We start from the raw sequence: 72,089 nt of genomic DNA, 5'->3' as shown, positions 1-72,089 counted from the left end.
AATCTTGGCCATCGTTGACCTATAACGACGGCCAGATTTGGACTTTTGAGGTCGTCGATGGGTAGATCTGGCCGAAAAATGTCATATCGACGCCCTACCCGTTAGATCCGACCGGTCTGCATCGTAATGCCATTTTTCTGCCAGATTCTGGGGGTGATGGTCAGAATCTGGCACTGTGGGTGGGTGGGGGTGTTTTTGTTATTTTACAAAAAATTTATGTACTGGGGTGTTTAGTTAAATTAGCAAACCTATGGTTTTTTTTATAAATTTTTAAATTTTACCTTGTAATACTCCCCTATTCAACTACTCAATATTATTCCAAAAATAATAAAACAAACGGACCTATAAATAACAATTTACCAAGTAAAATTGACCCCCTGTTATTAGTATTTGGTTAGGGTTTTACTGTTTTACTTTAACCATTAAGTGTAAAATGCATTTGTCAGATTACAAAAACACTAATGAAAAAGTGACTATAATAAGTAATAAATCGAGAAAATGACTTTATCCACTCTAAGATTCAGATCAACTATTGTCTATGTCCTGCATTTTAAAATACTCGAATTTACCTCTCTTGAATTTAATAAATGTTTATATAATCTGTTAATTGTGATGATTTTTCCATTTAAAAACTAGAATACCCCTCGTCGTGATATTATCCAAGTATTGACGGAAAAATAATATAATAGAAAAATATAAAATAAAAAAATTCTATTGTTTCTTAAATACAATTAACTCTTGTTATTTCATACACCTAAGGGGGATTTCATGATACCTAAGGGGAAATTGTATTGAATTATTAAGATTTATAAATTATTTTTATCAATTATATTCATCTAGATTAAAAAAAAGACTATCTTATATTACCTTCTTATTTGTTTCTAAATGTTTTCTAACTATTATTTAATAATCGATATTTTCATAAACATTTTATATTAGTCAAGAATATTAACAACTATATATATATAATTTTACATATAAATTATAATAATTTTATTTTTTTATTGTTACATCATTTATTTTGATTTTTCCAATATTTGAACAATTAGATTTGAAAAAAGAAAGGAAAGGCAAAACGACGCCGTATGGTCAAGTTGTGAGTTCTACAGACAAAAACACGTTCCAAAAACGATCACTCAATTCATGTGGCGGAACTCAAACTCAATTATTAACTGAAAAAAATAATTAAAACTAATTTCAAGTCCGCGTTCTTTCTCTCTTTCAATTCAACCCATCTTTTTCCCAAATCAATCAAAATCCCTAATTTTATCCCCAATTCAACACGAACTTGAGAAGATATAAAAGCTTAATTCGAATTACCTGTTTAAATTCGAGCTAAGTTTCACTTCCTTAGATCGATACTCGCTTGAATTGTAAAAATTGGAGGCGCTCAAAGCTTGCAGTTTTCAATATTCTGGGCAAAAATTTTTCTTTTTAAGTTTATTTGAAGTTTTTTTCTTGATGCTTTGTTGAAAGGAACGGCTATGGAGTACGATGCTTTCGATAGTAGTGGTGAGTTTTTTGTTTCTTATAAATTTCGGTTTTTTTATTTTATTTTTTTTTTTTTTTTGGTGATTTTCTAGATTTTGTTTTGTTGAACTGTGAATTTCTAGCTCATTAAAGTTATTAATATTTAAATTGAATGAAATAGTCAACGAAGGCGTGCGTTAATTGCTTTTGAATTGATTTCAGTTGTTTCTAGCATATGTCACGTTGAAAATTGATTTTCATACACTTCCTTATAGTTTACTGAAGATTTGATTTGAAGGGTATAGATGAATTATGAATTTATGATCTTTCTGATAGCAGTGGTGAGTTAAGCTGATTTTTTTTTTTTTTAAATAATTTTTTTTGTTTTTTTGTATTTTTTTTTGTAAATTACTAACTATGTGGTGAAATTGATGATTCTTGTACTTTATGAGGATTTTTAGGTTAAGTGGCAGTCCTAGTTTCGAACTCGAGTTTGCTAAGTAGGTTTAGGGATTTATGGGTTTAGTTAGGTTTGATTAGTGTACTTTGAAGTGAAGAAGAGTAATGAATCCAGTTCCTATTATGGACTCATAGTAGAAATTTGAAATTGCGTGAATTAGTTGTAATGTTATAAATCAAGTGTTCTCATTCGCAGTTGTGGGGAATTGCTCGGTTTATGTTGGTATTTGGTTGATTTGAAGTCACCTTTCGGGCTTCATTTTTTTATTGAAAAGTTGCTTTAAATGTTCTAATGATTGTAGCCAGTCTTTAGATTCAGGTTAAATTGTTTGATGAACTTTAGTTAACACTGTTGGTCATCTCATTTTTTGTTGGGTTTAGTCTTAAATACAACCGTTCACTGTTTCATGCTTAAATCCACAATTTGAGGCTTCAAAAATAATTTTTTTTTGTGAAGTTCTAGAAATAGTTTATAAGTCTCTTGTTTTCAATTTGTTTTATCTTTTTATGTAATTATTTGGCCCACAGTTGTGCCAGTCATCGCATGTGAGATGCGTAAGCTAGTAGTTTTGATACATTTGAGATACTGATTCCTTTTGCAATAAAAAGATTTTTCATGCAAGATTTGTATGTTCTATCCTTTGCAAGTGGCTATTTGGAATCTGGCATTTGTTATAACTTGCATTAGTTTTATTAGCTTGTTTTTTATTTCAATCTAGTCACATTGCTCTACGTATCAACTCTTCTGGATGTGCCTATGAAGGTGACTGGAGAATTTTGGTCTTTTTCATTGAAATCATTCTTTGTTTGGCAGCCACATACCAGAAACAAATCCAATAATTGCTTCTTTATGAAACAATTGCAGGAACAGATGACGACCTCCCTCCTTCACATCAAAATAGATTTCAAAGAGGGAGCCGCCCCGCTGGAAATGGAAGATCTGCAGTTGTTGGTTCTGCTATGTTACCTAGGATGCCGCAGAATGAAATGGAAACTCTGATCCACAACATTGAGCAAGAAGCATACAGTTCAGTCCTTCGGGCCTTCAAAGCTCAATCTGATGCCATCACTTGGGTATCTATTAACTTTTCTAATATATATATATATCTATTCATGCAGTTTATCTTGGTAAGTAAAATTAAGAAGGTTTGAATGTCCTTCATTTTATATTCCTTCAGGAGAAAGAAAGTTTAATTACTGAACTTAGGAAGGAGTTGAGAGTATCAGATGAGGAACACAGGGTGCTTCTATCCAGGGTTAATGCTGATGACATCATCCGGAGGATAAGGTCTGATTATATCATGACATGCTCTCTGAGCAGCTTTTGTCATATAGGTAATCAATTACTGATCAGTTCTGCCTTTTAACGGGAAGTATAAATCAATCATGCTATTAGGGAATGGAGAAAGGCAAGTGGCCTCCAGCCTGGTATGCCAAGCATCCCCCCACCTGTTCATGACCCTGCACCGAGTCCAACTGTTTCAGCATCACGCAAGAAACCAAAAACTTCTCAGTCTGTAGCTTCTTTGTCAATGGGTGCACCATCTCCTGCTTTGCATCCATCTATGCAGCCATCTTCATCTGCCAAGAGACCAGGTCCTCCAGCAGGCAAGAAACCAAAATCAGTAAGTGTTTTATAATTTAGAATATGAAAGAAAGTGAGAAATTGATGTTTCCTTTGGTTTCCATTATTACTATTCAGTTAACGGAGTACATTTTTGCTGCATCTCCATTGAAATCGATGCAGTTATCTACAGGTCTAACTGGAAGGGCCCAAGTTGGTAATCGGGGCTCTTTGGGGGCCTTTGTGGCAAATGAGCCTGCTGAACCAGCAACCTATGATCCCTTAATTGGAAGGAAAGTTTGGACAAGGTGGCCTGAAGACAACTACTTCTATGAGGCTGTTATAACTGATTACAACCCTATTGAGGTATCTATGTTATTGACTATGGTGTTTGTGTACTTAATTTTCTTCTTTTAATCTCACATTTTCCCAACATTGGTAGGGGCGGCATGCTTTGGTTTATGATATTAATACAGCAGATGAAACATGGGAATGGGTCAATCTCAAAGAGGTAAAATTGCTCTCGTTTATATATATATATATATATGTGTGTGTGTGTGTGTGTGTCATGCTCGTGAGTTGAGTAGATTTTTAGCACACTTTCTTTTTATCATCTGTTGGATGCTAATGAAACATCTGGTCTCGGGCCTGTTTATCTAATAAGTAGTTTATCTAACAAGCTTTTTCTGCCTTAGAGACAAGAGATTAGCTATTCGCATAGTTGTCTTTAATTAAATCACGAAAAAGTCGTGTATCAATTATTATAATGACATACATTATAGCAGCATGAAGAATATTGTATTTACATCTTCCTCTGATATATTATAATGATTACCATGCATTATATTCTTGGTCATGCTGAATGAAGGGAAGTGAATGTAAGATTATACAGTGTATGAATTTGTACAATTTGACATAGTTTTTTGTCCTAACCAAGTAGGCTGGCTTTTAACTAAGTATTGCAGTTTCACATCTGTTTCCCTGCTTTGGTGATAAAAAAATCTGTCTTCAAAATTTATCATCTGCTGAACTAGAAAATCCTACTTGCTATTGATCTTCTGTCTTATAATGGTAGATATCACCGGCAGATATCAGATGGAATGCTGAAGAACCTGGGATTTCTCGTAAAGGTGGCCGCCCAGGGCCAGGACGTGGGATTAAGAAATCCATGGCACGTGGTGGTGCTGTTCCTGGGGCAGGAAGAGGTAGAGGGACCATGAAGGGTCAATTAAAGAAGGATTTTCCTTTATCACAGAATGGTATCAGGAAGAAGGCTTTGGGTGACATTGAAATTCTTCACACGGATACTTTAATCAAGGAGGTAAGGAGTGGCTGGAAGATTTACTTATTTGAATTTTTGCAAATGAAGTGACTGTTTTACCTAATTGTGGTGTATTTGAACAGGTTGAGAAAGTTTTTGGTTCTAATCATCCCGATCCCTCAGAAATTGAGAAAGCAAAGAAAGTGCTAAAGGTAAGAACAAAGGCCCTCACAGCCTCACTACAGTTTAGCTGTGTTTTAATCGATTCCTGCAAGTCTGATGAATCCTTTGGAATGCAGGATCATGAACAAGCCCTAGTCAATGCAATTGCAAGGCTCGAAGATGCATCTGATGGTGAGAGTGGTAATAACTAATTACATATAACTGTGTTCTATAGTATGAGAAGTAAAAGCACTCCGTCTTCTGTTGTATCATCTCATTGTTGTAGTATTTCCAAGATTCAGATTTTGATCTGTACTATCTGTGTAAAAAAAAATTTCAGTTAATTATTAGTGTATCCTTTTCGAGTTAAGTTTACCCCTAAATGCTTCCTTCCTTATACTTTCCATTTATTTAATGGCCTTCTTTTCTGTGAATGAGAACTTGCTGCCATTTTGATCTGAGCTTATTATTTCTGTAATGGCCTTCGTTCCCTTATAGTGGATTCATTTGTTATTAATGATAAAAACAAATCCCATTTTTTTTTTTTTGTTCTTGACTTAAAAGCAGACGAGGCAGAACATCCATTCTCTCAAGGGCAATCTACAGACCAGGAACAAGGATGGCAAAAACGACTGTATAGTGAGATGGGTGGAATGGTTGAAGGCTCAGAGGCCAATAATGGAAAGAAAGGGTAGAATTTCATCGGATATGAGCGATGAGGCGATGAAATTATGATTTAGTAGACCGGTTTAGCCAGCTGGGCAGTCATCCAATAGTCGATTAATTTATCTGATGATCAAGGATGATTGTTGATTTAGTAAATTATGTAGTTAGCCAGTTGCATGTTTTCTTGTATTTACGTAATTCCTTTGTAACTGGATAACCAGCCGGCTAAATGACTTTCATGAGCTGGTGTTTGGTTAGGTTTGAGTTCATTGTAAGTTTATTCATCTGAATTCAGGTAGATGCTGTTGTAAATGTAACAATCATTTATCATACTGATTTGATTGCTCTTCTTTCTTTCTTTATTTCCGATGTTAAAAGGTTCGAGTTATTTTCAAATGATTGAAATTACTTTCATATATACATAATGATAATAGTAAGTCATTCTCTAATGAAAACTTAACATGCGAACCAAAAACTAAAGACCTGTGTCTAATCGCTAGTTTTACAAAATGCAAAAACCAAAACCACCTAGTCGCTAGTCTTTGATTCGCACATTAAAAACTTCTTAATGGTTTCTTACTTGAAAGTGCTTTTGATAGAAACATTCACTAATGCATCCTAAAACCAATATAACTGGGATTGAGTGCCTAATATTTCATGGTGAAGAAGATGCATTCCAACCATTTAATTTCCTGCAAATCAAACAAATTGTGAAAAATCAGCATATACATAGAATGGACATAAGTTTATATATATGGAAAAGCGATTTGAGGAAAACCAATTCTGCACAAGCACTTCTCCAAGAAGTGGCGGATAGTAGTACTACAATGATGCAATGAATTCAAGGATAAGAGTCACCATCTTGGCATCATATTCAGGGCCTTCCATCTGGAAGTGGCTTACTCCTTCAATTAGATGAGTTTCTACTCGCCCCTCAGCAGAACTCAGCTTGTTCTTCAGCTGCTTTACACTGGTAAACCCGTCCTGAGTTCCCATAACAAAGAGCTTCGGCTTTGGGGTTTCAAGGATGTTTTTATGGTGTCGGCTGAATAGGATCGAAGCTAGCATACCAAAAGGGTACCCCAAACTTACATAGCCCACAACTTGCGGAATCTCCTGAACTGCAGAGCCTGCAATCGGTGCACCTGAGAACAGATGATAAGGAAACAAGATTAGATACTACAACATCGAATATGATTTCACCTTCCAAGGACATTGCGAAACTCGATGAATCTATGAATTTACAAAAGCGGTACACAACCAAATCCCATCTATCATTGTAATGCAAGTAATGCAACACTATTATCATATTAATTGCAAGAGTTAATCAAACACAGCCGAGAAGATATTGTATTAGAAAAAAGATTAACACAAGTCCCCAAGTAATAGGAGACATGATTCACAAACAGTAAAAAATGCATCAAAGAAAAAAAATTGGCGAGATGCTTAACTGATTTCATCACCAAATAATTAATATCAAGATGTCAAGATCTCGCTTCTCACTGTCATAATGAAACTGACACCAAAGAAAATTTTGAAAATTAATACTTCACTTGTAATTAAAGCAGCAAAGTATGGAGAGGGACTGAATTTTTAACGTGAATGGAGAGTAATGTTATCCATTGAGATCAACTTCTAATTATGAATACTCTAGTGTCGAGAACTAAGAAAAGAGTAAGATCATGCCCATATCGAAAATGTGTGTTCCCAAGTTATAAATCCAATTTCACCACTTAAAAACCATAACAGGATACTGTCTCTATGCAATTATCACCAACAAAGATCGTTGAGATTTACGTGCAAAACAACCTACTAATTATCGTATAATGACCTAAACTTCTAAATTCGACTTCTCCCAATTCGAGCATGCTCCTGTCAGCAATTCTAGAATTTATCTAATCAAACAAGTTATTGCAAGAAACTCTTGAAGAGCACTGCCAATTTACAAAAGCATCGGTGCAAGAAAACTGAGCAAAGAACAATTTGCAACAACAAGAAAATACTAAATACAACAAGAAGTAGAAGATTCAAAACCCCAATTCAAATCAAACTTCAAAAGTTAACAAACTGAAACCATAAACTCTACCAACTAAATCTAATCAAAACTTCTCTGAAACCAAAAGCATGATAACATATTTTCCCGTATCTGCCAAAATTTTATTTTCTGTTTAATTTTATAATATTCAAATTCCAATCCAAATCAAAACTTCAGAAGTAAAACCGAGCAAACTTTTCACACAACTTGGATCTACAAACTTTATCCACTAAATCTAATCAAAATTACACCACCTCCCCATATGTATACTACGTTTCCTTCTTTATTTTGCAATTTTTTATCTTTACCTAGCATTATCCACTAGATCTAACAATTCATCCATCAGAATATATCCTTAACGCACCAAAACAAGAATCAAACATGATCCACCAAGCCACAACAAAAACTAAAAAACGAAAACAAGCTACAAAATCATACCTGCAGAAGAACCCACTAACAAGATCCTATCAGTAGAGAGATTCTCACAGACCCATTTGCAGACAGCAACCACATCCTTAACTTCAGCAAAGCCAGTGAGAGAAGCTCTTCCAGTGGACTTCCCCACACCTCTCATGTCAAAAGTCACAGCCCTATAACCCTTACCAGCCAGCCCTGAAGCTATGCCTTTCAGGAGGCCTTGGCAGCCGCCCAAGACTGAGTAAGGGTGGACCAAAACAATCACCAAGTTGTCATCTTTTGAGTCCTTTTCATCGCTGGGTTTGAACACTCTTGCGTGGAGCTTCACCCCATCAGAAGTTTCAACTGTACAGGACTCAAGTTTGAAGTTGGACATGAGGGAGAAGGATCAAAATGGGAACTTGATGAAAGAGAGTGTTTTGAGGAAGTAGAAGTGATGAAGACAAGGGTCATCAATTGAAAGTTCAGTAGTTTTTGTTGGGTGGATGACATGAGAGAGTTAAAAGAGAGAATTTTTAAGCTAAATAATCCTCTCTGAAGTTTCCAAAATGACCAAAATCTCCCCAATATTAAATTTGGGGTGGTAAAATAAATTATTGGAGCATAATTATATAAATATCTATTAACTCATAATACTAATTCTGTGAACTCTAATATTTTATTAACAGTTCACTAAAGATAGGAAAATATTTATTATTTTTTAATTTTCATGAGGATTTTTATTATCACATCCAACCTCGGGAGTTGAGGTATTTCTATACTGGTCAAAATAGTTTTTTTAATGTTTTAAATTTTTTTTTTTTTTTATGTTTAGTTGTATTTCAAAAGTACTTATATAATTATAAAAAAAAAAAAACTATTTTATGGCTTTTGGGAGAAGCTCAAAATTTGAGTTTTTCCTATAAGCTTTTTTTTAGGCTTTTCTGATGTCAAATATGTCCTTACATTATTTTTATAATTTCACCGTATACCCTTCCTTTGAAATAAAGCCCTCTTCTTTATTTTTTATTTTTCAATCCATAGCTACCATCTCAACAAAAATCCTCGCCACTCTCTTACATGATCAAAATTCAACGAATCAATTTCATAGACATATAAAGTATTACCAATATTTTTAATAATATTTCTAGTTTTAGTTTTTGTTATGTAAGTTCCAAACATTATTAATTTTGAACTATTTATTATTTAAATTACAATTAGAATTATTATTATTATTATTTCATGTTGTATATATATTATTAAAATAAAATAACATTTTGTTAGGATATGATATAAATTAAAAAAAATTAAATGTATCATATATTTTTATGGTAATTTATTATGAAATAAGTACTTTTATAATAATACAACTAACTGGAAAAAGTTTTTATAATTAACAACTAACAATTTATTAGTAAAAGCTTGAATCCGTTTAGTTCATTATTTTGATATTTTTTATAATAGTATTTCAAAAAAAGTAAAGTTGAGTTGAATTGGATTATTTTTACGAGAAAATTAATTATTAATATTTTGAATTGAATAAAATATTATTGAATTTCGAAAATATTAAAATAAATGAAATTTTGGGTTTTTAGGATAGGAACTCTATTTTAAACCACAAACTCTTTTCGAAGAAGCCCCGAATAGTTCATAGGGTAAAAGTAAAATAACCTTTTTTACTGTTTAAAACTGGAAACTGACAGTTTCATCCTTAGGACAATAAGATTTGGGTTTGCTTTGAGTCTAGTAAAAATTTCAGTAACATTTTAATCCCTGATAATAAGACAAAATTACCCTTAGAATTGGCCAAAAGAACTTATTTAAAATATTAAGCATTTTGGAAGTTTTTTTAAATTGTTTTGTAATATTTCAAAAGTGCTCAATTTTTTTACATAAACTCTTTTTTAGCTTATTTAAAGTATTGAAATTTCAAAACTATCTTTATTTTATTATATGTTTAACTTGATTTATTCTTGTATATTAAAGCTTAACACTAGAAAGTTGTTTTACATTTTCCTAACCAAACAATCAACAACTTTTTCTATAAAAAGTATATTTCCAAAAGCTTTATTTTATTAAGCTTTATTTTTTTTATAAGCTTTACTCAAATAAGTTGTACCAAACAGATTTTAAAATGTTTCCAAAGAAGTTCTATTGGATCCAAGTGTTACTTACGCCAAACCTCAAGGACAAAATATTTATTAAAAAATATTTAATTTAATAAATAAACAAAGAAAATCAAATAAAATTGATCAAGTAACAATTCACACAATCTTGATGGATTGGTTGAGCTTATCTAAGTCAATAACTTGAAGCATTAATTTTGGATATCGACAAGTACGTACGGCCAAGATTAGAGAATTAAAAAGCAGTATATTAAATGGACTTAATTACATCATCACCCCCCGACTTTCAGTTAATGAAGTGTTCCCCTCCAATTTTGAGAAACTACCACTGATATTCCAATATAAACCATTCTTACTACTGTAATTTTAATTTCCAAAATATTAAGATATTGTTTAAATGACAGATTTAGCCATTAAATCAAATGACTTANTATTTATTAAAAAATATTTAATTTAATAAATAAACAAAGAAAATCAAATAAAATTGATCAAGTAACAATTCACACAATCTTGATGGATTGGTTGAGCTTATCTAAGTCAATAACTTGAAGCATTAATTTTGGATATCGACAAGTACGTACGGCCAAGATTAGAGAATTAAAAAGCAGTATATTAAATGGACTTAATTACATCATCACCCCCCGACTTTCAGTTAATGAAGTGTTCCCCTCCAATTTTGAGAAACTACCACTGATATTCCAATATAAACCATTCTTACTACTGTAATTTTAATTTCCAAAATATTAAGATATTGTTTAAATGACAGATTTAGCCATTAAATCAAATGACTTATCCTAATTTTCCTTATGAAAAATAACAAAGACAAAAATAGTCGGAATATGCTAGACTATCAAATCTAGTACCATATAACATAATCCAACATGCTTTAATTAAACTATTAAACTATATTGCTGAATACTAGACTATCGAGTTTTGTATAATCTACCATAGTCTAGTGTTATATATTAGCAACATATTATTTATTTTTTCATTAAGGGTTTAATTGGTAAGTCACTAGATTTTACAGCTATATTTATCCTTCAAATAAAACTTACACGTTTTGTAAAATTGTGGTTATTATACTTATATTTGTTCAAACCCCAATTTTCATATGTTTGGCCAAAACTTTTAGCCGTGACTAAAAATGTCAAAGGTTAATCCAAAATATTCTTTCTACCCTTTAAACTATTACATTTAAGTGATAGAAACACAATTCCAGGGTGATATTAGTTTGTATGAGAAAATTTGTATAAAAAGTTTGTAAGTATAATCTTACTCATCAATGTTCTAACTATGAAGCCCGTGTATATATATATAACCCTTTAATGGTAGGGATATTACTCACCATATTTTAAATTAAAATCACTTGTTTTAGGTGTGACATTTTGTATTAATGGGTTCCACTTTCCAGTCGTGTTAATTAAAGTATTTATATAAAGATAAAGAAGTATTTATCAATAGTTGTTATATCAAAAACTAAACATACTTTTAAATAGAATTCATACATTTGAAGAGAAAATAATTTATGGTAACGATCGACAATTGTTCTAATGTTATGTTAATGAACGTGATTATATAAAGGGAAGGAAATTTTAATCGATAACTATAATTACATCTATCCAATCATATCATGGGAAATACTATGTTGACAAACGAATCTCACAAACTCGACATAACGTTGAATTAATATTACCACATCAACTCACGCCTTTGACGAGATGTGAACGACCGTTTCTTAGGGCCGTTCATCATAGAATGAACGACCATTTAATGAGGAAGAAATGAATGTTCTATAGGAAGAATTGTCATTCCTCCAGGTGGAATGGCTATTCCTTAGAGATGGAATGGCAGTTCCTTGGAGATGGAATAGTCATTCCTCGTTCCTCATCCAAGGAACGGTTGTTCCATCGTCATTCATCATCCAAAGAACGATCATTCCATCCAAGGAATAACCGTTCGATCCAAGGAATGGTCGTTCCTCATTCAAGGATCGACCATTCCTCCATTCATAAAGGAATGATTGTTCGAAATCATTTTGCCACAGTTTTGTTGAGAATTACCAACTCAGCTATCATGATGAGATTTGTAAGAGAAAGTTTGTGATATATATTTGTCAATTGTCACCTATCTTTATTATATATAATTCTATATATAGACGTCTATCCAATCATATCTTGTAATATATATATATATATACACGTGGTACTTTACTGTTTATATGTGGTTCAATAAAATCTTGTTATATATATATTTTTCTTATCTATTTTTTTCATCTAACCAGCACCTAATTGATTGATTTTACATAAATACATAAAATTTGATTGGACTCTTAAGTTCGTCCAACCGAATACTTTAAACTTCTTTTTGTTTTTGTTTTTTTTTTTTCGTTTTCTTATCTAAAGATAATTGAAATTTGGAGTTGCCTTGCTACAAACAAGATTAGGTTAACAATTTCGCAGCTATACATGAGCAAGGCAAGTGATGTCATTAAAATAAAATGGTCACATTTGTAATATTCAAATAGAATTTATATTTAACGTTACAAATTTGATATATTATAACATTCGATGAAATTATCAAATTATAAAAATCTCAACAATTATTTTTCAATTACTATATGCACATTGTCACAAATCTAGAAATTATTATTTAAATATTATAAAATATTGACTGGTTGTTGTTATTGAATATAAACAAATTTGGTTTTATTTTATTTTTATAAAATATTGTCCATGTTTTAGGATAAAATATTTGTATAAACAAATAAAATAAAGTAAAAAACTTTGGTCTTTTTGTTTATTTTAATTAACAAAATATTTCGAAAAGAATTTAGAAGAAAAAAAGAGAAGCTAAATTCAAAAGACCTATAATTCATTTCTAACTCTACATGTATACATGCAATGGCTACTACCACAAAACATTCTACAAAGTCCACAACACAAATTTCTTTCTCATGCATTCTCCCTATTCCAATCCTTTTTTCCCCCCAAGTAAAACACTAAACTGAAAAGAAAAAAAAGCTAAATCCCCAAAAAGAGAGAAAAAAAAATCCCAATAATTTACATTGTACAACAATCACCTTCACCTCCTTGTTCTTTTCCTAGACCTACTACTTCCACCTCCCACCCCAACCTCACTCTCACCATTGTCTCTCCCTCTCTTTCCCGTCCTCTCCGGTGGGCTCACTGTTACCGATTTTTTTGGCGGACTTGCCGCCGATCTCTTCGGTGGCCGGCCAACTCCTCTCTTCATTCTTCTACTCTCTTCCCTCACCCCTCTTCCCCTTGAACTCCTTGTCACCCTCTCTTTTCCTGCATTTCTCTTCTTCCCCTTCCTCTTGTTCGCGTCCTCCTCTATTCTACTATCTTTGCTCTCATTCTCCGAATCATCTTCCTCTTTGTCGTCGTCATCATCATCATTGTCGTTTTCCGTCACTTCACTCGGCGAATTTTGCTTCATTCTTTTCAAGAAACTGGCTGCCCCTTGCTTCTTTCTCACGGCAATTTCTTTCTTGTCCATCTTAACCTCTAAAGCATCATGAGAACTAAGCTCATTACCACCATATTGATGTTTAACCTCTCCTCTCTTGTTGCTGTTTCTTAAATTCCTCCGCCCCGAAACCGATCTTTCACTACTCCTTTTCTTCTTTGTACCACCCTTCTCCTCAATATCAACAAAAGAACCATTGATCTTCTTCTCATTGACCTTCGGTTTTTCCTCGATTTCTCTTTCTTTCTTTTCACCTTTTCTACCAGCAGCATTCTCCAAAGCTCCTTTCGCAGAGTTTCGCTTACCACACATGACCATGGTGGAAGCTCTGCTGGGTTTTGAAAGTGAAACAAGTAGTTCTTTTTGTGGTTTTTGTTGTTGTTGTTGTCGTTCAGGCTCAGGTTTAACAGCAGGAGTTTGAGGTTTCCGGAGCTTGGCAGTCATTTCTTTGGCAACAAGAGCCCGGAGTTCTAGTGCAGCAGCATATTCTTGGGAGCTTTTTCTGAAGAAAATTATGAAATTGTTGAATAAGATTAAGACATCTCTGAAGAATCTCTGAATACAGTCAGAGTAAAGCCCTCTATCAAGCCTGGATTGAATTGTTTGAAGATCTATGTGTTGCCTTATCAACTTTTTGTACCTTTCAGATTCCTGCAAAATAATATTATACATAGAATCTTAGCCAAATTCAACAGCTGATAATTACATGAACAAGTATGAATTTTGCAATTAATAATTAATATAAACAATAATAATAATAAGGTCTTGACGAAATTCTCTGAGGACACGTGGATCTACATTCTATCGTGATCTAATTTACATTCTAATATTAAATTCCAATAATTTGATTTTTATATGAGATTGTGATCAATTATTAATAAAAATTAGCAACATGATTATATGTCCTAAGAGTTTTAAAACTCAATTGATCCTATATAAAGAAAGAATTCTAAAGGAAAAAGAATTAAATTCTGCCCGACATGTTAGAAGGCTAATTTTGTAATTTACCGATGCTGAGTAGGTAGCCATCAGATCGTAGCTTCTTGGACTATGAGGTAAATTAGACTTCAGAGCGAAAGAGAACTAAATTCTACGTGAGGGTAACTTGGTAGTTTACTAATGTTGAGAGTACTGGGTCAAGATGTAAAACCATCTTGAGAGGGAATAAAAACCTTACCCCCCTGTAATGTTACCGGAGGATTGGTAGCCCCTTAGATCAAAGCTTTTTGGACCAATCCCAGAAAACTGGGAAAAGATGGTCCAACCTGAGGTGGGATCGGGTGCGAGTGGATATTCCATGTGAAGTATAAACCCAATCAGCTGATCAAAGGCCTCGAATCCCCGTAAGTTGGGGGTTGATACCCTAGTGTTGGAGGACGTAAATAAAATAATTAGAAAAGCACAAGCAGAACAGTGAATTAATTATGGAACGGAATGTCCCACGGGAGCAAGAAAGAAGGAAAAGGTCGTGACACAGAAGAGCTATTCAACGGGAATCAGTTTTTCAGTCAGTAAGTAATGATACATCATACATATAACGCTTCTTCTCTCTGTTTGTTACAGTCAATAGTTACAGTTCCAGAGAGAATGAACCGAAAGGGGTAACAACAATTTCATGTTTTTTAACCCTTCATTTACACGTAAGCACACATGTCATCTCGTCAACAGCACACAATTGCTGTACCACCTGNCTTAGATCAAAGCTTTTTGGACCAATCCCAGAAAACTGGGAAAAGATGGTCCAACCTGAGGTGGGATCGGGTGCGAGTGGATATTCCATGTGAAGTATAAACCCAATCAGCTGATCAAAGGCCTGGAATCCCCGTAAGTTGGGGTTGATACCCCAGTGTTGTATTTGACAAGAGAAGAGGACGTAAATAAAATAATTAGAAAAGCACAAGCAGAACAGTGAATTAATTATGGAACGGAATGTCCCACGGGAGCAAGAAAGAAGGAAAAGGTCGTGACACAGAAGAGCTATTCAACGGGAATCAGTTTTTCAGTCAGTAAGTAATGATACATCATACATATAACGCTTCTTCTCTCTGTTTGTTACAGTCAATAGTTACAGTTCCAGAGAGAATGAACCGAAAGGGGTAACAACAATTTCATGTTTTTTAACCCTTCATTTACACGTAAGCACACATGTCATCTCGTCAACAGCACACAATTGCTGTACCACCTGCTTACGGACCCCACTTTAAGCCCCTAATAACCGTTATAAAAATACTCCGATTAATTTAAAACACCGTGTTTCGCTATTCCCAAAAATCAATTATAGTCTATTCAATTTAAAATATTTGAACTTTCTTAACCTCTAAATTTATTAATTTAATTAAACATTCTTAACCATAAAAGTTATAAATTAACAAAAACATCTATATTCACCTCTATAATTTAAACAGCTGATGACCAACTGTCGACATTTAATAGATAAATAAGAGTGTCTTTATTTTTTTAAACTTCTATTATAAAAAATGTTTAACTAAATTAACAAATATAAAAAATTAAAAAATAATCCAACAAAACACGTTTTTAAATTTAAAGTTTATTCTCCTAATAATAATTCAACTCAACTTTTTAAAAATACTATTCAAAATAACAAAACAAACACAAATTTCTTTTTATTAACAAGGTTGCATTAAATAACACAAATCCCTTCAAATTTTCTGAAATTATAAAAATATTTCTGTTAAAATAAACGGAAAAAGGGAAAATTCAATATATATAAGTCAATCCATACCCGTACAACTTTAAATGACTCACAAGATGTACACCAGGAAGAAAAATGGAAATTATTTAAAAAAACTCTCTGAAGAATAGTTTTAACCACCAAATTTAAAGTATATATCTCGAATACTCAATTTATCTGTTGGTTTACGATTTTTCACCAACGATAAAAGATAATAAAATATTTGATTAAATTCACGCACAATAAATACTATAAGATTTTGTATTTTAACATTTGAAAACGCTTATAAATGAAAATCTGAATTTTTTTCAGAAAATGCCGACGAGAATTTCTTTTTGAATTAAATTTTTCACTAGTCAAAAACAATATTAAATGTTGACTAACTCTTAAATAAATGAATAAAGTGGAAAAAATGAGCAAAATTTAAATTAAACAATTTAAACTAATAGATTACAAATTCACCCATTTATTAGGTTTGACTTTTGATTTTTAACCATTAAATCAACATAAAAGAATTAGATAACATCATGAATGTACGAAATCGTGATACGTAGAATACACGACCCAAGACTTTTTTTCAGCCATTGGATTCTCGTAACTGCAAGGTCAATCTAACAGTTGGTACTCACCAAACCCAACTATACAAACAAATAACACGACGTCGTCCCCTTCCAACCAGGTCCAAATCCGAAACAACGTGGGCTTTTACCAAGTTAAAGCTAAAGATAATTCTACCACTCAAAATCAGTTCTAAATATAGCAAAGACCAGGCGGCCAAAAGGACCAAAATATAAATATTACACCAAAGACACGTAGATAAGGCACAAACTTTTTTGGCTTGGAAAGTTACACATGCAAAATCACTTTCTTTTCTTATTTTCATTATTTTATATTATTTTATTCTATATTGTATGTTCCAGCGCGATATCAGCCAAGATTGGAGTAGGTGAAAATTTCATGCTAAATTTTTTTAAAGTAAGATTTTTAGAGTAAGAGATATTCTATATCACATAATCTTTTTAAAGGGTATTTTTTTTTTTTTTTACACAAAATTTCAATCATTGATCGAGATTTAATCTCATTTATACCACTGAATCTTAACCATTTAAAGCTAATTAATCTTATTTCTTTAATTTATTAAAAAAAAAAAAAACCCAAAAGTTATCACTTTAACCGTACTCCTAAGCCAACGTTTTCCAAAAGCCCGGTAATTTGAGACCCACTTCCATATGTGAAAATGCATCCCGACCGTCGATTTTCTAAACCCGACCCTCACATGCATTAACACGATAACTTTTTTATGCAATTGCGATGTAATGTAACATTTTTTTTAAGGACTAAAATACCCAAGAAACCTTTTCTCTTGACAAAAAAGTCGCCCCAATGATGTAAAATGCAAGGCTGTGATTAGTCGAGCTCGGGTCAAGCGTGTTCGTGTCAGAGCTTAGGTTTTTAGTTTTTACTAATTAATTTTCCTTTTTTTTTTTTTAAATAAGACAGGATTTAATTTTAATTTTTTTAAATAAAGAATATTCGAATTGGAATGTACCTGGCTTCGAAGCCGCCGCTCAAAGTGTGAGCCGAGCCGGTGCGACCGTATGATCTCAAGAAACCTAACTAACGGCTCCGATTTCACGGCCAACACCTTTTTCGTGGCGGGAGAAACCTCCTCAACATCGGGCTCCTCGCCACTGCTACTACGACGCCGTTTTTTGTTGTTTGACAAACTAGCCGAGCTCTGTACATCGCTGCTCTGCTTCGATGCCACCCCAACTTCTTTTCCCTCCCTCTTTGAATCGTCCCACAACTCGTTCGACTCACTGAGTCCACTCGTTTTATTATTCTTGTTAATAGTTTCCATTTTCTCCTCCGACACCGTTTTGTCATTATCCACGTCATCATCTTCTTCGTCGTCCTCCTTGACATTTCCGTTTAATTTACCGTTTGAAGACCAATCTCGATCCCGGTCTGGTCCACTTCCGGTTCGAACCGGATCCGGATCGGTTTCCCCATCCGGTTCATGTTTTACTTTCGGTTCTTTCTTCTTCTCGCCTTCCGCGACGTCGTTTTTAAGTCGTTTCCTGCTCCTCGTTTCCTCTGCTTTTTGAGTCGTGGAATTGGATTCGTTGAACGATCGGTTCTCACGCTCGTCCGATTCGTCGCCGTCCGCGGAGGAGAATTTACCGGCGATGATATGCGGCGAGGCCTTCCTCTCTCTCTCCAGATCTGCTTCCTCCGCCTTCATGCTCTTCTCTCTCTCCTCCTCCAATCTCTTCACCTTCAATTCCAAAGACCTGCAAAAACCGAATAAAAAAAAACGACACGTCGTTCCATAGATCTCAATGAAAACTGAAAATCTCTCACTCTCAGATCTAAGAAAAATGAATTACACGATCGAAACGTCGCGTCGTTGAACCTCGTCGCGCAGCTCCTGAACACGAATCTGTCTGAGCTGGTCAACAAGCGGAACCAAACTAGTCGACTCGGCGTCGTTTGAAGCCATGAACCGTCGTTTAAGATCACGAAACTTGTCCTTACAGCTCTCTGGAGTGAGAGACGCCAGGCTCGAACTTCGGTTGGCTACTTCCATGGCTATGGAGTCCCAACTCTTGGTCCCGTGACGGTTCACGGCGCACGCTAACAATAACTCCTCCAACGGCCCCCACCGCTGGTGTTCTTGTTGCTGCTGCGACGACGACGTCGTTTCTTGTTCTCTAGCCATGAAACGAAAGTAATACCACTACAACTACCGCCACGTCGACGACGCTGCTCATCTCATGTCATGGCGTGGTTTCAAACCTTCATCATCATAATAATCGAAAACGATTTCTTCTTCGTCATCATTTAGATTATCGTTTTAGGGTTTTGGCCTTGCCGTTTTGAATGGGTTTTTTTGTTTTGTTGTTTTTTTTGTATTTTATTTTTTTCCTTATATTCCGTTCGTTGTTGATTATATGTTTTATGTTTTGCTTTTGTTTTTGTTTTTTTAAATAAAAATGAGATTTGGAGATTAATGTTTATATTTATAGAGAGGGAGTGTGTTGTGTTGTGTATTTGTGCCTCTGTTTTCGATTTTCCTTTCTCTTGGCGGTTCGGGTCTGGTCTGTTTTTCATTTCGTACCAGGGATTATTGGGTCTCAGATTACTATAATGCCCTTATGAGAATTCACTTATGATCTTTAAAGGAAACCATAGAGGGGCAAAATAGTAAAATTTCATTTGTTTCAATAAATTATTTTTTCGAAATCCGTTTATTTATTTAAAAACTTTGACTTACAGTACCATCTAATATAAATGTTAAAAGAAATTTCAAAATTGGATCAAATTATTCTTAATGATAAAACGGTAAAATCATATCAATTATATTGCAAATCATATAAATACAATAAATAAATGTATTAAAATTTTGCTTCTAACGAATACATTATAATAGAGTTTAAAAATAAAAAAATATTATTTTTATTTTAGCCCATATATCTTTAAGTATAATCAAATATATCAAAATAATGAAATGAGCCTTTGTAAGATATGTTATGTGTTAAAAGTATTTGAACATGAGACTTTTTTTTATGAACTTTTAATACAATATTGTTTTATACAATTTTCAATTAATAAATTGTCTACTTTAAAGTTGTAAAATATATAAAATTTTCCTTTTAAAAAAAAAATTATTCATTTAAAATCATTTTTGTTCATAAATGAAAAAATAAAATATTTTCACCTAGCAATAATATTGGAAGTTATTTTACGATCACAGCTCTAAGATAACACATGTCACCGCCTAGTACACCATGGTTGGAGTTTTATTGGGACCCATTTTAATTGGATTATTTTAAAATATGATCAAAGGGTCCTGAGCGGTTGCGATGTTGCCACGTCAAATCCAAGGGTTATTCGTTGTAATATTGAAGTGGTCACAGTCTCACAGACCTCTGAGATTGAATGTTGACCGTCAATTCGTGGGACCCTTTTTATCTCGATTGTTTAACCGGCGTGGCTCTTATATTTGGATGAAAATAATGTTATGTTTTAATATATTCATTGTATGATTTAATTAAAAAACTAGAATCAACATTTTTTTTTTCTTTTCTTTTGAGGGAAGAATCAAACAGTTTATTTTTTTGTTGATTATATTATATGATTAAATGGTTAATCCAAATTTGAAAGCCAAGTAAACAAAAAAAGAAAGATGAGGTGGTGTTACGATGTTACCATTTCAACCTAAAAAGCAAATCAGTGAAAGCTACAAAAGGAAAAAAAAGTGATATTGTGTTGTATTTAAAATTCAACTTAACACGGGCCGCAAGAAAATTTATAAAAAAATAAGTTTCGGAAAATTAAATTATAATAGCTTTTAAAATAGCTTTGAATTGATATGAAATTTAGTTAAAAGATATTTGTTTAATTGTCGTAGTAAGTCAATAATCCTATTGATTCGATATTTTAACAATTGCATGGATATTGAATTAATTTGCCTTTTCAAGAAATGTTTACATGTGTCTAATCCGGTTTCAAATTAAAGATTCATATGATTAGGTATCTTTAAATCTTAATTAATGATGTATTGAGTCAGATAAATTATGTAAATCCTAATACACGTGGCTCTGCTGTGTTACAATCAACGTGAGAAACGTTACTTAACTGATCCTTGTAATGTTATATACAGTAATAAGGTTATGACTTGACTATCGGTTATGACTGTCAATTTATTATTTTAAGATCGAGATACTTTCCTGATTTAATCTTTTACCTATATATTTGTCGTAATTATATTGATACTAATGCTCTTAAGAAACAATTAATGCTTTGGATCCATTATCCATATCATCTTGCATAATCACACAGTTATGAAGCTAAAATTCTTTTCTTATGATTGATAGATAATAATAATTAAAAAAAATCAATTTTTGTGAATAAAAATTGACAGTACTAAATATCCGAAAAACTTTGATAAATTCATGAGAAATATAAGTTTAGTAAAATTAAATTATAATATATTTTGAAACAGCTTTCGGATACAATTATTAAAGCAAGTGCAAAATCAAATAAAAAAGTTAACCTAAAACAAAAATTTAAATATATATTAAACACGTTTTTAAATGTTAAAAATTTTAATTGTATTTTTATACATTATTTGAAAAGAACAAATCAGAAAAAACAAAAACTACCTATAGATAACCAAGTGGTTTGATAAAGACTCTTAGACGTATTATTCAAGAGGTATTGAGTTCGAATCTCTCATCGGTTACTAATTAAGGTAGCTACCGGAGTTCTTACTGGGTCGATAGTTCCCAGATCCCGAAAGATTAATTGAGGTATGTGTAAGTTGGTCCGGATACCCCCAATCATAAAAAAAAAACCACACACTCAAAGGTAACTTTGTTGTGTTATCTAGTACTTGAAAAAGGAAATGGATGGTAATATTATTTGTTCACAATTATCATTCAATGGATATGAAAAATAGTTAAAGATATTTGTTTAATTGTTATCGTAAGTCGATAATGTTATTGAGTCAATACTTCGACAATTGCATGTATATTGAATTAATTTGCCTTTTCAAGAAATGTTCACATGTGTCTAACCCAGTTTCAAATTAAAGTTTCATAACTTCGTATACTTATGTATCTTTAAATCTCAGTTAATGATGTATTGAGTCAAATAAATGATGTAAGTCCTACACGTGGCTCCGTTGCGTGGCAATCGACGTGAGAGACATTACTTAGTTGATCCTTATAAATATTATACAATAATAAAGTTGTGTCTTATGATTGTTAATTTATTAGTTTAAGATCGAGATACTTTCCTAATTTAANAAATATAATCAAATATATCAAAATAATGAAATGAGCCTTTGTAAGATATGTTATGTGTTAAAAGTATTTGAACGAGATACTTTTTTTTATGAACTTTTAATAAAATATTGTTTTATACAATTTTCAATTAATAAATTGTCTACTTTAAAGTTGTAAAATATATAAAATTTTCCTTTTAAAAAAAATTATTCATTTAAAATCATTTTTGTTCATAAATGAAAAAATAAAATATTTTCACCTAGCAATAATATTGGAAGTTATTTTACGATCACAGCTCTAAGATAACACATGTCACCGCCTAGTACACCATAGTTGGAGTTTTATTGGGACCCATTTTAATTGGATTATTTTAAACTATGATCAAAGGGTCCTGAGCGGCTGCGATGTTGCCACGTCAAATCCAAGGGTTATTCGTTGTAATATTGAAGTGGTCACAGTCTCACAGACCTCTAAGATTGAATGTTGACCGTCAATTCGTGGGACCCTTTTTATCTCGATTGGTTAACCGGTGTGGTTCTTATATTTGGATGAAAAAAATGTTATGTTTTAATATATTCATTGTATGATTTAATTAAAAAACTAGAATCAACATTTTTTTTTTCTTTTCTTTTGAGGGAAGAATCAAACAGTTTAATTTTTTATTGATTATATTATATGATTAAATGGTTAATCCAAATTTCAAAGCCAAGTAAACAAAAAAAGAAAAGATGAGGTGGTGTTATGATGTTGCCATTTCAACCTAAAAAGCAAATTAGCGAAAGCTACAAAAGGAAAAAAAAGTGATATTGTGTTGTATTTAAAATTCAACTTAACACGAGCCATAAGAAAATTTATAAAAAAATAAGTTTCGGAAAATTAAATTATAATATCTTTTCAAATAGCTTTCAATTGATATGAAATTTAGTTAAAAGATATTTGTTTAATTGTCATAGTAAGTCGATAATCTTACTGATTCGATATTTTGCATGAATATTGAATTAATTTGCCTTTTCAAGATATGTTTACATGTGTCTAATCCGGTTTCAAATTAAAGATTCGTATGATTATGTATCTTTAAATCTTAATTAATGATGTAAATCCTAGTACACGTGTCGTTGTGTTACAATCAACGTGAGAGACGTTATTTAACTAATCCTTGTAATGTTATATAGGATAATAAGATTGTAACTTAGACTATCAGTTATGATTGTTAATTTATTATTTTAAGATCGAGATCCTTTCTTGATTTAAGCTTTTACCTATATATTTGTCGTAATTGTATTGATACTAATGTTCTTAAGAAACAATTAATGCTTTGGATCCCTTATCCATATCATCTTGTATATCACACAGTTATGAAGCTAAAATTCCTTTCTTATGATTGATAGATAATAACAATTAAAAAAAAAAACTATTTTTGTGAATAAAAATTGACAGTATTAAATATCCGAAAAACTTTGATAAATTCATAAAAAATATAAGTTTAGTAAAATTTAATTATAATATATTTTGAAACAGCTTTCGGATACAATCATTAAAGCAAGTGCAAAATCAAATAAAAAAGTTTACCTAAAACAAAAATTTTAATATATATTAAACACGTTTTTAAATGTTAAAAATTTTAATTGTATTTTTATACATTATTTGAAAAGAACAAATCAGAAAAAACAAAAACTCCCTTTAAGTGACCGAGTGGTTTGATAAAGATTCTTAGACGTATTATTCAAGAGGTATTGAGTTCGAATCCCTCATCGGTTACTAATAAAGGTAGCTACCGGAGTTCTTACTAAGTCGATAGTTCCCAGGTCTCGAGAGATTAGTTGAAGTATGTGTAAGCTGGTTCAGATACCCCCAATCATTTAAAATAAAAAAAAAAAAAACACACACACACATACACACTCAAAGGTAACTTTGTTGTGCTATCTAGTAATCGAAAAAGGAAATGGATGGTAATATTATTTGTTCACAATTATCGTTCAATGGATATGAAAAATAGTTAAAGATATTTGTTTAATTGTTATCGATAATATTATTGAGTCAATACTTTGACAATTGCATGGATATTGAATTAATTTGCCTTTTCAAGAAATGTTCACATGTGTCTAACCCGGTTTCAAATTAAAGGTTTGTAACTTCATATACTTATGTATCTTTAAATATCAGTTAATGATGTATTGAGTCAAATAAATGATGTAAGTCCCACACGTGGCTCCGTTGTGTGGCAATCGACGTGAGAGACGTTATTTAGTTTATCCTTATAAATATTATACAACAATAAAGTTATGTCTTAACGATCAGTTATGATCGTTAATTTATTAGTTTAAGATCGAGATACTTTCCTAATTTAATCTTTTACCTATATATTTGTTGTACTTATATTGGTACTAGTATTCTTAAGAATCAATTAATGCTTTGGATCCATTATCCATATAATCTTGCATCACATAGATATGAAACTAAAATTCCTTTTCTTGTGATTAATAATAATAATAACAATAAATCAATCTATTTTTGTGAGTAAAAATAAAAAGTACTAAATATCCGAAAAACTTTGATAAATTCATGAAAAATATAAGTTTAGTCAAATTAAATTATAATATATTTTGAAACAGCTTTCGGATACAATTATTAAAGCAAGTGCAAAATCAAATCAAATAGTTTTAACCTAAAATAAAAATTTTAATATATATTAAACACGTTTTTAAATGTTAAAAAATTCAATTGTGTTTTGTTTTGTATACATTATTTGAAAAAAACAAACCAAACAAACACTGCCTCTGGGTGGCTAATGATTCGATAAAGACTCTTTAATGTATTACTTAAAATGTTTTGAGTTTCAGTTCTTCATCGGTTGTTAATAAGGGAAGCCACTAGAGCTCTTACTCGACTGATAGTTTAAGGGTTCCAATGGATTAGTTGAGGTGTGTGTAAGCTGGTCCGAACACTCATAATCATAAAATAATAAAAAAGCGCACACACACACATAGGTGATTTTTTTGTGTTATCTAGTAATTGAAAAAGGAAACGGTAGGTAATATTATTTGTTTACAATTATCGTTAAATGGATATGAAAAATAGTTAAAGATATTTGTTTAATTTTTATCATAAGTTGATAATGTTATTGATTCAATACTATAACAATTGCATGGATATTGAATTAATTTGCCTTTTCAATGTCTAACTTGGTTTCAAATTAAAGGTTTATATAATTATGTATCTTTAAATCTCAATTAATGATGTATTGAGTAAGATAAATAATATAAGTCTCACACGGGGCTCCGTTGTGTGACAATCAAAGTGAGAGACGTTACTTAGCTGATCCATGTAAATGTTATACAGTAATAAGATTATGTCTTGTTAATTTATTATTTTAAGATCGAGATACTTTCCTGACTTAAGCTTTTACCTATATATTTGTCATACTTATATTAGTACTAATATTCTTAAGAAATAATTAATGCTTTAGATCCATTATCCATATCATCTTGCATAAGCACAAAGTTATGAAACTAAAATTCCTTTCTTATGATTGATAGTTAATTAAAAAAAAATTAAAATGAATCTATTTTGGCGAATAAAAATAGAAAGTACTAAATATCGGAAAAACTATGATAAGTTCATGAAAAATATATGACCAAATTAGTAATATACAAGTATGGTATGGGATAAAATCATATCATTGTATTAACAATGATATCAACACTAATAATCATTACACTTTTTATGATAATGACAAAAAAGGAGTCAATAATATTACTAAACTCCTAACTTTACCTACCCTTTGATAACCGTTAAATAATGACAACCAATGAATTATATCAGCTTTTCTCTCATTGACCATTTCGGGTTAAGAAGAAGTGAAATTACCCTTTTCTCTATAAAAATAAGAACGCGGTGCGTTATGTGGTATGAAACAGGAAAGAAGGGATTTTATAATTGAGGTTTTAAATAAGATAATATTCTGATACGATAACTCGTAATTGGTTTTCAATAAATTTTTTCGCTTGATTGATTATAAGTTAACTAATTATAAATTGTCATATCGAGATTATGAAAGAAAGTTTACAAAATTTGGTTATGAACCAATATTTATTGTTTCATTTTTCATATTACAACAGTAATAAGAATGAGAGGTGATAAACTTTTTATCATCGTGACGAGGAGCTATTTTTTCAATATTGTTACTACCCTTTCAATAATAACCGTATAGTTTTCGGAAGAAACAAACAGTAGTAATCGATGGGCTGGAGCCGGAAACATTTTCGAGCCAGTAACGTTAGCTGTTAAGAAGAAACTGGTAACTTTGCCAGCCCGATAACTTACCATTCCCACTCGGTTTGGTCCATTGATCCATTCCCACACAAATATCCAAACCAAAGCCCAATCTTAAGCCCATCCGAAAAAATCCAATCATGTAAATTCACTGCGCGGGAACATCAACCTCCAAATTTTTAACCAAAAACAAAAAATAAAAGAACCCTAACATATGAAACAGTGAACTTAAAAGAGTCAATAACAATATTATCCCTTAGGTATAATTAAATAACAAGAATTACTTTCAGATTATAGAAATAACAAAAATCTTCCTACCATTAATATTTGGACGTTAAAATAAACGGTATAAGGGCAATCAGGTAAATATATGTTAAATCATTCACTTATAATATCTAACAGTAAATTAGCGACTCATTAACGATACGTGTTTTTTGTTATTACTGAAACCTCAAGAAACTATTTGTCATTTTATGAAAACTCAGGGGGGTCGAAAGGATAAGTTAAAACTTTAAAAGCACAAGATTTTCCCTCAAATTTGAAGCTTCTTAAATCTCACTCTCTCTCTCTCTCTCAAAATTTGAATTCTAAAACTCACGTTTTCTCTCTCAAATTTCTCAACAATTTTCTTTTCATTCTTGATTTTCTTGGAGAAATTCGAAGTCGAAGCCATGAGAAGAGCAGCGAAGCGAGAGACGGGGAACAGTAGCCGTAGTAGTAGAGAGCGAGTTAGCGACAAGACGGAGCAACTCAGGTCCGTGAAGCGCGAGAAAGTGAGTCATATCCGAGTCGACTTGGGCGCCGGTGATGAATCGACTCCGTCGAGTCAACAAGATACGGTCCAGCGTAGGGTTCTCCGGTCGAAGTACCTTGCTGTAATGAACAAGATCAACGGTAGCATTTTGCGTTTTAAAATTTAAATTATTTTCTTAAATTTATCTTCAACGATTTTTTGTTTTGTTTTGTTATTTTTTATGTTATTATAATGACTTTTTTTCCTTTTCAGATCAACGGGATGATTTGTCGAAAATAGATTCTCTGAAGTTCAATACAATCTTTAACGAGGTTGAGAATTTGCATCAATTAGGTAATTGATTATTTACATGTGAAGATGTTTAATTTGCAAGAAATTTAAATCTAGGAAAATTAAAAGAAAATTTGAAAAATTTAAATTTTGTTTCTGCTTTGGGGTTGTATGTTAATATTTTTATTATTTTGATATAAAAAAGAAAATTATGTAGTTAGTAATAAAGTGTTTCATATCATTGAAATCCATTGATTTTATTAGTAGAGGGAATTGCCTTAGCATTTCTCTTGGAATTTATTGTTTCTCTCTCTTTTGTATTTATCGTTTTGAAGAAAAAATACATATTTTGAATGTAATATAATGTTACTAAGTAATGTTACAAGTTATGAAATAGGATGGGTTATTGAAATCCATTATTTTTAATAGTAGAGGGGTTTGCCTTAGCCTTTCTCTTTGAGTACATTTTTTTTAGAAAATTTTTAAATTGGGACTTTTCGTGTAATGCCCAAATGGGTTTGCAGTGCAGAAGCCAAGGGAACAGGTAGCAGATGCAGAAGCACTGTTGGATATTGCTAACGCATTGGTGAATTCTGTTCAGTCACAATCCAATGAGGGAGTTACACCAACGGATTTTGTCAGTTGTTTGATCTCTGAATTTGGGCAACCCAATGGGGGGAGAGTAGCCTCCCAAGAGAATGCCCAGATATCAATCAATTGGAAAGATATTGGCCTTGCTATCTCACCGTTTTTATCAATATGCCATGGTTGTTGCACCATGTGAGTTTTATCTTAATCTTTATTGATACGATAATAATGTGTTTTGGGGTCTCACTAGCATTCCCATCCGTAAGGTTTCTCAAATTGGAGTTTTGTAAAGTAAAATGTGATATCTTTCACAATGAATACTAGATTAGTAACCAAATATATAATTCATTACTGTAAACTACAACTAATATACCTGTGTTTTTGTTTTCTTCTAATCTTTTTCTCTTTGATGTATGTTAACATGTTGGGTTTTGCTTTACTTTGTGTTATTTGGTGAAGGGTTGGGCCTATGAATACTGAGGTGAAACAAAGGAAGGTTGCTGTTCGCAGAAAGCGTGAAAAGCCTACTCAAACTGCAAGACCTGAGGAGGTGAAATTGCCTCTTATTTTTTATTCCCCTTTTTGGTGCTCATTTATGGAATATTGTTATTGTGATGAGCTGGGGTATGCTCTGGCCATGAAGAGTTCTTTCATCAATGAGATTGATGCTGGTGATGTGGATATCAAGTGTAATTTGATAGGTGGCATAACAGTGTTATTTTTTCGGGAATTTGTGAGGCAGAAGAGTTGGAGAGGGGGATTTATCCTGCTTTAGTAATGTATAGTGGCATAAGTTGAATTTTCCTTTTTCAAACCTGCATGATCTGATTGTATTATTTTTTAAACAATATATCAGACAGAAAACATAAAATGGTCATGAAGTTCAGATGACTTAGTAGAGGTTACCATCTTCTTTGGGAGAGGTTTTAGCTATATTTTTTATGTATATGATTGCATACATGTATCACTGCTTGAGTGCAGTTGTCTGAAAAATACTTGCATGGGGTTTATGCTCAATTTCCTCTTTTCTCTGTTCTCAATTTTGCATTCAGTTTTATGTGTAATTTGCCAACTTGAATGGATTATGAGTTACTCTAATGTAGAATTGGACATTGAATCCTTGAAGTTATTCTCTGTTATGCTTTCACAACTGTAGCAATTTTCATAATTTATGGTTTCTGTACAACAGGTTGATAACAGTGAGGCAGATAAGAAAACAGATACAGATAAAAATATGTCAACAATGTTTGACATCTTAAGAAGGAAGAAACGTGTTAGACTTGAAAGTTTGATTCTCAATAGAATGTCATTTGCTCAGACTGTTGAGAATATGTTTGCCCTATCATTCTTAGTTAAAGATGGTCGCATTGAAATAGCTGTTGATGAAAATGGCTCTCATTTAGTTGGTAAGCTATATACAGCAATCAGTTCAAAATTTTAGTATTTTAATATTTATACCATCTGTGCTTGGGAAATTATTTTTTTTATTTTTTTTTCAGCACCTAGGAATGCTCCTGGTGCCGATGCTGTTTCGTCTGGCAACGTCACATATCAGCATTTCGTCTTCAGATTTGATTATAAGGATTGGAAGGTATGTTATAGGAACCTGTTCTGATGAGTGATAATGCTGTATTAGGTGTTTCTATTATTGATCTCAGTTCTGAAACATAAGTTGTTTGGCCTCTTAATATGGAATCAATGAAGGTATAATCGGTCATGTGACCTATGATTTGGTGGTTTGAAGCATCTTCCAATTTAAGTATAGGTTTATGTAAGATGAATATTAAAAATTATTCATCAATAACTTTGGCAGAATTCTTAAAGAAGGTGAAATTTATGGTTAATGGAGATATGCTATAACTTTTCTTCGTAGCATATGCATCATTATTATATAAAATGTTTAAGTTCATTTTTCTTCGGTTTCTCATGTTAACTACTTGTTTCCCCTTAATCCAAACTTCATAATACTTGTTAAACAGTTAATGATGGATGCGGTGCCTGCCGGTCAGGAGCTGATGCCACATAGGGAAAAGTCAAACTCTTTTGGTGTTTCTCAGGCAGAACCAGCAGCATTCAACTCTCAAGCAGCAGCATTACGCACAACTCCAATCAAGAAATTATGCAGGAACCGTGGCCTGGTAATACGAGAGGAATCAGTTGTTGAAGATTCGCCTGAAGTTGATGATGCTCCTGCTGGTGGAAGAGCCACCAGAATGCTCAGATGTAAGCGTAAACTCATCTGAAGAAGAGGCTTTGTTTGACAACTTGCCATGAACTGGTAGCTGCATATTTTTGTAGAGTTTTGTCATGTACATATGGGCAGGTAAATCCAAAACCGATAATCTTATTTTGTAGATTATTTAACTGCTGATTCTGTGCCATAACGTTTTAAATTATAAGATACCATCTTGAAGAATGCCTTTTTGTGTAAATAGTATGGCACAACTAATTTTGTTCACCAACTAGGGTTAAATTTCAAGTGATTGAAATTTGTTACATTTTTGTATAAAGATTGGTTTTGTTTTGTGTCAAAATTTTGTATTCTCAAAACAATTAGCAATTTCCTTGTGCACGATCTCAGATTATTGTGCTTTCAAGCTTGTTTGAAATGAAGTCATAAAAATTCACCTTCTGAGCATATCATATTATCATTAGGGTGTGCTTTTATTGATTCAATAATGTTTTTTATTAAATGAAGTTGATAAACATTAATCTTTTGTGGACATCGAATTATAGATAGAATTGATTTTTATTGATATCATAATATCAATGGGGTGTGATGTTATTGATTTGATAACATTTCATAAGACGAAAATTTATCTTTTGTGGACTTTGAGTTATAGATAGAATTTACTGTTATTGATTTGATAACTTTATTGGATTGAATATTCAAGTCACGCGATTGTGTTTGTGTTTTGTTTAAATGGTAACATGGAGCGTTTTATTGAATGTGTTGGCAAGTGATTCTTTTGTCCCTTAAATTTTGATTATTGTGCCAATTGAATTGATTCTGTTTGGAGATAATGAAGAATTATTGACATTAGTTGCCCTTAAAAAAGGAATCGATCTCATCTAATAGATACCAGATTTCTTGTATTATACTTGCCCTTTATTATAGTTGACTTTAGAATATATAAAATGCCTCAATATTCAAATTCATAAGAAAATCATCTATTTTTAGATATTGTTAAAAATTAATCAAGTCAAATAGGAACGTATATATCCTTTCTGTCGATACCGTTATAAACTTATAACTATGTTAACTCCTATAGTTGAAATGACTACTTTACCCCATAAAACAATTTCTATTAAACTTGGGGAACAACCGAACAAGACCATTGGCTTTTTTTAATTTGAACTGCCTTTAGAAATAATAATATTATTTTATATTATTAAATATAGAAGAGTAATACTATATTAATAACTTTTTTTCATGAATTTTTTTTTTACAATCTTGATGTAATAGTTTGTGATTAATCAATTTTCAATTAATTAATAGGATTCATGTGAGATCTATTGTAAAATGATTAATTGTGAATTATTGTATCAGAGTGAGAGAAAGTTTATGAGAAAAGTTTGTCGGTGGTGTAGTATTATTTAATATAAAATATTAATTATAACAGTAAATTACTTGCTGAACAGATATTGGTCAATGTAAATTAAAAAGATAGTTTTTATAAAGGAAACTTTTGTGTGTTTAGTCTTTTTGTGAGTAGTTAGGTTTTGGAAATCTCATCAACTCAATATTTAAATTTATTAACTAATTTTATCAATTCAATATTCAAATATATCAATAAATTTTATCAATTCAATCTTTAAAAAAATATTAATTTTTTGATATTATTTACAAATTTTGGATGTTTGATTGAATTTATATGAATAGTGAAAATGTCATTTTTGTACAAATTTAAACAGAATATTTTAATAGTTTGTAGGGTGACATTTCTTAAATTAACGAGTGTTTACTAGAACAAGGTTAAAGTTAAACACATCAAGGTTAAAATCATAATTCTACAATTACAAAAAATCAAACAAAAAAAAAAACACCTTTCTATAAATTTATGAAATTTAAGAGAATTGATTAAAATTCATTGTTTGCATAAATCTTAAACCCTTTCTATAAATTTATGAAATTTAAGGAGATGATTAAAATTCATTGTTTGCATAAATCTAAATTTAGAAAAGCACAGGATAAAACTGATAAAACTGTGTACAATAAAATAAAATATATTTGATAAATTTATCAACTTTTAACCTACAATAATCATATTTTACAACTTTTTTCACCGACTTTTTTTCATAGTTTTCAACATGATAGTTGTCATATTAGTTTGTAATGGACAGACTCATTTTATAATGAGCTTCTACATCGAAAATTGTAAAATTAAGATTGTAAACCTAATATTATTCCTTAACATTTTGTGAAGAAAACAATATTAATAAATTTGTGAAAGAAAGCTCTTGTGACCATTTTAATTTTCAAGCTATCTAGGGTTTAAATTCTTTTTTTATAATCCAAAAATCCCTGACCTTATGTTATGAGACCTCAATTCAAAATTGGAACCCGCCAAATTTTATATAATATTTGAGAAACAGAAACATGACCTTTACCGATACAGACTCATGAAGGGACTTACAGCCCAAATCATGTGAGAGCATTTCCTTCGTTGGGTTTATCGTACAATATCTTAATTGGAGCTCTACTTTTGAAACATAATTAGACCCTTTAACTTACATGTTCTAGTTGGCATGGCACTAACATTAAACACATTATTAAAAGTTGTTAATTTGACAACAATCTCATCAACAAGCTCATAAAATATTACAACCCCTAAAGCAAAACACTAAAAAAAACTAACTCGAAATCCCGCCGCAATCTAGCCCACCCTAGGGAAGAGAAAATAGTTTGCCATTGTAACACTAGTGCTTGCTTTTTGGAATGTTAAGGTCCTTAAATATTGGACTGTCAACTCCCACTCCCATCGCGTTAAGACCGTTGTCGACGTATAGACAGCACCAGTGATTGCAGATGCCAAAGGATGCTAAGAAGGCGGCTGTGTTCCACCTCATCTGTTTTCATTGGTTTGTTAAACTCAGTAATCTTGTTCGACAAATAGCACAAGCAGAAAATGAATTAAGATAGATAAGTTCCAGCAGATACCTGCTGATAGTTCTTTCTGCAGTGGTGCATTCTCAAATGAATTTCAATCATTGTGTCGATGAATCCATTGCTTTTGCTGCACGACTTCCTAGCGGACCTGCAGGACAAAATAATATGTTGCATGTTCTCAAAAAAGAAGTCTAAACGAATGGTGTTGCAAAGATACCAGCAGATATGGCATTGACCCTGATTGTGTGTTTCTTCCTGCTTCAAAAGCAAGCACCTGAATGATCAAGTAAAGGACGAAAATGAATCGACTTTATCCCGAATTAAGGAGCATATTAGAATAATGTGAACCATAGTAGAGAAGAAATAAGAACTCACTCTGTGTCACTCTCTAGTGCAGCTTTAGCAGAACTCATGCCACCACCGTATCTGTTTTGAAATAGTTTCAAAAAATGTGTCAAATGAAAAGTAGTGAAACTCCACATTCATCGATAATCGAATGATTGATGCACATCAAACTACCCTGGAATGATCCTCTCGGAAGCAATGTATGTAAGAGAAATTGATGAACCACCTATATCATTAAAAATGAATTTAGATTCTAGAAATGCTTGTTGTATTTATCATGTATTGAGTATGTGGAGAGAAAAAACAGGCAGATTATGAGTCAAGAAGCATGCCTGGATTCATTATTGGACAAAATGCTTGAGTAAGGAAACAAAGAGTAACTTGAAGCTGATACAGCTGCAAGATATCCCTTCCTCGACGTCTCCAGCAGAGGTTTACTCACCTGGTAAGAGACATTTATTGTCAAAATACAAAAATAATAGTTTATAGAGATTCCTTATACAGAAACTTAGTACCTCTGGTCCATTGGCAAGTGAATGCACAAGGATGTCAATGCTGCCAAAATCCTGTTTCACGGATTCAGAACTTCCTGCAACACATTCAAAACACCAAACATTAAAAAATCATGCGAGTGACAGTAGCAATATAATGATGGTAGAAGAAAAAGCGTGTATTTTAAAATTTGAGCGTTAAATAGTGATGACTTATAGGAAACAAAATAAAGCAAAATGCTGATCATACGTTAGATGTGAAACTAAATTACATATCAAATTCTCTTCAGTCAGAAAATGTCAATGACTTATTCAATAACAATGGCAACATTACAAAATTCTCAACGACAAATGATAAGAAAGAAAAAATATGGTTTATATACCTTAACAGTCCACTTAGAGACGCTGCATAACGTATTTGCTTTCACTCACACAAAATGACAGGATAAGAAATGTTTATCGTAAATTCTTCACGTATTTTACAGTAACTGCACACATCCTTACATCTTCAGGCACATCCTCAGGGCTGTCATAGACTGCATCTAGGGGATATACTTTGGTGATTTCCATCAAAGAACCATCTGGCAACCTGAAACATAAAAATTCTTTCAGCCGAGCCATTCATCAAATTGACCCATTATAATGTCACATAAACCAAGATTAATAACTTACACACGTGATCCTCAAACTTTCCACGTCGCAGACTGGTTTCAAAAATGTTCAAAGCCTAAACAAGAAATGTAAGTAAATGAACATCCTTACCGAGCTTGAAAACATCAGATTATTTGAAAATGAGAGAAAATAGAATGAAGGTTTAGTGTCTTACAGGCACCCATGTCCCCACGAAATTTCCGCACCACAGCAGCAAGAGATTTTGCTATCCCAACCGTATCCATTGTCATCAGCTACACCAGCAATAATGCCTTCTTACCTGAAGACACCAGTACCAGAGTTATTGGGAGGTTTAACTTTTAATGATCGATAGAACATCAGTGTTAAAGTGGATAAACAATGACTATTCAACTTTAACATGATAACGGTTGACTGTTTGAAGAGATTCGTTACAACATTGATATTTAATACCTCCATCTAAAGACATCAGCTACCCACAACAAGAGCAACTTATGATTCTTTCACTAGTTTATAACTATATAGATCCATTGATTGCGTTCGGGATGAAGCAGGTTTAAGCACAGAATTAGCATAAGGATATCATGTTAATGGTTCCTCTTCACACTTTTGAAAATCATATAGCATGCAGGTTTACTTAAAGAGAATTCTGGGACAAACACACAATAATGTCCTTGCAACAACTTAAAAAGTAGCAAAATCATTCTAAATACAAAACATTACAACTTCCGATAAATAAATAATAAAGAAATTTAAATTTTGTCCGAGCGATGAAAAATTCGAGGAAGATGAATAAGACAAACCTCTCAAGTCAATTGGCAACCCAGATACAGGCTTGCTATCACTAGATTCAGCTGCTGCTTTTGTAACAACCTTGTCAGTTTTACCGAATGACATAAAACTCCGGTGGAGAGGTTGCACAGATATTGACAAGCACTTGCAGTTGGCCCATGAGGCTTCAGAATTTCCAGCAACAAAGGCAACACCTGCCTTGACAGCTCTGTGAGAAGTTGAAACACACGGCCTCACCGCCGCCATCTGAAGGCTGGAAGCTGCTGTTGCTGCCATTTTCAACGAACCAACTCTCGCAGAGGAAAATAAATACCTGCAAAATAAACGAGGTTTTGAACCATAAAACTATCACCAAAAGAAAAAAGAAAAAAAGAAAAGCGTACTATATCAGAATACAGCATAACGATTGAAACTTTCAAGTCATAGACTGTTTGTCATCAAGATTTCAAGTATAAATCAACCATTTGTCTTTGGCAACACGCCTTAATTTCTACAAATGACCTAATTATACTAACTTCCACATCTAAATTGCCTACGACATTACCCTTCAATTGTAATTTAAGCAAAAACAACACATCACACAACACTCAGAGATTCAAATTTCCATAATTTCCCTCCATTTCTCTCCATAAACCACAGAATCCCACTTAAAAGCTTAAAGCACACCACATTAGCCAAAATACCAACAAATGAGTCACTCAATGTTCCTGCATTACAAAATAAACAACAAAAATCTTTGAAAAATTTCATTCAGCTCCCATGGATTTCATAAAATAACATAAATATGAAAACTACCCACTAAAGTTCCAACCTTTCACTACCAAAAAGATCAAACTAAAACCTTAAATCTAATACCTCCCCCCCCACCCACCAAAAAAAAAAAAAAAAAAAAAAGAAAACCATTTCAAGAAGTCCATAGTCGAAAACAGACCCACCTCCCCATTTTTATAAATCTTTAAAAAAAAAAAAAAAAAAAAAAACCCACTCAAGAGAAAAAATATTTCAAATTTAACAAGTGTAGAAGTTTAAAGAGACCAATTTAGAAAGAAAGATTACCTTTGAAAGAGAGAGAGCGCCAATGTGAATGAAAGAAGAAGCAAAAGGAAGACTTTGAAGGCAGGAAAACAAGAAGGTTACGAAGGTTTCAAGAGAAGAAGTGAGAAAGAGTTCGATGAGATCGAGGATTGATTTTGATTGTCTCTGCAAGTGAGTAAAGTTGGAGTTATGGAGGCTTTGAAAGTGTCGAGATTTTGAAGGGGGTTAGTGTTCTTTTTCTTTAGTGGAAAGTTTTAGAGGGATGATAAAAAAGTGGGCTTTTTGTTTTGTCAGAAATAGGTCGAGAGTTTTTTATTGGGCTTTTTTAGGTTAAAGAGATTCCAAAATCTTTTTTTTTTTTTTAAACTCTATTTAATTTTTTTTTTTTTTTTACTCCATTTATCTTTTATAATCCAAAAATCTTGAAAATTTACTTCACAACCCAAATTCAAAACCAGAGTTTCCGTAAACAATAACTGAATTTGGTTATGTAAAGTACCCATGAGAGAATTTGAACCCTAAACACTTTTCCGTGCTTAAAACGAACTCGACTTATGTTACTTTTATATATATATATATATATATGAAATTATTATAATATACTCTATAGCACTTTATTTAAGTTTGATTATGAATTTTATAATATATATTATAACTAATGTAACATTGAAATTCTTAATACTCGTGCTTCCTTTTTGTTTGTGTACTTAATTACTACTATTAGGGGTGTTAAAAAAATACAAATATCGAACCGAACCAAAAAATTGGTTAACCGAAAAAACGGTTCGATTACGGTTCGAAAAATTCAAAAAACTGAATTTTCGGTTCGGGAAAAAATAAAAAGCAGTTAACCGAAATCGGTTTTACAAATATATATATTAAATAAAAAATAATAATATAATATATTATATATTAAATAATAATAATATTTTTAATGTATTGTTAGTAGTGGTCAATGGATATGTATGAATGTTTAATTTTTATATGGATATGTATTATTTATATTTACAATTTAATTTAAGAAAAAATAAAAAAATAAGTTTTATAAAAGAAAGAGAAAATCGGTTTAAAGCGGTTAACCGAAAAACTGGTTTTTCCTTCAAACCGATTCAGTTTCGGTTTAAGAATTTTTTCGAACCGAAAAACTGGTTCGGTTCAAAAAAGCAGTTAACTAGTTTGGTTAACGGCTTTTGAACACCCCTAACTATTATAACTCATAATTTTGATGTATTTAAAGAGAACATACATATATAGCGAAATATTCTCTTTGTTTCAGATTTATAATTGTTTTAAGGTTATTATTTTTTTCTAAAATAAAAGATGTTAGACCAAAAAGTTACTTAACCCCTTCTCCTTTTTTGAAAACGACAATCCAAAATTAGATAAAAGAGTTAGTACATTTTCACACTTTTAGATAGCGAGAAAACCAAAAATTTCCCACCTGCGCTTTCAGAAGAAGAAGTCAAGATGAAATAGGAGAGAGAAAATTACTTTATTAAAAATTGTGTATAAGCTTAAAATAATTATTATTGTGAATCAGGGAGGGTATTATTATACAATAAAATCTTTTATAGTAATAATAATAATAATGAGTTTAATTAATTTTATTACTATAAAAATATTACAGTTTAATAGATGTATGATAACAAATTTTTTTTTATAATTCATGATTTAGTAGTACAGTATTATAATTTCAATTGATGTTTTAATAGTATTAGGATTTCAATTGATGTTTTAATACTATTAAAATTTCAATTCAGTGTTTTAATTGCCTATTTTTGAAACAAATAGAAGATCGTGTTTTGAAACCAACAAAAATAAGTGTCCTTGATGGAATTGTAAATGTAGTTACTGCATGCTTAAATTGATGTGAAGCTACAAACTATTGCCAATTGTTTAAATCATTACAAAATTATGCAACAAATTGATGTGAAATCATATATTATTGTCAATTGTTTTAATCATTATAAAATTATGCAGCAAATTGATGTGAAGCCATATACTGTTACCAATTGTTTTAATTATTATCAAATTAGGATCTCCGATGTCGATGAATTATAAGTTACAAATGAAATGGATGAGGAGAATCAAAGAGTCATTGTAGAATTTAGTGATATAACTTCATTACACTAATCGAATGGATATTAATGTCTTTCTCAATCATCCAAATAAGCAATAAGTAATGCATGTTTTAACTAAAGAAGAAATCATTACTACAATTAGACAAGAAGATAAAAGAAATAATTATGAGAATGATAGTACGGAAATACAAAAAGTTTTTATGCTAAGAAGCTTTAAATGTACTTGAGAAACTAGAAATATTTGGCTTCAATAAAAAGATGTTCATGCTAACGAGTAGTCTACCTGCAAGTTAAAAGATGCAGTAAGCCAGTAACAACTTTAAAATATAAATCATTATCTCAAACAACTTTAGATAAATATTTTATTTAATCTTAACCTTTAATGTAAGATAGTATATATATATATATTTTTTTACAATATACAGATAATTATTACTATGTGGAGGTAAATTTTCTTAAGACGGGAATTATAAAAATTATAACTTATTATAATATAGAGTTTATTTTTATTTATAATTATCATAAATTGAGAATTGAATTTTTTATAATTATGTGGAGTTTATTCCTATATAGAATATCACTATAGAGAGGTTTTATTGTATCAGTATGCAAATTATGTCTTATGCTTATTTCACCGACTCACCCTGAACACTTTTACAAGGAAATTGTACTGAACGATACTTTATTCATTTTCCAAATATTTAAGTTTAGTAGTGCAAAATATTTAAACAATAAAGTAATTGAAATAATTTATATAATGTTTATATAATTGAATAATTTGTTTATATTTTAGTCAAACATTAATAAAATAGTTTTAGTCCCTGATATCATTTTTTTTTTCTTAAAAAATCCAATAAAATTGAGCAATTTTGGATTCAATTATAAAATTCAGTTCTTTTAATTTTTTTTTTTTTTTTCAAATTCATTAAAAGTAGGAGAATTAAATAAATCGAAGCCCATGTCATAAATAATATTGGGCTAGAAGCTTATTGGGCTTCAAGCCCATGAAATATAATCACCGCAGACTCATTGGACGGGGTCATATTCTTCATGGGCTGAAAGTGCCAAATGGGCCTACATCTGATAAATTTTTTCAACCCTGCCTCTTATCTCAGTAACCCTATGTGTAATTAAATTGATAATAATTCTGTATTTAAATACAAAAAAATAAAAAGATTAAAGTCACACTTATAATCAACTTATGTGAATTATTTATGTGTCAATATGATGTTTCTTTTATGACTTTAGAAATCGTCTGATCTTGTTTTGTTAATTCGAATTTAAAGCTGAAAACTTTATCGAACTCTACAATCTTTGAGAAACGAGAAACAATGACCTTTGATTATATAGATGACCATGAAAGGACATCCCTAACTACTCGATAAAGCTCATCTCGCTGTAAATCTTGTTACAATAAGAAACTATCTTAGAGGGATGGAAGTCGATCAGCTTTACAAAATTGAGCTATTGAATGCATGGAGTTCATCTGGATGTATCCTAGAGGGGCAGAAGTTGATTTTTAATACATTGCATACATCTAGATATATAGAATTTGGTTATTAAATCCTAGAAATCTTCTCATTGTAGATCAGGATACTTTTCTTGAGGGGCAGAAATTGATCTGTAGGACAGAACATCTTTGTAAGTTCTTTCATTCATCAATACCTAAAATTCTGACAAAATGCCACCATTAATGGTTCAAAGAACACTATCTGCAAATAAAAAAAATAAAAATAAAATCAAACATTGATTGAATGACAAAGTGGGCCTCTCAATTCTAATTTAAAAAAAAAGAAAAAAAGAAAAGAGGAAGAGCCCCACAAAATTATAATTATTAGAATTTATAAAGTTATAACTATTTCAGTATTTCTTAGTCTTCCTTCAAGACTTTTGAGGGGTACCATGAAGAATTAAATGTAAAATTTCATTTGATTGATTTGAAAGATTGTGATCTGATGTCTCTTGTCATTTCTGGAAAATTTTTGAAAATTTTCTAACCCACTGAAAGGAAAAAGAAAGAAAAAATCATATTTTCTAATTTGAACAGTAAAAATCATGATACATTTTTTATTTGTAGTGGGAGAGACTGTTATTGATTGGTCTAATCAATAATTCTGATATTAAAATTATGTATATTTTGCATCGTATAAAAATATACTTTGTTACTTTTATATTTTTCTTCTTTAAATTAGGTATGTTTCCTTTTTAGTTCATGAATGGCCCACTATTCATATTGGCATATTCTTTGATTAATTAGTCGTCAACCCATGTCCATACCCCTTGTGCTTTGGCTTTTAGAAAATCTAGAATAAGACTCCCGTCCCTTTCAAAACTATTCCCCCTTTTTATTATTATAATTAATTAATTATATATTATAATATCCATGAGTTGACCTAGTTTTATCTTCCAAAAATCCATAAATATTCCACATTTTTATTAAAAATATATATGATGTATAAGTTTATCAATTGATGGATGCTACTTGTTTGCAAATTCAACCATCAAAGATCTAATTAAGATAGATTTAATGAACTCCTTGTTTTTTTTTTTTTTTTTTTTTTTGTTTTTTGTGTAAATTTCAATTCAATGTAAATAAATTTGTCAACCTCTCAAGATTGTAGAAGAAATTTTTAAAAATAAAATCCGGCTCATATTAGGGTTTTGATTCATATTTATAAGTTAAAATTTTATTAAATTCATTTAATTCCAGTAAATTATTAAGATTGTACAAGAAATTTTGATTAAATAAAGTCAAGACTCTTATTCGAGTTTGAAGGGATTCAACTTATACTTATAATTAGTTTTGAGTAATCCAATGACAAGACTTTCACTATAGAAAAAGCAAGCTAATTAATTCATAAACCAAACTTTAATTTTAGTGGTAAAATTAAGTTGATAAGAACAAGAGACTAAAAGACATTGAATGAGAAAGTGCAAAATAAAGTGGGAGACAAAATAAAGGAGTGAGTGCAAAATAATTTTACTGTGAACAAATTAATAAGAATTTTCTGAGTGGGAGACAACTAATATCAATGTTGATAAGAACAATTGAAAATTTCATCAACACCTTATTTATATTCCTTTTAATTTAATTTCTGTATTAAGTCATATGTAAGGACCTATCCTTGTCACCTTTCTTTTAATTTATATTTGACTTAGAAAATTTGAAATTAGCTTCTTCTTATTCTGTTTTAGTTTCACAGCCTTTGAATGACTCTTAATTTTATTCTTTATTATAATTATAGATCAACTCTAGTTTAAGTTGCAAATAACCCCATATGGATTATCCTCAAATTAAGTAATTTTTTATTTATTATTTAAACATTATGTTGAATTAATATGTATATATATTCTTTTAAAATATTATTACGTAATAGAAATTGTAAAGTGGCTATGATTATGTATTTACATATTCTCACTCTAAAAAGATATGACTATGATATCATTAAAGATTATTGAATTGATATTAAGTGGCGGTAACTATTTTTCATGATGTTATGTATACATCACATCTTTAAAGATTTAGTATTTTTTGGAGTTTATGACTGGAAGTTCTGAAATGCATCTATCCTTGGAGTACGTTTCGTTCTACAGTAGTCCTCAGAGTGTTATTGACAAGTGCTACCGTTTGGTTAAATAGTTGTGGTTCTGAGACAATACAGTGCTACCAAAAAAAGAGTTGCTGATTGATTTTTTTTGTTCAATTGAGGAGGTTTTGTTTAAGGGTATGAGAAAGAGTGTAATAGAGAAGTGGACAAGTGTATAGGTTTTGTTATAACGCACATGTATATAAAAATAAAATAAAATCAACGAAACTAGGTAAATAAAAAATTAGCTAAGATTAATTAATCATCTAAAAAAAAAAAAAAACTGATTAATCATCTCCTAATCTGTACACCAAAAAGCCTAAATCCTTTGCTCTGATGAACATCCGAATTTAAAACTTTCTTCTTCTTCTTCTTCTTCTCAATATTATTATTTTGCTCCAATTGCAGTTGAGTTTCAATCCCTATTTCAGTGTGTTGTATCACATCAAGTAAAAAGAAATTTTGCCCTTCTTCTTTCCCACTATTATTTGTGCACTTACAAAGATAAAAAGTAATTATATCTTTTTCCTTCAATTCCTTCTGAAATAGTTGCCTGCATGAGAATTGTTCATCTCCATGCACCATTATTTGGTTGAGACTTGCAGTTCCACCACCACTGTAATTTTGATGTTCTCTTTGAGATTGAATTCGGAGAAAAGAGGCGGATTCCGGATGGTATGTTCCATCTCTAATCATGTTTAAAATTGCTTCTACTGTGAACTGGTTTTGGAAATTCGGTTCCTGGTTGTTGCTGTCTGTCAATGGGAAATTTCGATGTGAATCGTTACCGCGAATCTTTATTGCTGCGCTGTCATATGCCATAGCTGCCTCTTTCTCTGATTTGAATGTGCCTAGCCAGATTATTTGGTGGTTAGCATAAATTTGTGCTCCCCAATGTCCATTTTGTTGTGGCATTACTCCTTTAAATTTCGCTGCCGACACTCATTTTGTTATTATTATTATTATTCCTGTTGTGATACTGATGGTGATGGTGATGGTGGTGATCGTGCTTCATGCGCTTGCAAGGAGGCAAAGTTGTACAAGAACTGTTGTTCGAATATGAAGTTTCACCATTCTTGTATATTTTCGCGTTTGAAACCATGCTCGATGCATCTTCTTCCATCGAAATATTAAAATTTATGTACGAATATCGGTTTGATAAGATGATTAAAGAAGTGATGATAGAGATTATAAGTTGAAGGGAAGCGAAGGAGAAGATGATTTTATATAAAGAAAGAGATTGAAAGAATTATAAAACTTGTGGAAATCTGGTAATTAGAAGATAATAATCTGTTGCATGAAAATGGTAATGTGCTTTTACTTGGAAGGTGGAGAGTTCAAAAGAATAAACAAAATTAGGTTAATGTGATAAAAACGGACAGCAAAAATTAAAGCAAAATTACTATCCAAAAATCCTTTCATTCAGTAAATAAGAGAAAAGGTTAAAACAATTTTATTGTATCATAAACTGAAAGCTAAATGCTCTTTAAAATAGTTAAAAATATTCTCATATATTTTACAGTTAAGTGAATAAAATTCTTTTATTTATTTTCTTCTTTAAATTAGGTATGTTTGTTTTTAGCTTATGAAGTTTCAAAATAAAATCTGACTTATGTTCAAAACTTCATTTAATTCGAAAAAAATTAGTCCAATTAATCTAATTACAAGACTTACTCTGCTAAGCAAGCTAATAAATTAATGAACCAAACTTTAATTTTAGTGATAAAACGTAAAATCAAGTTGATAAGAACAAGAGACTAAAAGAAACTTTAATTTACAGTTAACAAATTAATTTTAATTGTGGGAGATAACTTATATCAATATATTGATAAGAACAATTGAAAATTTCAATCAAAACTATTGAGAGAATACCCTTTTTACCAACACGAGATTCAAAACTCAATTGGAATGATGAAATTACCGTGGTTCAAGTGTTGAAAAACCCTAGGTTCATGTTGAGTTCCACTCTAAGCTCTTACTACACTGTTAAATGAAAGAATACAAACACACAAGATTTACAAACTCGCTTACTCATTAATTAGAGAATATTAGAGAAAACCATGAAAATGTAACCCCAAGAGCACTTGACACGGTTTACAATGATTTCCCTCACACGTACGCTCTCTCTAAACCTAAACTTCTTAATATTCTTCACCACCGTTCATTTTGTTTATCCCTTGATTGACATACCTTTATATACGTTTGTGGAAATAAATTCTTAATCACATCCAAACTCCGTTTAAAATTATATTNTTTTTTTTTTTTGTTAAGTAGTATCATTGGAAGAGAGAAATAATATACAAAAAGGCCATAAAAAACCGGTCATCCTACCTCGGGACAAGTCTTGGGTTAGGAACAAAAACACAAGCCTAAAAGATTGAAAAACTAATATTCTCTTGTTTGTCTATTCGAAGCATGCAGAGGATAAGAGAAGAGAGGAGAGGACCAAGCAAATGAACATAAAGACAAAGATATCATACCACATGACATGCCTTGGGATAGGATCCAAAAAATAAATACTTAAATACAACTATACACAACGTCATTCCTACCTCAAGACAGAAAGGTTGTTTCTTATTCTAGTAAGAAATGAAAGACAGTTGTAACATTGATAAAATGTAACACTTGTTGTTCAATTTATGAATAAATTAAAATATAACTTCAAAATGATTAAAAATATAATACAAATTTAATTTAATTACATTGATCAAACTAATTAACAGTGCTAGGTGTAATCAACAAGTACAACTAAGATCAGTAGTAACTAGTTATACTAGAATCTTAACCCTATTTGGCTTAGTTAATTAGCCAACATATACAACAATTCCAAATAATTCTTCCTTAATAACAAAATTATAATTAATCAAACCTCTAATTAACAATCTCTCCCAAACTTTCCAAACTTGGACCTTCTTTACGCAGCCATGCATGCATGGTTGTATTGATCAAGCCCAAAAATAATTATTCGACAAAGACTAATTAAATCAACAATTAGCTAAGATTAATTAATTAATCATCTCCTAATCTGTACACCAAAAAGCCTAAACCCTTTGCTCTCATGAAGATCCAAATTTGAAGCTTTATTATTCTTCTTCTCATGGTCATAATCTCTCAATTCTGACTCTGAATTATAGCTGAAACTATTATTTTTCCTAATATTATTATTATTTAGCTCCAATTGCAGCTGAGTTTCAAGCCCTAATTCAGTGTGTTGTATCACATCAACTAAAAAGAAATTTTGTCCCTCTTTTCCTCCATTACTATTTGTGCACTCACAATTATAAAATGTAATTATATCTTTTTCCTTCAATTTTTTCTCCTTCACAAATCTATTCCACCCTCTTGTAAATACATAACTCTGGCTGCTTCTCCAAAAACAATACCTGAATTTCCATGGCCTCATGTGCTTATCAAAAAACCCTAATTCTAAGTCATTAACTCCTCCATTGAGGGCATTATTTTCTTCTGCATTTTCACATATATATGGGAAATATTTTACTGCATATTTCTTTGGAATTACAAGTCTATTTAGCTTACCAACATCACTTGGAGTCAATTCCTTCTGAAATAATTGCCTGCATGAGAATTGTTCATCTCCATGCACTAATATTTGGTTGAGACTTGCAGTTCCACCATCAATGTAATTTTGATCTTCTCTTTGGGATTGAATTCGGACAAAATCGGCGAATTTCGGTTGGTATGTTCCATCTCTAATCATGTTTAAAATTGCCTCTTTGGTGAATTGGTTTTGGAAATTCGGTTCTTGGTTGTTGTTGTCTGTCCATGGGAAATTTCGTTGGGAATCGTCGCCGCGAATCTTCAGTGCGGCACTGTCATATGCCATTGCTGCTTCTTTCTCAGATTTGAATGTGCCTAGCCAGATTCTTTGGTGGTTGGCATAAATTTGGGCTCCCCAATGCCCATTCTGTTGTGGCACAACTCCTTTAAACTTCACCGACGACACATTATTATTATTGTTATTGTTGCTGTTGCTATTATTATTATTCCTGTTGTGATATTGTTGATGTTGACGCTGATGATGGTGGTGGTGGTCGTCGTGTTTCATGCGCTTGCAAGAAGGAAAAACTGTATACGAACTGTTGTTTGAATCCGAAGTGTCGCCATTCACGTACATTTTAGCATTCGAAACCATGCTTGATGCATCTTCTTCCATAAAAAATAAAGTACTAAAATTTATGTAATAGAGGATTCAATATTGGTTTGGTTAATAGTTAAAGATGTGATGATGATTATGATGAGTTGAACTGAAGCAAAAGAGAAGATGATTTTATATGAAGAGAAAGAGATTGAAAGTTAATTATAAAATTTTTGGAAATCTGGTATCAGAATATAATATTCTGTTGAAAATGGCAATGTGTTTCTATTTGGAAGGTGGAGAGTTTAAAAGAATCAACAAAATTAGGTTAATGTAATAAAATTGACAGCAACAATTGAAACAAAAATGCTTTCATTATTCCGCACTATGAAACTGTGGAAATTCTCAATTCCCAATTTCCAAAACTGGAACCGAACCCTAATGGCCCATTTTTGGTTCTGGGTAGAACGTTACCTATCCACCCCTATTTTGTAGCAGAGATCCGTAATGTTTGAAGGTTTCAGAAAGAGAGTACGTGTTTTGGTTTAAGGGGAGATATAAGTAGTAAAGTTGTGTTGTTTATACATGAGTATGTTTATTTTTGTATTGTGATATTGTTTTTAAAGGACTAAAGTGTCACATTTTTAAAATTTACAACTACCAGTTAATGCTGCGTTTAGGAGCAACGGCTAAGTTTAAAAAGTCGCCTGTTATGTTTATATAGTTGTTAATGAAAGTCAACTTCTTCTTCTTCGACTATTTTCTTGGTTTCTTGATTTTCTTCAATTCTAAACTCTTTCACAATGAAATAAATATATCTTGTTTAATGCAATGGTTGATAATAATTGTTGGGAAGGGTGATGGAGTTTCATGATGATGTTTTAGTCATTTAATGTATATAATGAAATCAATTAGTGATAACCTTCCATCCTGCAGGGCAAGTAGAACATGATTGTTATATGCAAAACCCTTTAAATCTTGATTTGCACGTTGTTCTTAGATGATATTTAGATATTTGTTTGATATGTATGTGAAGAACCTTCTCAACCCTAACAATGGTACCAAAAGTTGAAAATATGCACAACAAATGGGGATGGAAATTATTCAGATGATGATGTTGGTTAGGTTTGGGAAGGAATTTGTGCCTCTTCTCTCTTTTGTATAGAGCTTGCATGCTCTTTTCTTTTTTAGCGATGCCTATCTTTTTGTCTTGTTGTCGAAAAAGACAGACACTGGGCGGAGGCATTGTTTTAAAAATCGGACCATTCGTTGACCCGGTCAAGGGGTCGGTTCGTGGGTTGACCGGTATATAACATCCCATCTTTAAACAATTCCTAATTGTTATAGTTTGAAACCAGCAAATACATCCCTAAAATTTACCTATAAACCCCTGTGAGTTTAAATAAAGTAATACACCCTCAAGTTTATTATTAATTATTTTTTTTTTTTCCTTCCCCATCACTTCCATCTTGCACTTTCTTTTCTCTCTCCCCACAGGCCATCACTCTCCATCATTTTTCTTCTTTTTCCTTTTTTCTCTCTCCTCTCCCCATCACTCCCCGTCACTTTCTCTCATCTACTGTAATTTTTCTTCACTTTCTTCTTCTTCTCTTCTTCTCTTCATCTCCTTTTTTTTCTTCTAATCTTCTTCCTTACTCTTTCTCGTGTCTCCTCTTCTCTTTCTTCTTCCTTCCCCTCCCCTTACTTCTTCTTCTTTACAATTGAAGATGAAAATGGAAGATAATGAAACGGTGCTGAAATTAGTTTAGGAATATGATTTATTTTGAATTAGACGAATTGTTTTAAGCCCCGGGCTAGTCAGATTGACGGTTTTGCACTGTCCGTCGGTCCATTACTAGTCCAAAACGGGTTTATGCCATTCCCGATTTTATGTAACCTGGACCGAAGTAAAGAAGGCTCCCAGGTTTTAAACAGAGGGAGGAGGTAATGATATGTACAATTTAGATTTTAACACACCCTAACATATTAATAGACAAAAATATTAATGTCAATTAGTTTTATTTTGGCCTACCCTAACAGAATTTAAGTATTGACAACACTCAAAATGGTGCCGTTTTGCCACTATTGTTAGCTTGCCAAAGTGCTATCGTTTTTCCTCTATTCAACACCAAAGGTTGTCGTTTCTACTCTACTATTCTTCCTTCTTCTCAAATGTATAAAAACGCAATTACTGTATTAGTTTGTTAATGAAAATAAAAGCAAAATTGAATTTGTCTTTTTCTTAATTTTCTCTGAAAATCTTTATTTTTCTTTCAAAGTCTTACATGGTATCAGAGCCAAAGACTAGCGTCAATGGCGAATCTTCATCCTCAAATACCTCTAACAATAATTTGAACAAGGAATGCAAAGACCTCTGTTACCTACTCTTCAGCCTTTCCATCCAGTCTTCAAATTCTTACTCCCAAGCTCACTTGAGATATTTACGTGATATCGCTTTTGAGTAACAAATTCTTTCTGCAGTAGGAGCACATGAGCTTGATGGTCAATTAACACGTTGTATCTCCTATCCAGAACTTTTAATTTCATCAGAACCTAAAATTTTAGTTGAGAAAATGTAGTTAGACCACATCTGAACCAAATTGAATGAACTTGGCACTACAAAACGTATTAATCTAGCTTATCTAGCTTGGAACATACTGATTAATTCTTGTTACATGTTTTTCGCATCTATTTCTGAATGCATGTTCAATTTAGTACCAAATGTCAACTTCTACTGATATTTGGTTTGTACTTGAAACAATTCCAAGTGACTCAAAGCTGAGCTCTACACTAAAAGTTTACTACAAAATACTCATAAAGAAAATTTTTCTATCAGTGATTTTTTAAGAAGATGAAAGTTATGTGAAAGCTTAAACTCTAGTGGTCAAAATGTACTACATGAAGATTTGCTTTAGCACATCCTTGATGGATTAGGATCGAAATTCCATGTTGCTGTTGTGAATTTAACATCTAGAGTAGAATCTAAATTTGATTATGTCACAATACAAAGGTGCAATATCTACTGCAAAATATGAAATGCAATTGAGAAGTTCAATTCTATTGATTTCTCAACAGTTCAGTCCATCTCATGCAATAAGTAACTCTAACACTCACCAATTGGAACATGTGGATCAAATGTTTGTTCTCACACTGTTAATGCTCCTCGGCTATATACTTGCATCAGCTGTAAATCCTATGACACCTCTCAGTTCATCAGAGCTATATCCACCCTATCCACCTCCTGCTCCTTGTCCACTCTAGCTAATTTTGTTGTCTCAGCTAGTCAACTTCTCATGTTGGACAAGGTGAACCACTTTAATAACTACAGAACACTAGGATTCAATAACTATAGCATAGGTCATGGAAAGGCAATGCTAAGGGGGAACTATCTATCAAGTATGTGGGAAAATAGGGCACACAATAGTTCAATGTTATCACCAATATATTCCACTTATAATGGAGTCTCCATAGCTTGGACCTTCTGGTAGTGCTGTTTTCAACACTGGGCAGTCAAGTTATTTTCCTGAAAAACAACTCCTCTGGACATGGGAGAATTTTGACTCTACTTATCCTAGTACTCAAGATGCAAAATTTGTCTTCCAGCCACTTCTATCCTGGCAGTTAGTCAGTCTCAACCTGGCCTTACACTAGTGAATTCCTCAAACGATTCACTTCTTCACAAGATTTTCCTAGAGAACAACAGCTTGCCTCTCCAGCCTCCAACAATGATAATTCAACCTTCAAGGTTCCTAGTTAACAACCTGCTTCATTTAGTTAGACCTATTTTGTTGCACCTTACTTGCCAAATAATGTCCCTTCAACTGCCAATTATGTTAAACCGCAAGATCTAGCTTGGTATAGGACTTTGGTGCCACTGACCATGTCACTTCGGATGTGAATCACATGCACAATAGCAGACTTATGAAAGGGCCGACCCAGCCCTTTGAGGGTAGGCCCGGGCTGCCCTTAACTTTAAAAAAAAATGTGTAAAGTTTTTTAAGTTTTTTTAAATGTTAGAAAAGTAAAGTTAAAAATATAAAAGTGAGGCTTTGTCTTTTTGCGTTTTCCACTTTTACTTCCCCAATTCCCAACTTCTCTTTTACTGTAATTGTAAAACTCTACAGACTACATGTGACGTGGTTCAACCTGCAAAGAAATTAAAAAAATCTCCCTCTCACTCACGTCCTGAAGGTTAGTTCACTGTTTTAATTTTAAATAGATGGATATTATGTAAGATTGTGTTTAAAATTTTGGGTGCTTTAAGCTTTAAATGTTGGAGAAAGGTCCACCCTTGTCGGCCACTGATTGTGGCTGCCTGGATTTTTGAAGTCATGTAGAAATTGGTTGTGAATATAGTTTTTTTCTGTTTTCGGAAACTTCACTTTTTTATAATAAATATTTGTCTCCTGACTTTACTAATTTACTTACCCTTGGTTTGACAATGCGGCAAGGATGCTTGGTTGGTTTTTAACCATTGTTTCAGTCTTTGCTTAAGAGAATGATGGGGCTACAGCCTACTGTGTGCAATATTTGGATTTTTGAAGTCTTTAGTAAAATTAGTTGCATATAGTTGGATTGGTTATTGAAAAATCTGCTTGTTGCATAATTAAGAATTGTACCCTTTCCCTTTTTGGAGATGCTTGGTCAATTTATAAACATTTGTTTGATTCATTGCTTAAGATAAGATAGCGAAGGGACTATTATTGTTGAAAAAGTAAGATTGACTGGTTGGCTAGAAATATGGGAGAACAGGAAGCAATATTTGGAATTTCAAGTGTCACGAAAATTACAGAAATTTGTGAAAACTTTGCTGGCGTAATTAAATATTAGTCTCCTGATTTTTAAAAGACACACTAACACATATCCTTTTGATTATGAATTTATTTACCCTTGGCTTGCTTTTGTGCCGAGATACTTGGCTGGTTTCTTGTCTTTGTGAAGACATGATTTACCCTTTGGTTTGTAACAATCTATAAAACGAATGGCCCCATCTCTCATTGGATGCAATAAAATTTAAATGTATCATATATGGTGTGTTAAATTAAAATATGTCTTCTGTATCGTGTATCATGTATTTAAATGTATCTAGTTTGTTCATGTATCTTATTCAAGAGAAAGTTAACTAAGTTGCAAAATTATTAGTCTTTTTTTTTTTTTTTTTTTTTTTTTTTTTTTTTTTTATGGGAATCTCTTTGACTCTTATTTTTGGGATCCCATTTTGGTACTAACTCATTATATGTTTATCGGATTTGGAATCCAAGCATTACAATAGAATTATGATATCGAATTATTTCAAGAGACTGAAGAAAAGTCCAACAAAAAATGTTAATTTAGACTCTACTGATATTGAGGTTAATCAAACCCCATTAGAAAGAAGCCTCACAACAGCGACAACAGCACCAAGTAAAAGAAGCTCAACCTTTAATCGGGGTGTTCAATTTAGATGAGCTTGAAACTGACTCAGGATTGAGGTACCAATTAACAGCTTTGTTGTACTGACAAACAAAAGAGGAAGTTTCGAAGAGCATACTTGTTGAAAGGTTGCCAACCTAAAGATCATAACTTTCTTTCACTCTTTTTGGAGATAAAAGCGTAGGTTTACATCAGAGTGGTACAAAGAAGGTTCATGTTGGATGGAATATAGTGTGGCAAAGATGCATTTCTGTTTGAATTGTTATCTTTTCAACTCAATATGGTGACCAAGCAAGTGGTGAGTTTTTGTGAATAAGGGTATAATAATTGAAAAGATAAAGCAAATGTGAAAAAAAATGTTGGTGATCATTCAGTACTCATAACCAATGTCATGCCAAGTGTGTTGGTTTGATGAACCAAAGGCAACACATCGATGTAAATCTTGTTTGCGTGTGCAAAAGGGAAAATTGGACTATCGCATTCCGCTTGAATGCATCAATTGATTGCATTAGATCCTTTACATCAAGGATTAGCATTTCGTGGTCATGACGGTCGGTTGAATCTGAAAATCGGTAACTTTTGGAACTATTGAAGTTTCTATCCATCACAATGATGACATAAAGAAATTTATGCTGGGAAATGCCCCAAAAAACCATCAAATGACGGCCCCCAAAATTCAGGGGCACTAACTATTGTTTGTGCTCATTTGACGACTAGAAAATTATTGCAGAAATTGTGAGAGATAAACACCGTTTTCTTACTAGTTGATAAATTCGTGATGTGGCAGTGAAAGAACAAATGACTATTGTTTTTCGCTATGTGGACAAAATAGGTTGTGTTATTGAACGTTTATTAGGATTGTGCATGTTAAGAATACTTCTGCAAAGTCTTTGAAAATTGCAATAGATGCCTTTTTTGTAAGTATGGATTGAGTTTGACAAGTTTATGGGGCAAGGTTACGATGGAGCAAGCAATATGAGGGGTCAGTTCAATTTTTGAAGACTTGATATTGAAGAAAATAAATCTGCTTTCTACATTCATGTTCTCTCATCAACTCCAATTGGCGCTAGTCAAAGTTGTAAGTAAACATTCGCATTGGGTGAATTTTTTCAAACTCTTTCTATGTTATCAAACACTGTAGCGCATCTTGCAAGCGAGAGATCTTCTAACTGATACAGTATGAATAGTGATATTTTGATTTCTAATAGTGATATTCTGACGGGACGCGGTTTGAATCAGAATGCACTATTAAATGACCAGGAGATACAAGTGGGGTTCACACATAGGGACAATTCATAGTGTCAAACTTATTTTCTTTGTTGTTGATGTGCTCAGAGTGACTGAGATTGAAGGAGATGATTGGTAAAACAAAAGTCAAGCAAGGAGTTATTACGAATCATGGAGAATTTTGAATTCGTTTTTTTTGTTATTCTTGATGAAGAAAGTATTAGAATCACTATGAACTGTCACAAGCATTACAAGAAAGATCAAGATCTTCTTAATGCCATTAGTTTGTACAAATTTCGAACATCGATTACATAAATTGAGAATGAAGACACTTGCTTCGACATATTGTTGAAAGAGCTTTTGATCTGTGTAAAGATAATGACATACCAATCCCGGAGAACATGGAGATATTTTGGGAGGACAAAAGAGAGATTGCGCCAATTACGAATAACATCATTTTGGTGGAATTGATGTACAAATTTTTAGATAACATTCAAGAAGAACTCAATAATCGTTTGATGAAGTAAATATGCTGCTTCAGTGTATGGCATCTCTTGATCCAAGTAACTCTTTGCTGCATTTAACAAAGACAAATTACTTGAGTTTGCAAAGTTTCTACCTGTCGATTTTTCCTCAGCATGATATTGGTGGCTCGATATCAACTTGAACATTATTATGAGGATGTTAGCACCACGCCAATTTCACTCATGTTGATGGGATTGCCGATCTTGCAAAAAAAATGGTTGATTTTAAGAAGGATGTTGCTTACGACAAAGTTTTTTTTGCTTTATTAAATTAGCACTGGTTTTGCCTGTGGCTACTGTAACTATTGAAAGGGTGTTCTCTGCAATGAATCTTGTTAAGAATACTTTGCGTAATCGAATGGGAGATGAGTATGAACAATTGCTTAGTAGTTACATTGAAAAGGAAGTTTTTGCTACAATTCAAATGAAGATATCATTGAACATTTTCAGAACATAATGAAGCGGAAAATCATGTTAACATTGAAGATCTTTAGGTATCCTATTCTAACTTGCTTTCTTTTTAAATAATCAATATTCAATTATTTAGATCTTTAAGTATACCATTCTACTTGATTTTTGGGTCAATACGCAGAATGTGTTGATCTTTAATCTAGATGGTTTGAGTTAGAAGTTAACATCTGGATCTAGATTTGAAGTGATTGTAATTTATCTCTTTGTAAACCTTTGTGTATTTTACTTTTGTTAAATTGTGATTGAGCTCTAAATTTGTGTAGAATATTTTTGGTGGATTTGTGGTTGTTGTAACTCTTTTGATTATATTGGATTTAGTGGATCGTTATTCCCGTGTTTTTTTTATCTTTTCACATTGAAGAGGTTTTTCCACGTAAAAATTTCTGTGTTTCCTTGTGAATGGGATGTTATTTTCTTATGTTTTCACTAGTTGATTGGCAAACAATGGTAGAGTGATGGGGCCCCCCCAGGCAAAATCCTGGTCCCCAATGCTTATGAAGGAGCTGAGCAACTACAAGTGGAATGGTGAGTACTTAACATTTCACAATAGATTTACCTCTTTACCTAGTTTTTACCGTCCAAGTCTTTTATCTTACAAATGTATTGTGTGTTCCAATATAACCAAAAACCTATTTAGCTTTCAAAGTTTACCAAAGAAAATAATGTTGGTAGAATTCACTCTAACTATTGTATTGTTAAGGACAAGGTTACCAGCACAGTCCTTTTGCAAGAGAGCTTAAGGTAGGACTATATTAACTGAATCTTGCTTTTAACAGCCTACCATTTTCTATACTCAATCTATCATAATTGAAGTTCAATCTTTTGTGTCTTCTTTACATTTCAAAAAAATCAAGAATTGTTCTGAATCCTCTATGTGTAACCAGTTCTCATTAGCCACTACTAAAATAACTCCAGCATCTTGAGCATTTTAATTATGATTAAATACATCTATGACAAATTGTAATAACCTGAGCATTTGAACATTTCAACTCTGATTATAGTTCATCTTGCATACTGAATATTCAATTCCAATTGTAATACATCTTTGCTAAAGTGTAATATTTTTCTACTATAATAAATTCTGCTTCAATAAAAATTCTATATACGCACTCTTCTGTATGGATAATTCTGCTAATTAATCTTGTCGTGTGATCATAATGCACCTTCCACTTCTTTTACACATTCTGCTACAACTACATCAGCTAGTCTTTTGCTTCAAACTTGCATCTGCATCTGCAGCAACCATTTCTTCTGCTTAAGCCTGTATCTACACCTGCATCAATGTCTGATTTAAAACTACATATGCAGCAACCATTTCTTCTCTTTAAAGCCTACATCTGCCTACATCTAACCTGCATTGTGTCTGATTTAAATCCATCTCATGCATATGCACTTGTTGTCAACATTCAAGCCTCACAAACATGTTGACATAAATTTAATCTGATAAAGGTTAGGTCATCCCCTTTCTGAAGTTTTTCAATAAAATTATTAGTCAGCTTACAATGACCCTTTAACAAAAGTAAAATTTCATCATTTTTATCCTTTGTGATGACTATCAATTAGGCAAATTACACAAAAATAATTTTCCATCCTCTCTTCTAGAGCTGTTGAACCTTTAGCTCTAATCCATAGTGACCTTTGGGACCGGCCCCAATGATTTCTTTTGATGGATATAGGCATTACATTGAATTTGTAGACAATTTTAGTCGGTTTCATGGCTTTTTCCTTTAAGGACAAAGGCTGAAACTCAGTCTGCCTTCATCAAATTTCTCATTTGGTGAAAGGTAGTTCGGTTACAAGCTTAAATGCTGGCATCAGACAAGGTGGTAAGTATAAGGGTCTTATTCTTTATCTTGAACAAATGGATCACGTTTAGACATTCATGTGGCACATGTTCCACAACAATATGGGAGAAGTGAGTGCAAACATAGCATGTTGTTGAGACAGGTTTAACACTTCTTGCTCATGCATCCATGCCATTACATTTTGGTGTGTGTCCCTTAAGACTACAATTTTCTTGATCAACAAAATGCCTTCCTCTGTTTTGCACTCTATGTCTTTATCAAGCCTGTTTCACTTATTACCTTTGTATTCCTCTCTAAAGGTGTTTTGCTATGCATGCTTTCCATATTAGGGATTTTAATCAACATAAGTTCAGTTTTTATACATCCAAGTGTGTCTTCATTGTTATAGTCTTGTGCACAAAGGTTTTAAATGTATAAGCTCCACTGAAATTACCATTACCCCTAATGTTAAATTTTGAAGAAGATTTCCATTTGTTGAAATAAATAGGTCTATTCGCATGTTCCAACATCAGTTCCTTTTATTCATGTCATTCTATCTCAACCTACAAGTGATATAGTTCTTGCAGAAGTTGTCCCTTCAGAACACTGTCCTCCACTACGTTCTTCTTCACTAGTCAGCAATGAACTTCACTTCCCCCTCTCTAAATTTTTTTTTGCTCCTGCTACTATCCTGTTGTTTCAGGTTCTCTTTCAGACCAACCTAACATTACCTTTCCTGCCCCTTTCCACTCTAACTACAACTACAACTCACTGTTTTCCTGTAGAGAATTTCAATTCTTTCTCCTATTCCACCATCAGAACCTTCCTTTAACTTTTCTTCTCCTTACATCCTCTGTCATGAATTTCATTTCTTCACAAATTCCATCATCACCTTTACTAGTCACAGTTCTAAACCCTTCTTGTTCTCTTTTAGTTGACTTAGATCTCTCAAAGTTCTCTGCTATGTCCACTAATTTACCATCTATTACAACACACCCTATGCTCACTCAGCCAAGGCAGCAAGTCACTTGAAAACTGCTCTTATTACTTCTGTCTCAACAGAAATTCTTTTATGAGCCTTCTATGTCAAAGAGCTTTGGCTAATCTAGCTTGGCATGATGCAAGCAAAGTGAATTGATGCACTGTCCAACAACAATCTGGACTTTAGTACCTAAAAAGTTCAGATATGAATTTTTGTAGCAATAAATGGGTTTAGAGTCAAATATCATGTTGATGCTCTTTGCAAAAATATAAGTCAAGATTGGTTCCCAAAGGGTTTCAACAAACCCCTAGTTTGGATTTCTTTGAGACTTCAACCCTATTATTAACCCTTCACCATCAGAATTGTCCTTTCTCTTGCAGTCACTTTAATTGGGACATCCAGCAAGTGAATGTCAATAATGCTTTCCTTAAGGAACTTTGATGAAATATTCTTCATGAGCAACCAGAGGGGTTTGATGTTCCACAGTTTCCATCTCTATATCCAGTTGAATAAGGCCCTTTATGGTCTTAAACAAGCCCCGGGGCATGGTTTGACAAGCTAAAGTAGGCACTGCTACTAAAGGGTTTCAACTTTATTTTTGACTCAGTCTCTTTATTCTCAAAGAAACAACTCAGTTACCTATGTCTCATTATGTAGACGACATACTCATTACTGGCTCAAGCAATCCTTTTTTTCAACTGGTTCAGGACTTGAATGATCATTTTTTCTCTAAGCTCTTGGCTCCATTAAGTACTTTCTCGGCTTAAGCTACAGAGACTCACAAGCATTCATCTTTGACAAACTAAATATGTGGTTGATTTGCTCTCAAAAACCAGATGCTTGAGGCACATGCTTGTCCAACTCCTATGGTAGTTGTCACAAACCTTTTTCAACTGACACCCTTTGTTTGAAGATCCCACTCTTTAGGAGACCACCGTGGGAGCCTTGCAGTACCTTACATTAATAGACCACACAGCTTGTGTCAATAACTGGTCAATTTCTTCAAGCACCAAGGAGCTTCAATGGCAAGCTTCAAGCGGGTACTCAGATTTATTAAAGTACTCAGTATCATGTTTGCATTTAAACCAACAACCTCTCTCAGCATAGAGTGCTATGCTGACGCTGATTGGGAATCAGCTTGGATGATCGCATGTCCACAAGTGGCTACTGCATTTATCTTGGTTCAAATCTCATCCAATGAGTTCACGCAAGCAGAAAGTTGTATACTTAGCTCCTGAAGCTGAATATAAGCCTTAGCTCACACAGCCACAGAAATTCTGGCTTCAAAGTGTCTTCTTTGAATTGGATTTAGCATGGTAAGTGTTCAGTAATATGGTCGATAATGTTAGTGCAGGGCTCTGCAACCAATCCTATCTTTCACTTAAGAACTAAACATATCAAAATTGACGCACATACTTAAGCCTAGGTTTTGACAAAGCAGATTGTTGTTCAATATTCCCTTCAAAACTACGAATTGCAGATGTTCTAACTAAGGCTTGCCTGCTACTGTTTCATGAACTAAAGGTAAGCTAACTGTGGTTCTAGTTGATGCATATAAAGAGGCTTTCTGTCTTGCTCATCTACTTACTCGTGATAATGGTAAAGTCCTTCCAGTATTGCAAAATCAATGCTCTGATAAAGATTTAGAGTAATTCGAATTGCCTGAACACTTTGTCATCTATTAAGAGTTTACTGTTTTGTTTGCCTTTGATTAATTGCTTGATCTTGATATTAATATTGCTGCATAAATTGCATACATGTTGAGCACATGGTTCTGAGATCGGTGCATTACGCTACTAGTAATGCTGACTGTTTGTGTTGCTTAAGCTGCCTCTACATCCTGCATTTTTTTAATATTAAATTTCTTGGTGGTTGGAGATGTTACCACTGAGATTATATTGTTCATTAAGGAGAATAAAGTCAGTCACTCGTTTTTTGGCAAAGCGTCCAACTCAAGGGGAAAGTATTAAGGTGTAACTAAAAAGTAGAAGTCAACTCCAACTCAAGGGGAAGTATTGTGGGTTTGGAGACTGTCCTCAAGCAGACGAAATCCAGAATAGAGAGCAAGGAAAGGAATCATCCAAGAAGTCAATAGAAATGAATAGAACGAATAAAGAACTAAATGCGTCCGCCACAACAATACAATTATGTACACTAATAAAAATAAGTTAAGACACAACACCAAAATTGCTGTCGATTTTACAGTAAAACTTTTAGCAACAATAACCAAGGGACGTGTCTTTTCTCCTCTAACAAACAGCAATAAGTTCTATGAACCCTAAAGCAAAAATCTATACATCAAGATGTAAGAAAAAACATAATACTATGATAAGATTGAGTTATGAAATAAAGAAGAGACAAAGAGAAAATCGAATTTGTCTTCAGGTCTACTTAATTATTCCGCTGAAATTCCGCTTTCTTCTTCTTTTCAAAGTTACATTATAAGGAAATCCTATCCACCTTGAGAAATAGACACATAAAATAATTTAATGGTCGTAAATTTATACCTTGCTCCTTAGGTATTGGAGCCACTAATGTATTTTGATATATTTTATTAATAATATCTTTCCTTTCGTTGACGAAATATCTTTTACCCGAGATTTCCCAAAAAAAAAAAAAAAAAAACAAAAAAACATGTTTGTCATGAAGTGAATTTACATGATGAACGAATACTAATAAGTCGGTACTTATAACAATAGATCTTATAATTAAACACAGAAAGGTATAATATTATTTATATAGTTTTTTATTTTATCTTCCAAATAACGATAAATATTCCATAATTTAATTAGGAAAAAGTATGATGTATAAGTCCTAAATTTACTACTTCAAACATTTTGATGGATGCTACTTTTTTTGCAATTTCAACCCTTAAAGATCTAGTTAAGATAGATTCAATGAACTATTACTTAAAAAAAAAAAAAAAAAATTCAATTTAATGTCAATAATTTTGTCAATCTACATAATTAAATTTGCACTTGAATCTCTTGAGATTGTATAAGAAATCTTTAAATAAAATCTAACTCTTCAGGGTTTAGAGGGATTTGATACATAGTTAGAAGTTCAAAATTTCATTAAATTGATTTAAAGTCACCAAATAAGTAAAAATATATATTATATTTCTTCTATTTTATGAAAAAAAAAATATATCATAGAAATATTATTGTGAGTGGCTACTGATCAATAACTTTTTACTCGAACCTCTTGAGAATGTGTTACAGTTAGTGAACTCTAGTTAATGTTAGGATACCCATTTTTAAAGTGTAGCGGAAGTTTTACCGAGTTAATTAATGATTATCAAGTTTAAACATAAATTAACAACCATAAGCTGTTAACGTAAAGCATACCAACATATACATGATTCGGTTAAAACCACTTTTAGCTTACATCCATGGGACCTTGTCCAGATCAAAGCAAATCTACTAAACAACAAACGTTAAAAAGATATAGTTCAAAGTTTGATTTTAGCAACAGCAAAGAGAACCCCCTGTTCTAGTTACACTAAACATCACCCTCTGAATCTCTATTGTCTTGTCGCTTCTAGGATCTCTTCACACGGGGAACACACCCAAAAAATGCTTGAGCTCTACCCAAGCTTCACACGCCGAAGCCATGCTCTAGCATCAATAATGGAACCAAGTTCCAATCGCCATTCAACAAGAATAAAAGATGATAAGTGTTTGGCACAAAAACATAGTGTGAATCTGTAAGGAAAAATACTCTCTAAAAAATTTAGAGCACAAGCAAATATAATATCAAAGTTTAGCTTTACAAATAAGCAACAATGAAGATGATATAGACAAATTTCATGCTCAACAAATTATGTCAGTTCAGCAAACAAGGGCTAACATATGTTAGTAAAAAAATGGAAAAGATTGCATCTATCTTTTGGGACCACAACCAAAATGGGAAAAAGGTGATTTCCCTGGACCACAAGAAAATATTGGGATACATGTAGGTTGTCCTCATGACAACACAACAAATGGACAAAAAATATTTCAACTGATAAAGATAAAAACGTAACTTGTGCAAAGTGAGTCAAACATGCGATATTAGCACAGAAAGAAAGTGTGCGCACGCACGAAGTAAAATGCAAAATAAAATGTAATATGCATATGTTTGACTTCAGTGTGCACACACAAAATAGCTGTGTACACAGACAATATAAGTTTGACAAAAATATTCAACATAATGTATTAGGGTTACAACGGATTTGACTCGTATTTATAAGTTCAAAAACTCCATTAAATCCATTTATTTCCAATAAATTAGTAAATTTATATTATAGGCTTTGCATTCTATAAAAAAAGCTATAATAATAATATTTTTGCATGTCGGTACTGTTGTGAACGCTTGCATTTAAGCATGCATTGATGGTGGCTATAATCCTACGACCAAGGCATCATTTGCAGATGGTTGAAATGAAAAAGTTGATGCAACTTTACCTAATCATTAATAGTTTGGTAATAGAAAAGATTAGAGGACACTAGTGATGTAACAAGGGTTGTAACAAATTTTGTTTGTTGTAAATTTTGTGGTGTTGTGAGTTGAGTTGTTGGTGTTGCAAGCTGTTGAGGGATCAGGTTGTAGTTGTTTGTAGTAGGGGTGAGCGGGTCCGACTACTCGCTATTTTTTGAGGAAACCGAAATTAGAATTAGAACCAACCGGTTCCTAATATTTGGAATCGAAACTGAAACCGAAACAGGAATCAACTGGTTCTGGTTTCTAGAAACTTGGAACCGAGACCTGAGACATAGGTTTTGATTTTGGGTACCCGAAAAAATTAGTAATCCTCCTGCTATTTTAAAAAATGACAAATATACCTGTAAAAATTACAAATACACCCCGCCTGCTTACAAATTTAATAAAGAGTATTAATGACTCTCAGATTTTATAAAACCCTAAATAATTTTTTTCTCCTTATGCCGTCACAATTTTTTTTCTCTTTCCTTTGTTCCCATCTTTCATCTTCTTCTCTTTTCCTCCTTTTCCTTTCTTATCTGGTTTATTCTCTTTCTCTCTTCTCTTCTCACTTTCTTCTCCATCTCCTCCAATTGCGCCTGGACAGTAGTTGAATCTTGCCACCATTGTCCAGATCTGATGTTTGGCCACCACTTTGATGCTTCAATTTTTTTAATTTCTTTAGTTTATTATTAATTTTCTTAAGAAATTGGATTATGTGAATTTGGAGATTGAAGGATTGTGATTAATAATTTTTTAAGAAATAGGTTCTAGTTCCGATTCCTGATTCCAGCACTATTGAAACTGAAAATTCTCAATTCCAAATTTCCAAAACTGGAACCGAACCCTAATGGGCCCAGTTTTGGTTCTGGGTAGAACCGTTACCTATGCTCACCCCTAGTTTGTAGCAGAAGATCCGTAATGATTGAAGGTTTTCAGAGAAGAGAGTACTGTTTTGGTTTAAGGGGAGATATTAAGTAGTAAAGTTGTGTTGTTTATAACATTGAGTATGTTTATTTTTGTATTGTGATATTGTTTTTAGAAGGACTAAAGTGTCACATTTTTAAAATTTACAACTAACAGTTAAATGCTGCGTTTAGGATCAATGGCTAAGTTTAAAAAGTCGCCTGTATTGTTTATATAGTTAGTTAATGAAAGTCAACTTCTTCTTCTTCGACTATTTTCTTGGTTTCTTGATTTTCTTCAATTCTAAACTCTTTCACAATGAAATGAAATATATCTTGTTTAAATGCAATGGTTGATAATTAAGTTGGGAAGGTGTGATGAGTTTCAATTGATGATGGTGAATTTTAGTCATTTAATGTATATAATGAAATCAATTAGGTGATGAACCTTCCATCCTAGCAGGGCAAGTAGAACATGATTGTTATATGCAAAACCCTTTAAATCTTGATTTGCACGTTGTTCTTAAGATGATAGTTAGATATTTGTTTGATATGTATGTGAAAGAACCTTCTCAAACCCTAACAATGGTACCAAAAGTTGAAAATATGCACAACAAGAATTGGATGGAAATATGTATATTCATGATGATGATGTTGGTTAGGTTTGGGAAGGAATTGTTGTGCCTCTTCTCTCTTTTGTATAGAGCTTGCATGCTCCTTTTCTTTTTTAGCGATGCCTATCTTTTTGTCTTGTTTGTCGAAAAAGACAGACACATGGGCGGAGGCATTGTTTTAAAAATCGGACCATTCGTTGACCCGGTCAAGGGGTCGGTTCGTGGGTTGACCGGTATATAACAGTCCCATCTTTAAACAATTCCATTAATTGTTATAAGTTTGAAACCAGCAAATACATCCCTAAAATTTACCTATAAACCCCTGTGAGTTTAAAATAAAGTAAATACACCCTCAAGTTTTATTATTAATTATTTTTTCTCTCTCCCCATCACTTCCATCTTGCACTTTTCTTTCTCTCTCCCCATCAGGCCATCACTCTCCATCAATTTCTTTCTTTTTCCTTTTTTCTCTCTCTCTCTCCCCATCACTCCCCGTCACTTTCTTCTTCATCTACTGTAATTTTTCTTCACTTTCTTCTTCCTTCTCTTTCTCTTCATCTCCTCTTTTTTTTCTTCTAATCTTCTTCCTTACTCTTTCTCGTGTCTCCTCTTCTCTTTCTTCTTCCTTCCCCTCCCCTTACTTCTTCTTCTTTACAATTGAAGATGAAAATGGAAGATAATGAAACGGTGCTGAAATTAGTTTAGGAATATGATTTATTTTGAATTAGACGAATTGTTTTAAGCCCCGGGCTAGTCAGATTGACGGTTTTGCACTGTTCCGTCGGTCCATTACTAGTCCAAAACGGGTTTATTGACATTCCCGATTTTATGTAAACCTGGACCGAAGTAAAAGAAGGCTCCCAGGTTTTAAAACAGAGGGAGGAGGTAATGATATGTACAATTTAGATTTTAACACACCCTAACAAAAATATTAATAGACAAAAATATTAATGTGCAATTAGTTTTTATTTTGGCCTACCCTAACAGAAATTTAAGTATTGACAACACTCAAAATGGTGCCGTTTTGCCACTATTGTTAGCTTGCCAAAGTGCTATCGTTTTTACTCTATTCAACACCAAAGTGTTGTCGTTTCTACTCTACTATTCTTCCTTCTTCTCAAATGTATAAAAACGCAATTACTGTATTAGTTTGTTAATGAAAAATAAGAAGCAAAATTGAATTTGTCTTTTTCTTAATTTTCTCTGAAAATCTTTATTTTTCTTTCAAAGTCTTACATGGTATCAGAGCCAAAGACTAGCGTCAATGGCGAATTCTTCATCCTCAAATACCTCTAACAATAATTTGAACAAGGGAATGCAAAGCACCTCTGTTACCTACTCTTCAGCCTTTCCATCCAGTCTTCAAATTCTTACTCCCAAGCTCACTTGAGATAATTACCGTGATAATTATCGCTTTTGGAAGTAACAAATTCTTTCTGCAGTAGGAGCACATGAGCTTGATGGTCAATTAACACGTTGTATCTCCTATCCAGAACTTTTAATTTCATCAGAACCTAAAATTTTAGTTGAAGAAAATGTAGTTAGACCAACATCTGAACCAAAATTGAATGAACTTGGCACTACAAAACGTATTAATCTAGCTTATCTAGCTTGGAAACATACTGATTAATTTCTTGTTACATGGTTGTTCGCATCTATTTCTGAATGCATGTTCAATTTAGTATCCAAATGTCTAACTTCTACTGATATTTGGTTTGTACTTGAAAACAAATTCCTAAGTGACTCAAAGGCTAGAGCTCTACACTTAAAAAGTTTACTACAAAATACTCATAAAGAAAATTTTTCTATCAGTGATTATTTTAAGAAGATGAAAGTTATTGTAGAAAGCTTAAACTCTAGTGGTCAAAATGTACTACATGAAGATTTGCTTTAGCACATCCTTGATGGATTAGGATCGAAATTCCATGTTGCTGTTGTGAATTTAACATCTAGAGTAGAATCTAAATTTGATTATGTCACAATACAAGAGGTGCAATATCTACTGCAAATATATGAAATGCGAATTGAGAAGTTCAATTCTATTGATTTCTCAAACAGTTCAATCCATCTTGCTGCAATAAGTAACTCTAACAGCTCACCAAGTTGGAACAGTGGATCAAATGTTGTTTCTCACACTGTTAATGCTCCTCGGTCTATACTTGCATCAGCTGTAAATCCTATGACAACCTCTTAAGTTCATCAGAGCTATATCTCACCCTATCCACCTCCTGCTCCTTGTCTACCTCCCGCTAGTTTTGTTGTCTTAGCTAGTCAAACTTCTCATGTTGGACAATGTGAACCACAGTTCAATAACTACAGAACACTAGAATTTAGTAGCTATAGTAGAGGTCGTGGTAGAGGCAATGCTAAGGGGAGACCTATCTATCAAGTATGTGGGAAAATAGGGCACACAACAGTTCAATGTTATCACAGATATAATTCCACTTATAATGGAGTTTCTCTATAGCTTGGACCTTCTGGTAGTGCTGTTTTCAACACTAGGCAGTCAGGTTATTTTCCTGAAAAACAACTCCTTTGGACATGGGAGAAGATTTGACTATACTTTTCCTAGTAACTTATTGATGCAAAATTTGTCTTCCAGCCACTTCTATCCTGGCAGTTAGTCAGTCTCAACCTGGCCTTACACTAGTGAATTCCTCAAATCGATTCACTTCTTCACAAGATTTTCCTAGAGAACAACAGCTTGCCTCTCCAGCCTCCAACAATGATAATTCAACCTTCAAGGTTCCTAGTTAACAACCTGCTTCATTTAGTTAGACCTATTTTGTTGCACCTTACTTGCCAAATAATGTCCCTTCAACTGCCAATTATGTTAAACCGCAAGATCTAGCTTGGTATATGGACTTTGGTGCCACTGACCATGTCACTTCGGATGTGAATCACATGCACAATAGCAAGACTTATGAAAAGGGCCGGACCCAGGCCCTTTGAGGGTAGGCCCAGGGCTGCCCTTAACTTTAAAAAAAAATGTGTAAAGTTTTTTAAGTTTTTTTTAAATGTTAAGAAAAGTAAAAGTTGAAAAAATATAAAAGTGAGGCTTTGTCTTTTTGCGTTTTCCACTTTTACTTCCCCAATTCCCAACTTCTCTTTTACTGTAATTGTAAAAGCTCTACAGACTACATGTGACGACTGGGTTCAACCTGCAAAGAAATTAAAAAAATCTCCCTCTCACTCACGTCCTGAAGGTTAGTCTACTGTTTTAATTTTAAATAAGATTGATATTATGTAAGATTGATGTTAAAATTTTGGGTGCTTTAAGCTTTAAAATGTGGAGAAAGGTCCACCCTTGTCGGCCACTGATTGTGGCTGCCTGGATTTTTGAAGTCATGTAGAAATTGGTTGTTGAATATAGTTTTTTCTGTTTTCGGAAAACTTACTTTTTTATAATAAATATTTGTCTCCTTGACTTTACTAATTTACTTACCCTTGGTTTGACAATGCGGCAAGGATGCTTGGTTGGTTTTTAACCAATTGTTTCAGTCTTTGCTTAAGAGAATGATGGGGCTACAGCCTACATGGTGGCAATATTTGGATTTTTGAAGTCTTGTAGTAGGAAATTAGTTGCATATAGTTGGATTGGTTATTGAAAAATCTGCTTGTTGCATAATTAAGAATTGTACCCTTTTCCCTTTTTGGAGGATGCTTGGTCAATTTATAAACATTTGTTTGATTCATTGCTTAAGATAAGATAGCGAAGGGACTATTTATTGTTGAAAAAGTAAGATTGACTGGTTGGCTAGAAATATGGGAGAACAAAGGAAGCAATATTTGGAATTTCAAGTGTCACAGAAAATTACAGAAATTTGTGAAAACTTTGCTGGCGTAATTAAATATTAGTCTCCTGATTTTTAAAAGACACACTAACACATATCCTTTTGATTATGAATTTATTTACCCTTGGCTTGCTTTTGTGCCGAGATACTTGGCTGGTTTCTTGTCTTTGTGAAGACATGATTTACCCTTTGGTTTGTAACAATCTATAAAAACGAATGGCCTCCATCTCTCATTGGATGCAATTAAATATTTAAATGTATCATATATGGTGTGTTAAATTAAAATATGTCTTATGTATCGTGTATCATGTATTTAAATGTATCATGGTTTGTTCATGTATCTTATTCAAGAGAAAGTTAATTAAGTTGCTAAATTAATTAGTTTTTTTTTTTTCTTTTTTTTATGGGAATCTCTTTGACTCTTATTTTTGGGATCCCATTTTGGTACTAACTCATTATATGTTTATCGGATTTGGAATCCAAAGCATTAACAAATAAGATTATGATATCGAATTATTTCAAGAGACTGAAGAAAAGTCCAACAAAAAATGTTAATGTAGACTCTACTGATATTGAGGTTAATCAAACCCCATTAGAAGAAGAAGCCTCACAACAGCGACAACAGCACCAAGTAAAAGAAGCTCAACCTTTAATCGGGGTGTTCAATTTAGATGAGCTTGAAACTGACTCAGGATTGAGGATACCAATTAACAAGCTTTGTTGTACTGACAAACAAAAAGAGGAAGTTCGAAGAGCATACTTGTTGAAAGGTTGCCAACCTAAAGATCATAACTTTCCTTTCACTCTTTTTGGAGATAAAAAGCGTAGGTTTACATCAGAGTGGTACAAAGAAGGTTCATGTTGGATGGAATATAGTGTGGCAAAAGATGCAATCTTCTGTTTGAATTGTTATCTTTTCAAACTCAATTATGGTGACCAAGCAAGTGGTGAAGTTTTTGTGAATAAGGGATATAATAATTGAAAAGATAAAGCAAATGTGAAAAAAAATGTTGGTGATCATTCGAGTACTCATAACCAATGTCATGCCAAGTGTGTTGGTTTGATGAACCAAAGGCAACACATCGATGTAAATCTTGTTTGCGTGTCGAAAAAGGGAAAATTGGACTATCGCATTCGCTTGAATGCATCAATTGATTGCATTAGATTCCTTTTACATCAAGGATTAGCATTTCGTGGTCATGACGAGTCGGTTGAATCTGAAAATCAAGGTAACTTTATGGAACTATTGAAGTTTCTATCCAATCACAATGATGACATAAAGAAAGTTATGCTGGGAAATGCCCCAAAAAACCATCAAATGACGGCCCCCAAAATTCAGGGGCAACTAACTAGTGTTTGTGCTCATTTGACGACTAAGAAAATTATTGCAGAAATTGTGAGAGATAAACAACCGTTTTCCTTACTAGTTGATAAATCTCGTGATGTGGCAGTGAAAGAACAAATGACTATTGTTTTTCGCTATGTGGACAAAATAGGTTGTGTTATTGAACGTTTTATTAGGATTGTGCATGTTAAGAATACTTCTGCAAAGTCTTTGAAAATTGCAATAGATGCCTTTTTTGTAAAGTATGGATTGAGTTTGACAAGTTTATGGGGGCAAGGTTACGATGGAGCAAGCAATATGAGGGGTCAGTTCAATAGTTTGAAGACTTTGATATTGAAGAAAATAAATCTGCTTTCTACATTCATTGTTTCTCTCATCAACTCCAATTGGCGCTAGTCAAAGTTGTAAGTAAACATTCAGCATTGGGTGAATTTTTTCAAACTCTTTCTATGTTATCAAACACTGTAGCAGCATCTTGCAAGCGCAGAGATCTTCTACATGATAAACAGTATGAATATGTGATATTTTTGATTTCTAATAGTGATATTCTGACGGGACGCGGTTTGAATCAAGAATGCACTATTAAATGACCAGGAGATACAAGTTGGGGTTCACACATAGGGACAATTCATAGTGTCATAAACTTATTTTCTTTTGTTGTTGATGTGCTCAGAGTGACTGAGATTGAAGGAGATGATTGGTAAAACAAAAGTCAAGCAAGGAGTTTATTACGAATCATGGAGAATTTTGAATTCGTTTTTTTGTTATTCTTGATGAAGAAAGTATTAGGAATCACATATGAACTGTCACAAGCATTACAAAGAAAAGATCAAGATCTTCTTAATGCCATATAGTTTGTACAAATTTCGAAGCATCGATTACATAAATTGAGAAATGAAGACACTTGCTTCGACATATTGTTGAAAGAAGCTTTTGATCTGTGTAAAGATAATGACATACCAATCCCGGAGAACATGGAAGATAATTTTGGGAGGACAAAATGAGAGATTGCGCCAATTACGAATAAACATCATTTTAAGGTGGAATTGATGTACAAAGTTTTAGATAACATTCAAGAAGAACTCAATAATCGTTTTGATGAAGTAAATATGAGGCTGCTTCAGTGTATGGCATCTCTTGATCCAAGTAACTCTTTGCTGCATTTAACAAAGACAAATTACTTGAGTTTGCAAAGTTCTATCCTGTCGATTTTCCTCAGCATGATATTTGGTGGCTCGATAATCAACTTGAACATTATTATGAGGATGTTAGCACCAACGCCAATTTCACTCATGTTGATGGGATTGCCGATCTTGCAAAAAAAATGGTTGAGTTTAAGAAGGATGTTGCTTACGACAAAGTTTTTTTGCTTATTAAATTAGCACTGGTTTTGCCTGTGGCTACTGTAACAGTTGAAAGGGTGTTCTCTGCAATGAATCTTGTTAAGAATACTTTGCGTAATCGAATGGGAGATGAGTGGATGAACAATTGCTTAGTAGTTTACATTGAAAAGGAAGTTTTTGCTACAATTCAAAATGAAGATATCATTGAACATTTTCAGAACATAATGAAGCGGAAAATCATGTTAAATTGAAGATCTTTAGGTATACTATTCTAACTTGCTTTCATTTTTAAATAATCAATATTCAAATTATTTAGATCTTTAAGTATACCATTCTAACTTGATTTTTGGGTCAATACGCAGAGGATGTGTGAATCTTTAATCTAGATGGTTGAGTTAGAATGTTAACATCTGGATCTAGATTTGAAGTGATTGTAATTTATCTCTTTGTAAACCTTTGTGTATTTTACTTTTGTTAGAATTGTGATTGAGCTCTAAATTTGTGTAGAATATTTTTGGTGGATTTGTGGTTGTTGTAAACTCTTTTGATTATATTGGATTTAAGTGGATCGTTAGATTCCCGTGGTTTTTTTTATCTTTTCACATTGAAGAGGTTTTTCCACGTAAAAAATTTCTTGTGTTTCCTGGGGAATTGGATGTTATTTTCTTATGTTTTCACTAGTTGATTGGCAAACAATGGTAGAGTGATGGGGCCCCCCAGGCAAAAATCCTGGGTCCGCCAATGCTTATGAAGGAGTGAGCAACTACAAGTTGGAAAGGTGAGTACTTGAACATTTCACAAATGATCCTCTTTACCTAGTTATTTACCGTCCAAGTCTTTTTATCTTACAAATGTATTGTGTGTTCCAAATAAACCAAAAACCTATTTAGCATTTCAAAGTTTACCAAAGAAAATAATGTTGTGGTAGAATTTCACTCTAACTATTGTATTGTTAAGGATAAGGTTACCAGCACAATCCTTTTGCAAGGAGAGCTTAAGGTAGGACTATATTAACTGAATCTTGCTTTTACCAGCCTACCATTTTCTACTACTCAATCTATCATAATTGAGTTCATCTTTGTGTCTTCTTACATTTCAAAAAAAGTCAAGATTGTTCTGAATCCTCTATGTGAACCAAGTCTCATTAGCCATACTAATAAACTCCAGCATCTTGAGCATTTAATTATGATTATAATACATCTATGACAAATTGTAATAACCTGAGCATTTTGAACATTTCAACTCTGATTATAGTTCATCTTTGCATACTGAATATTTCAATTCCAATTGTAATACATCTTTGCTAAAGTGTAATAATTTTTCTACTTATAATAAAAGTTGCTTCTAATAAAAATTCTAATATAACTGCACTCTTCTGTATGGATAATTCTGCTAATTTAATCTTGTCGTGTGATCATAATGCACCTCCACTTCTTTTACACTTCTGCTAACAATACATCAGCTAGTTCTTTTGCTTCAAAACTTGCATCTGCATCTGCAGCAACCATTTCTTCTGCTTTAAAGCTGTATCTACACCTGCATCAATGTTGATTTAAAACCTACATATGCAGCAACCATTTTTCTACTTTAAAGCCTACATCTGCATCTACATCTAACCTGCATTAGTGTCTGATTTAAATCCATCTCATGCATATGCATTGTTGTCAACATTCAAGCTCACAAACATGTTGACATAAATTTAATCTGGCATAAAAGGTTAGGTCATCCCCTTTCTGAAGTTTTTCAATAAAATTATTAGTCAGCTTACAATGACCCTTTAACAAAAGTAAAAATTTCATCATTTTTATCCTTTTGTGATGACTATCAATTAGGCAAATTACACAAAATAATTTTCCATTCTTTTCTAGAGCTGTTGAACCTTAGCTCTAATCCATAGGACCTTTGGGGACCGGCCCCATGTTCTTGATGGATATAGGCATTACATTGATTTGTAGCAATTTTAGTCGGTTTACATGGCTTTTTCCTTTAAGGACAAAGGCTGAAACTCAGTCTGTTCACAAATTTCATCATTTGGTTGAAAGTAGTTCGGTTACAAGCTTAAATGCTTGCAGTCAGACTAAGGTGGTAAGTATAAAGGTCTTATTCTTTATCTTGAACAAAATGGATCACGTTTAGACATTCATGTGCACATGTCCATCAACAATATGGGAGAAGTGAGTGCAAACATAAGCATGTTGTTGAGACAGGTTAACACTTCTTGCTCATGCACATGCCATTACATTTTTGGTGGTTGCCTTAGACTACAATTTTCTTGATCAACAAATGCCTTCCTCTGTTTTGCACTCTATGTTCTTTATCAAGCCTTGTTTCACTTATTACCTTTGTATTCCTCTCTAAAGGTGTTTGCTAGCATGCTTTCCTCTATTAGGGATTTTAATCAACATAAGTTCAGTTTTTATACATCCAAGTGTGTCTTCATTGTTATAGTCTTGTGCACAAAGGTTTTAATGTAAAGCTCCACTGGAATTATACATTACCCCTAATGTTAAATTTTATGAAGAAGAGTTTCCATTTGTTGAAAATAGGTCTTATTCGAACTGTTCCAACAATCAGTTCCTTTTATTCAGTCATTCATCTCAACCTACAAGTGATATAGTTCTTGCAGAAGTTGCCCTCAGAACACTGTCCTCCACTACGTTCTTCTTCACTGTCAGCAAGGTAACTTCACTTCCCACCTCTTCTAAATTTTTTTTTGCTCCTGCTACTAATCCTGTTGTTTCAGGTTCTCTTTCAGACCAACCTACAATTTCACCTTACTGCCCTCTTCCACTCTAACTACAACTACAACTCACTGTTTTCCTGTAGAGATTTCAATTCTTCCCTATTCCACCATCAGAACCTTCCTAACTTTTCTTCTCCATTAACTATCCTCTGTCATGAATTTCATTTCTTCACAAATTCATCATCACCTTTACTTAGTCACAGTTCTAAACTCCCTTCTTGTTCTCTTTTAGTTGACTTAGATCTCTCAAAGTTCTGCTATGTCCACTAATTTACCATCTATTACAAATCAGCACCCTATGCTCACTCGAGCCAAGGCAGC

At 32.6% G+C, this 72,089-nt stretch overlaps 5 protein-coding genes and 1 pseudogene across 7 annotated transcripts; 2 read left to right on the top strand and 4 right to left on the bottom strand.

The window, feature by feature from the left end:
* The first annotated feature begins 1,159 nt into the window (after positions 1-1,159).
* LOC116125734 (protein EMSY-LIKE 3) lies at positions 1,160-5,937 on the top strand. 3 transcript variants are annotated; one of them, XM_031411448.1, is made up of 10 exons: positions 1,160-1,512; positions 2,795-3,003; positions 3,108-3,217; positions 3,326-3,554; positions 3,677-3,859; positions 3,936-4,004; positions 4,569-4,814; positions 4,898-4,966; positions 5,054-5,117; positions 5,481-5,937. In XM_031411448.1, the coding sequence occupies exons 1-10, from the start codon at positions 1,485-1,487 to the stop codon at positions 5,609-5,611; spliced, it is 1,338 nt and encodes a 445-aa protein (XP_031267308.1). In that variant the 5' UTR covers positions 1,160-1,484; the 3' UTR covers positions 5,612-5,937. The 3 variants fall into 3 exon arrangements, with proteins under 3 accessions (XP_031267308.1, XP_031267310.1, XP_031267309.1); XM_031411450.1 differs by having other exon boundaries at positions 5,054-5,108; positions 5,484-5,936; XM_031411449.1 differs by having other exon boundaries at positions 5,484-5,935.
* Positions 5,938-5,951: 14 nt separating this feature from the next.
* Positions 5,952-8,507, bottom strand: LOC116125736. Its single transcript, XM_031411451.1, has 3 exons — positions 8,056-8,507; positions 6,361-6,727; positions 5,952-6,274 (listed from the first exon to the last, which is right to left on the bottom strand). The coding sequence occupies exons 1-2, from the start codon at positions 8,408-8,410 to the stop codon at positions 6,405-6,407; spliced, it is 678 nt and encodes a 225-aa protein (XP_031267311.1). The 5' UTR covers positions 8,411-8,507; the 3' UTR covers positions 5,952-6,274; positions 6,361-6,404.
* Positions 8,508-13,151: 4,644 nt separating this feature from the next.
* Positions 13,152-19,240, bottom strand: LOC116125741 (trichohyalin-like). Its single transcript, XM_031411456.1, has 3 exons — positions 18,711-19,240; positions 17,870-18,614; positions 13,152-14,279 (listed from the first exon to the last, which is right to left on the bottom strand). The coding sequence occupies exons 1-3, from the start codon at positions 19,040-19,042 to the stop codon at positions 13,221-13,223; spliced, it is 2,136 nt and encodes a 711-aa protein (XP_031267316.1). The 5' UTR covers positions 19,043-19,240; the 3' UTR covers positions 13,152-13,220.
* A 7,728-nt stretch (positions 19,241-26,968) lies between these two features.
* LOC116125746 (non-structural maintenance of chromosomes element 4 homolog A) lies at positions 26,969-30,369 on the top strand. The gene is made up of 7 exons (XM_031411463.1): positions 26,969-27,278; positions 27,391-27,471; positions 27,933-28,188; positions 28,456-28,546; positions 29,186-29,402; positions 29,496-29,587; positions 29,976-30,369. Exons 1-7 carry the CDS (start codon positions 27,056-27,058, stop codon positions 30,237-30,239), a joined length of 1,224 nt encoding a protein of 407 aa, XP_031267323.1. The 5' UTR covers positions 26,969-27,055; the 3' UTR covers positions 30,240-30,369.
* A 2,480-nt stretch (positions 30,370-32,849) lies between these two features.
* Positions 32,850-36,470, bottom strand: LOC116125747 (annotated as a pseudogene).
* Positions 36,471-45,080: 8,610 nt separating this feature from the next.
* On the bottom strand, positions 45,081-46,241 carry LOC116125733 (AP2/ERF and B3 domain-containing transcription factor At1g50680-like). Its single transcript, XM_031411447.1, has 2 exons — positions 46,134-46,241; positions 45,081-46,049 (listed from the first exon to the last, which is right to left on the bottom strand). Exons 1-2 carry the CDS (start codon positions 46,239-46,241, stop codon positions 45,081-45,083), a joined length of 1,077 nt encoding a protein of 358 aa, XP_031267307.1.
* Positions 46,242-72,089: the final 25,848 nt, after the last annotated feature.

This window comes from Pistacia vera, unplaced genomic scaffold (assembly GCF_008641045.1).
Source record: "Pistacia vera cultivar Batoury unplaced genomic scaffold, PisVer_v2 Contig170, whole genome shotgun sequence".
Taxonomy (NCBI): domain Eukaryota; kingdom Viridiplantae; phylum Streptophyta; class Magnoliopsida; order Sapindales; family Anacardiaceae; genus Pistacia; species Pistacia vera.
This window is presented reverse-complemented; position numbering and strand designations above follow the sequence as displayed.

Excerpts from the sequence above, each read along its gene's own strand:
- LOC116125734 (XM_031411448.1), top strand. The coding sequence starts at position 1,485 with ATGGAGTACGATGCTTTCGATAGTAGTG. Across the intron at positions 1,513-2,794 it reads CGATGCTTTCGATAGTAGTG|GAACAGATGACGACCTCCCT; the intron begins GTGAGTTTTTTG and ends AAACAATTGCAG. Across the intron at positions 4,967-5,053 it reads AAGCAAAGAAAGTGCTAAAG|GATCATGAACAAGCCCTAGT; the intron begins GTAAGAACAAAG and ends TTTGGAATGCAG.
- LOC116125736 (XM_031411451.1), bottom strand. The coding sequence starts at position 8,410 with ATGTCCAACTTCAAACTTGAGTCCTGTACAGTTGAAACTTCTGATGGG. Across the intron at positions 6,728-8,055 it reads GTTAGTGGGTTCTTCTGCAG|GTGCACCGATTGCAGGCTCT; the intron begins GTATGATTTTGT and ends ATCTGTTCTCAG.
- LOC116125741 (XM_031411456.1), bottom strand. The coding sequence starts at position 19,042 with ATGGCTAGAGAACAAGAAACGACGTCGTCGTCGCAGCAGCAACAAGAA. Across the intron at positions 18,615-18,710 it reads CGACGCGACGTTTCGATCGT|GTCTTTGGAATTGAAGGTGA; the intron begins GTAATTCATTTT and ends CGGTTTTTGCAG. Across the intron at positions 14,280-17,869 it reads AGCGGCGGCTTCGAAGCCAG|GAATCTGAAAGGTACAAAAA; the intron begins GTACATTCCAAT and ends ATTATTTTGCAG.
- LOC116125746 (XM_031411463.1), top strand. The coding sequence starts at position 27,056 with ATGAGAAGAGCAGCGAAGCGAGAGACGGGGAACAGTAGCCGTAGTAGT. Across the intron at positions 27,472-27,932 it reads TGAGAATTTGCATCAATTAG|TGCAGAAGCCAAGGGAACAG; the intron begins GTAATTGATTAT and ends ATGGGTTTGCAG. Across the intron at positions 28,547-29,185 it reads AAACTGCAAGACCTGAGGAG|GTTGATAACAGTGAGGCAGA; the intron begins GTGAAATTGCCT and ends TCTGTACAACAG.
- LOC116125733 (XM_031411447.1), bottom strand. The coding sequence starts at position 46,241 with ATGGAAGAAGATGCATCAAGCATGGTTTCGAATGCTAAAATGTACGTG. Across the intron at positions 46,050-46,133 it reads TTTTTCCTTCTTGCAAGCGC|AATAACAATAATAATAATGT; the intron begins ATGAAACACGAC and ends AGCAACAGCAAC.